The sequence below is a fragment of the Lynx canadensis genome, chromosome A3 (genome assembly GCF_007474595.2).
Source record: "Lynx canadensis isolate LIC74 chromosome A3, mLynCan4.pri.v2, whole genome shotgun sequence".
In the NCBI taxonomy this organism is placed as follows: domain Eukaryota; kingdom Metazoa; phylum Chordata; class Mammalia; order Carnivora; family Felidae; genus Lynx; species Lynx canadensis.
In genome coordinates this window covers 101,086,502-101,158,228 of record NC_044305.1, presented here as the reverse complement: position 1 = coordinate 101,158,228, position 71,727 = coordinate 101,086,502, and the positions used below count along the sequence as shown (strand labels likewise).

Genomic DNA, 71,727 nt, shown 5'->3' with positions numbered 1-71,727 from the left:
TGTTAATGAGGTGATTTTTAGAAAGCCCCTAGATAACCACAGGATTGGAGCTGGTTGCCAGGGAGCCAACCACATGATGACAGGGTTGGAACTTTTAGGCCCCCACCCCATCTTTGGGGAAGGAAAGGGAACTGGAATCTGAACTGATCACCAATGGCCAATGATTCAATCAACTGTGCCTATGTAATGAAGTCTTCATAAAAAACCAAAAAGGATGGAGTTTGGAAAGCTCTAGGTTGGTGAACAAGAACATATCCACTTGCACCATGACTCCACAGCGACAGATGCTCCTGTGCTCCAGAACCTTCTGGACCTCACCTTAGGTGTCTCTTCGCTGTTCATTCTTATACTTCAAGATCCTATGTAATAAACTGGTAATCTAATAGGTAAACCCTTTTGGGAGTTTACTGCGAGCCATTCTAGCAAATGGTCAAACCCAGGGAAGGTTTGATCCAACCCAAACCTCCAATTTAGAGCCAACTTGGACAAGTCGCAGGTAAGCTGGGACCCCCCACTTGCAGCTGGTGTCTGAAGTTGAGGAAGACAGTCTTGTGGCCCTGAGCCCTTATCCTGTGGCGTCGGAACTAATTCCAGTTAGTATGAGAATTGAATTAGAGGACATCTGGGGGGTGTTACAGAGCTGTTAGGTGGGGAAAACCCACACACCTAGTGACCAGAAATGAAGTATTCCATGACCGCAGAAGTGCAGTAGAGATAAACAGAGGTGTTTTCCCTTTCGATGTGATGCTTCAGTTTTCAGATTTCACTGTGCACATTTTAGCCAATGTCAGATTTCTTCCCTCTTTTTTATTTCTAAGGCTGAAAGTCACCAGTGATTATCACTGTAAATTAATTGTACAAAGATTGATTCTTTGTATTGTTCTTTTTTTTTTTTAATGGAAGCAAAGAGCATCGGAAGAACAAAAACAGAGGACATATGTACACAGTAGGCTCATAGCATTCTTACTTCAATATGACAGTGTTTCCTTAACTATAAAACACCTGTTTTGAGGATTAAACAATACGTCAAATGCTCAGCATAATACCTGGAGCACAAATCACTCAATTATGATTAGTCATTATTTACTAATTCTAAATGTTTGTGAGTTAAATTGAACACTGAACCTTGTGAGATGGGTATTATTATCATTATCCCCACTTTACCTGTGAGGAAGCAGAGTGAATTGGCGACTGGCCCACGTTAATCTCAGACATTGACCCAGACCTTCTGAAACGGGGCACCAAAACCTTTTTCCTACCCTCCGCAGCTTTGCAGGGGAAAAAATGGTTCTGACCCAGGAGGAGACAGTCAGCTTAGCTCTGTGCCGCGCCAAGTGGATACAGCTGTGATATACAGGCCAGGTTATTGCAGGAATTTCATCTGAACACCTGCTAAAGACAGGCCAGGATAGGACCCATCCACACGGAAACACAGGGCAAAGAGTAACAAAATGCCAGGCAGTCTGCAGAAAGTTCGGGCACCAGGCAAGACTCACCACAAAGGACACAACTGACTTAAAGGAGAGCCAACGACACCTCAGAAACCCCAAAAGCTTTGGGCAGGAGGGACCAGAAAAGAGCTGGAAGGTATCAGAGATACCAAGATCTCCATGGCGCCTGACTCAATGCCAGCTGGCCTATCAGGGTTCAAGAGAAGCAAGGCAATGAATGAGAATGGCAGCTCATTCTGGACCTTGAGGGGGCTGGGCCAGGGCAAGGGCTATGTATTAGTTCTTCATTGTTGTTATCACAAGTTACCGTAAATGTAGTGGCTTGAACAATAAAAAGAATGTCTTACAGTTCTGAAGGTCAGAAGCCCAAGACCAGTCTCAGTAGGCTAAAACTGAGGTAACCACAGGGCTATGTTCTATCTGGACGCTCTAGAAGAGAACCCGTTTCCTTGCCTTTTCCTGCTCTGGAGGCAGGAAACACCAGGCTGAGTCCTTTTCATGCTGCCACATCTCTGGTTCCCCCTTCCAACTCCCTCTTCCACTTTTAAGGACCCTTATGATTATATTGGGCCCCCTTGCTTAATCCAGGATAATCTCCCTATTTTAACGTCAGCTGATTAGCAGCCTTAATTTATTGTGCAGTATTAATTCTGCATTGCCATCAAACCTAACACAGTCATGGATTCTGGGAATTAGCACATAGGCATCTTTGGGGCCCATTATTCTGTCCACCACATGCTGAGAAAGGTCAACCCGGGCAAAAGTGAGGAGGGCAAGAGAGGGCGGATTATCGTGCACTCCCTTCCAGCTGCTGGGCAAATTCTGGGGAGATGGTGTGACGGAGCTTTGGTCAAGGCACATCTGGCCAGAAGCTTGGCTTTCGCACGTAATGACCGGTAACTTAGACACTCTGAGTCATTTCCTCATCTGCAGGGGGGTGATGATAATACTTCAGGCACGTATATTTTGCAAAGGTTTGATAAGATCTCATGTGTGAAAATGCCTGTAACACATTTCAAGTGTTCAATTTTCTTTTGCTGTCACCCACTTCACAATACGCAGGAGCTCTTGTCTCCTGCTTAACATTCGTTTGCTTAGTCAGTGTACATGACACGTGAATTTTGTGCTGAGTACGTATTGGGTGCGAGGGAGAGCCAGCGCCTGAACTCTGACCTGTCTGACCGTCAAAAACACAGCAGGAGATAGAGCCGGATGCTGGATTGTGCAAAGGGCAGCGGCAGAGAATCGCGAAGTTGGTGAGGTGTGTGCCTCTCCCAAGACCGATGTGTGTCACTCTTTGCTAGGCAGTGTTTAAAGGAGTCCCAAATTATAGAGCAAGGCTGCAGGAGTGAAAGAAAATAGGAGTTAGGAGCACAGGGTTTGAATTCAGATCTAGATTTTTTAAACAAACTTTTTATTATGAAAAGTTTCAAACATTAACAAAAGAAGAGAATATAAAACTGTGCTGTCTCTGGGGCGCCTGCGTGGATCAGTAGGTTAAGTGTCTGACTTTGGCTCAGGTCATGATCTCGCAGTCTGTGGGTTTGAGCCCCGTGTGGGGCTCTGTGCTTACAGCTCAGAGCCTGGAGCCTGCTTCAGGTTCTGCGTCTCCCTCTCTCTCTGCCTCTCTTCCACTTGAGCTCTCTCTCTCTCTCTCTCTCTCAAAAATAAACAAACATTGGGGCGCCTGGGTGGCGCAGTCGGTTAAGCGTCCGACTTCAGCCAGGTCACGATCTCGCGGTCCGTGAGTTCGAGCCCCGCGTCCGGCTCTGGGCTGATGGCTCAGAGCCTGGAGCCTGTTTCCGATTCTGTGTCTCCCTCTCTCTCTGCCCCTCCCCCGTTCATGCTCTGTCTCTCTCTGTCCCAAAAATAAATAAACGTAGAAAAAAAAAATTTAAAAAAAAAAAATTTAAAAAAAAAAATAAAAAAAAAATAAAAAAAAAAAAATAAAAAAACATTAAAAAAAATTTAAAAAAAGAAAAAACCGTGTTGTCTCATTCAGTAGCCACTAGCCACATGTGACTCTTAAAGAGTTGAAATATGACTGGTCTGAATTGAAATGTGCTATAAGTGTAAAATCTCCGCTGATTTCAAAAACAGTATAAAAAATGTAAAACATCTCATTAATAATTTTATATTAATTTTTTTGGGTTTGGTGGGGTAAACTGTATTATTATAGTTAACAATACCTTTCATTCCTTTTTAAATGTGGCCAGAAATTTTTAGATTATACATATAGCTCATTAAATTTCTATTGAATTAAGCTGATATAGAACACTGAACCCCCACTTCATTTTTTTTAATGTTTACTTATTTATTTTGATAGAGAGAGAGAGAGCAATCAGGGGAGGTGCAGAGGGAGGGAGAGAGAGAGCATCCAAAGCCGGCTCTGTGCCATCAACACAGAGCCGGATGTGGGGCTCAAACCCACAAACCGTGAGATCATGCCCTGACCCAAAACTAAGAGTCAGACGTTTAACCAACTGAGCCACCCAGGTGCCCCTCCCCACTTCGTTTTTTAATTTTTTTTTCGTTTTTTAATTTTAATTTTAGAGAGAGAGTGTGAGTAGGGGAGAGGATGGAGGAAGAGAGAGAGAGAGAATCCCAAGCAGGCTCCATGCTCAGCACGACCCTGGGATCATGACCTGAGCCGAAATCAACAGTTGGACACTTAACCGACTGAGCCACCCAGGTGCCCCCGAATTCCCACTTTAAATGAATCATTCAACTTCAACAATTACCAACTTCTGAACATTCTAGTTTCACCTATGTCCCTACCAGCCTCCATCCCCACTGAATTATTTTGCCATAAATTCCAGCTTTCATATTATTTCATACATAAATATTTCAGTATGTACCTCAAAAAGAACTATTTTTTTTTTTTTGAGGAGGAGAGAGAGAGAGCACATGCACATGCACACTTGAATGCAGTGGGGGAGGGGCAGAGGGAGAGAGACAGAGAGAGAGAGAGAGAGAATCTTGAGACGCAGGCTCCACACTCATCACAGAGCCTGACATGGGGCTTGATCTCATGACCCTGGGATCATGACTTGAGCCGAAAACAAGAGTCGGATGCTCAACTGACTGAGCCACCCCAAAAAGAACTATTTAAAAAGCACAGTTTCATAATTATACTTCAAAAAAATGAATGTACATCAATTATATCTCAATAAAATTTGGAAAAGCCCTAATAATTTTTTAATGTTATCAAATAGAGATTTTTGATTCCAGACAAAATGGAATAGACACATTTCTCCCTCTTCCTCCAAGTAAACCAAACACCCTGGACATAATAAATAAGACAAATATAAGAAAATTCTGAGAGGTGAAAAGGGAAGTTGGATAGGAACCTCTGGATTTGAGGAACGACATGGTAATAAGTTCCTAGATTTTCTTATTCTCTCTTCTTATGTATATTATGGCTTCCCTCACTCTGGAAACACCAAAAGGTGTAAAATAAAAACAGAAACAAAAACTAATCTCCAAGAAAATCTCTAGCCAAAAGATTGGAAGAAAAGAGGCCTAGTAGATCAAAAACATTTTTGAAAATACTCACTCTACTCTAGCCAAACACCATGAGAAAAACAAGTACCTGTCAACAACTGAGGTCGAGTGGGAGCCTAGGCTTTTATCCGTGCCCAGTGGCAATAAGTTTCCTCTTTTACCTCCCCACTCCCAATCCCCACCACCTGCAGTATCGGCGGAGACTGAGGTGGGTAGCCTGACTTCTGCACTACCTGGCAGTAATGAGGTGGCCTCATCTTTTGGTGCAGAGTCCGTGAGACCTGCTAGAATAGAATATTTAAATAATATCCAGAGTATAATATCCATAATAGAATACTTAACATATCCAGTTTACATTAGAAAAACACTTTCTATACCAAAAATCAGGAATATCTCAACTTGAATGAAAAAAAAAAAAGACAATCAAAAAGCACTGACACAGGGGCGTCTGGGTGGCTCAGTCGGTTAAGCATCGACTTCGGCTCAGGTCATGATCTCAAGGTTCATGAGTTCGAGCCCCACGTTGGGCTCCATGCTGACAGCTCAGAGCCTGGAGCCTGCTTTGGATTCTGTGTCTCCCTCTGTCTCTGCCCCTCTCCTGCTCACACCCTGTCTCTCTCTGTCTCAAAAATAAATAAATATTAAAAAAAACTTTTTAAAAAAAGCACAGACACAGAAGTTGGTATAATATGACAAGAATTTTAAAGCAGCTATCATGAAAGTGCTCTAACAAGCAATTACAAGCACAGCTGAAACAAATGAAAAACAGAAAGCCTCAGCAAAGAAATAGGAGATAGAAAGAAGAACCAAATAGAAATTTTAGAACTGAAAATATACTAACTGAAAAAAAAGTCTTTAGATGGACTCAATGGCAGTGACAGAGGAAAGAATCAATAAACTTGAAAATAAAGCAAAATAAACTATCCAATCTAAACAACACAAAGAAAATAGACAAAAAAAAAAAAAAAAAAGAACAGAATCTCAGGGATCTGTGGAACAAAAGATCTAACATTTGTCACTGGAGTCCCACAAAGAGAAAGGAAAGAGTGTGGGACTGAAAAATATTCTATGAAATGATGGCTGAAATTGTCCTAGATTTAGCAAAAGATATAAACAGATTGAAGAAACTGCTTGAAACTCAAACAGAATAAACCCAAAGAAATCCATGCCAAGACACATCGTAAACAAACTTCTTAAAACTAGACAAAGAAAAATCTTGAAAGTAACAAGAGCAAGTGGATACAATAATATGCCCCAGCTATATGCTGTCTACAAGAAACTCACTTCAAATATCATGATATAGATAGGTTAAATGTAAAAAGATAGCAAAAATACAATGCAAATTAATGCAAATATTACTCAAAAGAAAGTAGGAGTGGCTATATTAGTATCAGATGAAGTGGACTTTGGAGCAAATAATGTTACCACAGAGAAAGAAGAACATAACATAATGATTAAAGATCACACCACCAAAAGACATAGCAATCCTAAGTATGCAAACAATAGCACTTCAAAACATGTAAAAAAACAAAAACAAAAACAAAAAACTAACAGACCTGAAAGGAGAAATAGACAAACCCATAATTATAGTTGGGACTTCAGCACCCCTCTTTCAACAATTGTTAGGAATGCTGGACAGGAAATCAGCAACCAACAAGATCTAATTGACATATATAGAACACTCTACCAAGATGAAATCTATGGTCCTAGGTTTCAGTGAATACTATTCTTTCTATGCTTGACATCCTTGGCACAACAGAAGTCTCTAAATAAAGAGTGTACAGAAAGATAAACATTTTGGTAACTGCTGATTTTCATGATTATTTTATTTTTAAACGATTATTTATATGGTTATAAGAAAACTGGAGAAGTCTATGCCCCAACCAATAGGTTGAAAACATTGGTACTGAAGCGTGGGATCTCTGGGTGCGATGAAGGAGTTCTTTTCAAAAAGAGTAGAACTCACGAGTCACCCCGGCTGTCCATGACTAGTGCTAAGTGTGTTAAAAGGGGACTAAAGGAGGCCTGAGGTTAAGCCCTTCGTAGAGCCACCTGTCAAGTTCACAAGATCACATCAGCAACATAAGTGACCAGAAAGAGAATCTGAGAACATCAACACTAGCACCAAACATGGCTCTAGCACACAGTAGGTGTTTAATAAACATTTGTAGAACAAATGAATGAACGGTTCCAGCTCCGCTGCTCTAACCATCTATTGTGTCTTGTCACCTTTCTCAGTTTTCTCATGGAGAGATGGAGTGAGAACTTGCATCCAATCCTCTCTCCAGCCCCTTCTAGTTCTCACAATCTATAACATGGCCTCATATTGCAAAGCACTTTCACACACATGAGATCACTCTTAATGTTACTGAATCTTCTCAACAGCTTAAACAGGAAGTCATACTCCTTTATGGGGCACCTGGGTGGCTCAGTTAGTTAAGCGTCTGACTTTGGCTCAGGTCATGGTCTCATGGTTCGTGGGTTCATGTCCCCATGTCAGGCTCTGCGCTGACAGCTCAGAGCCTGGAGCCCGCTTCAGATTCTGTGTCTCCCTCTCTCTCTGCTCTTCCCCTGAGTGTGCTCTCTCTCTTTCAAAATAAATAAATATTTAAAAAATTAAAAAAAAAATAAAGATGAGAACACTTAGCTCCTAACATAGTGTCTGGCGCATACGTAATAATTGTCAGTTACGATGGGTCCTTTTCAAAAATTTTATTACTGTAGCAGAAAAAAAAGATATTATTACTACTGGTTTCCAGATGTGGGGAATGGGAGGAATGCGGTAATTTTCATCATTTACCTCCACATCCATCATTTTACAAATCAACATGTTTTCACAGACCCCTCCTTGTAAATTTTGGAGTGGCTAATGAAATGGCCAAGGTGCTGATATTTCTTCTTTCAGGCAAAGAATGATTTGACTTCATGTTCAAGTTTGTCTCCTAAGCCCTTTGTTGTTGTCATCTCATAAAGGCACTGTTTTAGCTTGACTGTTTCTTTTTTATCTAAAACAGTTGCCAAATCAGTAAACTGCAGCTGCAGAATCAGAAACTCAAAAGTAGGGGCGCCTGGAAAAAAAAAAAGAAACTCAAAAGCAGATCAATACAAATTACCCAAATTGAAGCACAAAGGAAAAAAATGATGCAGGAAAAAGGAAAAACTCAAAGTTGGCCTTAAATCATGTACTAAGTTGAGTGTTCTTACGATGCCCACTTTACAGAGGGGAAAGCCAAGGCACAGAAAGCCTGTGGAACTTAACCAGTCACACAGCTCATGAGAAGAGGAGCCAGGATCTGAATCCGGGCCCTCTGGCTCTAGACTTTTTATTTTTAACCACCTTTCTACAACTGCTTCCTATAAGAGGAAACTGAGACTCTAGGCATTCGCCCACAGTCACACACGGCCCAACTGCCCTAGCAGCTCAGGTTAAAACCCAGGTCTGACACTGAAGCCTAGGCTTGAGTGGTTCAAAGGGGTAAGGGGAGGGATCTGGCATTTACTGAGTTTCTACTAGCTCAGGCTCTGCACCTTGCTCTGTTGCAAAATTACTCAATTTAATCTCTGATCATGGGAAGTAGGCAACAGGACTCACATTTTCAGATAAAGATACAGAAGTTCTGAAAGGCCCAGAAGAGCTTGGTACTCAGAGGCTGAGTCTTCTGTCTTCCAAGCTGCAGTTTGCACCACCGCTTAGGCGAGCCAGGCGACAGGCTGATGCTGTGGTGTGACTGCCGTGGTCACACTCCAGCAAGAGTAAACCCCCCCACCTTCCAAGCAGTCAGCATTCAGAAGGTTTCTCAAATCAGATTCCTACCTGTGATCACATAAGATGGTAATTCAGATCGCTCAGGCCAGGAGTTCCTAAAAGCCCAAGGTGCTGGCTGTGTGTGACAGGGAGGACTAGAGCAGGCCATGAAGAGAGGCGTATGGGCCAGAGGAGTCTTGTCACATCCTTGTCACGCTGGCCTCTTGATCAACAGGATCTAAGGACATAGGGATGGCCCAAGTAGGGGCTAAACCAGGCCTGGAGAAGTGGCCTGCATTAAAATAGAAGCATAGGTGATAGAAAGGGAGAGAGCTCCTAATTCTCCTTTAGGGCAGAGGAGAGATCTCCTGGGATTACATGGCATTGGACCTGGAGGCAGAAGAACAGGACTTTTAAGTGGCAAGACCTCAGTCAAGCAGTCATTCACCATCGGTGAGGACCGGGGCCCTTGGCCCAGCTTTGGAGCCGACCGTGTAATACGAGCCACCAGAGAATCACAGATCCAGGCTCCTATCTGTGCACAGCGGGACCTCAGACAAGGTAATACGGCTGCACTGCGACTCAGTTTCCTCACCTGTAAATCAACATAGTCACACCCACTTCACCTGCCTCCCACTCCCTGCCTTCAGGGTCTTATTCAAGTATCTTTGCTTCTTACCTGGGTTTCTCCAATGGCTTCCTATCAGGTCTCCCTGTCTCGTGGCTGGCCTGGACTGCTCTTCTGCATCCCCTCCTAGCTAGGCTTACCTCCTGTTATGGACTGAATGGTGCCTCCCAAAAGATATGGTGAACTCCTAACCACCAGTATCTGTGAATGCCACCTGATTTCGAGTAGCATCTTTGTAGACTATGGCTTGCCCACCTGGCTCATGTTAAAGCCCTAACTTCCAATGTGACTGTGTTCGGAGATAAAGGCCTTTAAAGAGGTGACTGGGCTAAGGTCAGGTCATGGGGCGGGGCCCTAATCCAGTATGACTGAAGTCCTCGTAAGAAGAGGAAGAGGGGCGCCTGGGTGGCTTAGTCGGTTAAGCGTCCGACTTCGGCTCAGGTCGTGATCTTGCGGTCCATGAGTTCGAGGCCCGCGTTGGGCTCTGTGCTGACAGCTCAGAGCCTGGAGCCTGTTTCAGATTCTGTGTCTCCCTCTCTCTGACCCTCCCCCATTCATTCTCTGTCTCTCTCTGTCTCAAAAATAAATAAACATTAAAAAAATTTTTTTTAAATAAAAAAATAAAAAAAAGAAGAGGAAGAGACACCAGCGATACCTGGGCACAGAGGAAAGGCCATATGAGGACATGGCCAGAAGGCAGTCATCCCACCCACAGACCAGGGAGAGAGATCTCAAGAGAAATAAAACCTGATCTTAGACTTCCAGCCTCCAGAGCTGTAAGAAAAGAAATGTCTGCTGTTTAAGTCACCCAGCCTGCAGTATGTTGTTATGGGAGCGATAGCAAACTATACAGAGCCCGATACGGTTCTAGCTCGTACGAATGGCACACAGCCTTCCTGTGATGCTCCTCACTTTGCATCCATCTTCCTGTCCCAACTATCTGCCCTGCAGATTTTGTGCTCCAGCATCAGAGAAGACAAACCCTCCAGAAAGTGCTGAACCAGCTCCCGTAATTGCATACATTCAAATCCTATAGCAAATCGCAGGGTTCTGCTTCTCTGACTGAAGCCTAAGTTATTTGGAGGGGAAGTTCTTGTACCAGCCTACAGGGTGACCCTGGTAATCCTGGAACTCCGAGCTGAATTAAAGGAACTGCGCTGGCCGAGGATGTGGGCTCATTGACACCCCGCCCATGCATCTCTCTCAGAGCTGGGGTGGGAGGGAGCCAGACTGCCTCTGGGGCCCCTCCAGTAGGAGGAAGGAAACACAGGCAGAGGTGAGGGGAGCAGATGGGGCCAGGCATGCACCCAGTCCGCTGAGCAGATGCTGGCACCCCCCCCCCCCGCCCCCTGCAAACTGCCAGGCTCTGTGCAAGATCAAAGCCCTGCAGCCACAGCACCTGTGTCCCAGGAGGCCCAGCCCTACTTCGGCAGGTAGGGACCCAAGAGCCAGCTGCTTCCTCCCACGTGACAAAGCCTGGAGCCTACAGCTGTCAGGAATTAGACTGCACCGCCCTGGGTCACTAAGGGGTTAAACTACAGGCAGTTTCCATCTCCTTTGGCTTTTTCTCTGTTGCCTCCCCGCCCTCCCTGGCTGTGTAGTCTACTGGGGGCTCTGGGATGGGGGCAGTCTTCAACTGCAGGCCTCTCAAGCAGGTTGATGCTGCCTTTAGGAGTAATTTTTAAAGAACACAGAACACGATCAGCCCCCAGGGTTTTGAACATCCTGGCCCAGGAGTCCAGAGGCCTGGTGGAGAAGCGGAAATCAAAGAGAAATCACTGTGTTCCAGACGCAGGGTAACTTATTGAGCTCCTACCACATCCCGGGTGGGTTTATAGTCATAATCTCAGCAATCTACGAAGTAGGTCTTAGGATCTGCATTTTCTAGAGAATTCTCTGAGGCTCGGAGAAATTAGGTGGCTTAACAAAGGTCCACACGGAGATGAAAAAGCCAACAGGAAAATCAACACCCACTTTTTCAGACTATGGGGTCGTTCCTCATCTCACTGTCTGAGGCTGCTGCTTGTTTGAATCCCCCTGTCTTAGCCCAGATGGGGCTGGGGTGTGAGTTACGGGGTGGTGGCGGGAGAAACATACCAGAGCAGTGGTTCTCAATTTGTAGTCCAACCGGGACAGCCTCAGCATCATCTGCTACCCTCTTAGAAATGCATATTCTCAGGCCCACCCCAGACCGAGTCAGAAACTTTCTGAGTCGGAAATGCTGGGACTGAGACCCAGGCATCCTTGCATTAAGCCTTAGCTATTTCACCCTCAGACCAACCGCAAGGATGATGCATAATGTCCTTGCCCTTTTTTTCCTGAGGACGTTTTCTGATGAGCCCTGGACCCGAATCCTGACTCCACCACTTCCTAGCTGTGTGACCTTGGCCGAGCTACAGCCCTCACACTGTCACCTGTGTGAGTGAGCCTCACACTTGTCACCTGTAAAATAAAGTGTCTGTGCCTCCGCCTCCAAGGGCTGAGTGCTGTGAGCTCAGGACCGTGCCTGGTGGGTAGCGAGGGCGAGACGGCCGGCGGATGGTATTGCTGTGGCTGGTCAGGGCTCTGCGAGGGGAACGGAGAGACTGACGCAAGCCACCTCTCTAACTGCCTGGGGCCTGACCCTCTCAAGAACTTGGGGAGGGACAGTGTCCCACCGTCCTTCCTCTGCTCACAGTGGGTAGGGCGCCTCAGCCTCCTGAATTTTAGAGAGCACATAGGGGCTCTGAGGCCCTGCTCGTGCCCACTCTAGCTCCCTGACGCTGGACTTGGCATTCACCTTCCCTAAGCCTCAGTTTCCTGTAAAGAGAAGGGGTGAGATGTGCCCAGAGTTAACCCAAGGACTCCCTGGGCCCCGTGTGGGGCGGGGCTTTGACAACTGTCCAGACAGTTGGACAGTGAGGAAAACGGATCGTTCCAGAGAATGCAACCATGAAACAAAAACTGTACATCACACGCCCTCATCTATCCTAACAGGGTCAAAGACATTAAAATATGAACTTCCAAATGGAGGGAGCACAGCGCCCTTGGCCCTAGATCGCTTGGCTCTCCCCGCATGGCCAACTTTGCTCCTGAGGCTCCTCAAAGAGGCAGCAGGGAATATCAAACCCCTAATCACTTCAGAGCTGGACAGATCCGGCTCCAACTTGGGGAACCTGGTCTCTGGCCTGCAGAGGCCAACCCCACACCTAGCGGTTTCTGACTCTAGGAAAAGCAGTCATGCTAATGCTGAAGGCCTGTGCACATTTCTACCTCCTCACATGCTGTTTCCTTTCGTTTTCAATCACGGAATAAAAGCCTCTCCTTTATGTAATGATAGAGCAGTTTTGGTCTCATCCGCTCCTCGAAGCCGCTCTAAGAGCACAGTGTCATTGCTGTCATTTTCCAGAAGCTTGCACAGCTAGAAAGCAGCAGGGTTGGGATTTGAACCCTGTCCTCTAACTACAAGTGCTGGGCACTTTATTTTTTTATTTATTTTTTTTTTAATTTTTTTAAGGTTTATTATTGAGAGACAGACACAGAGCATGAGCAGGGGAGGGGTAGAGAGATGGAGGGACACAGAATCTGAAGCAGGCTCAAGGTTCTGAGCTGTCAGCACAGAGCCCGACGTGGGGCTCGAACTCACAAACTGCGAGATCATGACCTGAGCCGAAGTTGGTCATTTAACCAACTGAGCCACCCAGGTGCCCTGTGCTGGGCACTTTAGAACCAGAGTCCCCAAAGCAGGGTCTGTGAAGCTAGAGCCGCTGGGCCTCTGAGAGGGGCCCGCTCTCTCTGTTCAGGAGGGAGGATACAGGTTCCGATGGCCCAGCTTCCAGTCCTGGCTTGGCAGTGTTCCAGCTGTGTGTCCTTTGACAAGTCAATCAACTTCTCTGAATTAAGTGTCGTTGTTTGGGGCTGTAATCACGTAAGGTGAGAATGGTAACCCTGGCTATTTCATAGCTTTGATTGTCTCTGATTTGATAAATAATGAGTGGAGCATCATTGTCTCATAGTAAAAGTGGTTTCTTTGGTGGTAGGCAGCATTTCTGAGGAATGGAGCCCCCAGAGTGGTGGCTAAATAATAAACGGACTCTGAATGATGACCAGGTCTGGGGGCTGTACCGGGGCACAGGTACCAGTCAGAGCCCTTGTCCACCTGTGGACTGAGGCGGATGGTCTCTCAGAAAAGAAGAGGCCCCAACCGGGTAACCCTGGTGGCAATTTTCCTGCAGGAAACGTCTCTGTGTGATCCCTATGGGGGTTCATCTGCCTCTCTTTGAATGCTTCCAGTGTTGGGAGTTTCCCTCACAGGGCAAACTCCCGAAGGTTGGACGGCTCGAATTGTTATGAGACCCTTCCAAGGAGCATGTCGGGACCAGCCTCCCTCGACCTCGAGCCTTCCGTCTCGCTCTGGCCTCTGAGGCCCCAGGGTAAGTCTAGGCCAAGAGCCCTCTGGGTATCTGCCAGCAAGGTCTCATGTTTGTTGTGAGTCCGCGGCCCTGGCACCTGTAACTACCCCCCACTGTACTCCCAGTTTAAAAATTAGAGTTAATTAAATTCATGCAGGGAATTTCATAACACCTAAGGGATGATAGTAATGACCCTACCACCGTTTCCCCCTCAGCGTAGTGCTTCGTTTCCTTCAACGTGCCTCTGCATTTTTTATTTCAATTGATTTCAGCACCGCCCTCCCCCCCGCCCCCCACGAAATGGGCCAATGGGGGATTTGTATTCTCATTTCATGGATGAGGAAACTGAAGCTCAGAGGTCCAGTGACTTGTCCAAGAGTGAAAACATGGATTTGTACTGGGGGCTCCCAAATCCACGGTTAGTGTTTTTTCTTTCTTTCTTTCTCTCTCTCTCTTTTTTTTATTGTTTATTTTTGAAAGAGAGACAGAGACAGAGAGACAGAGACAGACAGAGACAGAGCACAAGCAAGGGAGGGGCACACAGAGAGAGAGGAGGACACAGAATCTGAAGCAGGCTCCAGGCTCTGAGCTGTCAGCATAGAGCCCGACATGGGACTCGAACTCAGGAACTGTGAGATCATGACCTGAGCCGAAGTTGGATGCTCAACTGACTGAGCCTCCCAGGCGCCCCGTTAGTGCTTTTTCTACTACAGCTCATTATCAGAACTAATGCCAGGTTAAAAAAAAAAAAAAATCCACTTCTAAGAATGTATCCTATGGGGGGCGCCTGGGTGGCTCAGTCAGTTAAGTGTCCAACTCTCCATTTCAGCTCAGGTCATGATCTCATGGTTTGTGAGACCGGGCCCGGGTCGGGCTCCGTGCTGACATCATGGAGCCTGTTTGGCATTCTCTCTGTCTTTCTCTGTCTCTCCCCGAATCGTGCTTTCCCTCTTTCTTTCTCTGTCTCTCAAAAATAAAAAAGAAATAAACTTTTAAAAATCCTTAAAAAAAAAAAAAAAAGAATGTACCCTATGGGGATATTTATTTAAAAATGCACACATTTGGGGCGCCTGGGTGGCACAGTCGGTTAAGCGTCCGACTTCAGCCAGGTCACGATCTCACGGTCCGGGAGTTCGAGCCCCGTGTCAGGCTCTGGGCTGATGGCTCGGAGCCTGGAGCCTGTTTCCGATTCTGTGTCTCCCTCTCTCTCTCTGCCCCTCCCCCGTTCATGCTCTGTCTCTCTCTGTCCCAAAAATAAATAAACGTTGAAAAAAAAATAAAAAAAAAATAAAAATGCACACATTTGTGTACAAGAGTGATTATAGCAACATTGTTAACAAATTACTACTTGCCAGCTGATTGTCCATCAATAGAGAATTGGTTAAAAATTGTGGAACAGCCTTTAATGGAATTCTACAACACTTTCAAAACAGTGTGGGGGTCTTCGTGCATAGACACAGGAATAATGCGTCTGCTGTTTGGCTGAGCCATGTAGTGTTGAGTGGGGGAGAAATCCATTTTTGAAAACTGGGTATAATATCCCATTTTTATTCCAGAAATCTCTATGTTTAGATGCACATAAAAGTTTAAAGGACCCATAGCACCTATCAACAGTGGTTATCTTTTATTTCTGTGTGGGGAGGTGGGGAAGGTCAGGGGGGTTATTGGCAAGCTTTGCTCTTTACATTTTCTCTAATTTTTCATTTTTTAAACAATAAATGCAAAAAGTTTAAAAAGACTCAATGGGGGTCTTTCATTCTTTACATTACAGAGTTTTGTTTTGTAATAAAGGTACATTTTTATCTGAAAATGTGTATCTAGACCCCAAAGCATTGCCACCAAACAGTTTTATTTGCTTTCAAAGTGAGAAAAGTTCAGAGTTCCAGTCGACTGTGTGCTAAGTTGGTCTTCACTGAAGTATCTATCTCACCCTCAGGGACAACCCTTTACGGAGAAGACTCTGTAAACCCATGAGTAATCTTGGGACATGTTGGGTGGGAGTTCACGTAGTTCAATGGTTAATGGGGCTCCTGGTGGACTCTTTCTAACAGGTGTTTAAAAAATTTTTTTTTTTCAACGTTTATTTATTTTTGGGACAGCGAGAGACAGAGCATGAACGGGGGAGGGGCAGAGAGAGAGGGAGACACAGAGTCGGAAACAGGCTCCAGGCTCTGAGCCATCAGCCCAGAGCCCGACGCGGGGCTCGAACTCACGGACCGCGAGATCGTGACCTGGCTGAAGTCGGACGCTTAACCGACTGCGCCACCCAGGCGCCCCATGGTGTTTAAAAATTTTAACAGCAAGGACAGAAAAGGCAGTTATCAAGGACCTATGCTGTAAATTATAATAACAGTAATAGTCATAAGAACAAAAGCTATTATTGCTATTTTTTTTATTTTGAAACTCCCCGAGGCCGCCCTACACAGGAAGCAAGTGCATCTTGTCTACTTTTGTATTTCCAGCATTTAAGACGGTGCCTGGAGTACAGTGGGTACTCCGTGAACAGTTCGGTAAATATCTGTTGATAGAATGAATGAAGACTCTATTTAGATTCTGACATATTCACCATAAAGATGGCTTGCCCTGGTAATCATGCTGCTTCAAGAGTTTTAAAACAAAAGGATACTTAGTTGTTCAAAAATTAATAATCAAGATTTCTTTTAGTTGTTAGACACCCTGGCAGATCAGTCTTCCTGGTTCTGCCTCAAGGGTGGCAGGTGGACGGCAGGGCCTTGAGGTCGATCTGGAAGGGGGAGCCCTTTTACAGTAGCAGCTGAGTGGTGAGCCTCACTACCCACCAGACATCCCGCACACATCGGCTCCAGGACAACTCTCTCCTGACATCCCAGGGTGATGTTTCCTAACTTGGGGGTTGACAAAGGTTTTGAACTTTCTTTTTAAAAATATCTACCCCAGGGGCACCTGGGTGGCTCAGTCAGCTAAGCGTCAGACTCTTGATCTCTGCTTGGGTCATGATCTCGTGGTTTGTGAGTTCGAGCCCCGCATGGGGCTCTGTGCTGACCGTGTGGAATCTGCTTGGGATTCTCGCTCTCTCTTTCTCTGCCCCTCCCCCACTTGTATGTGCACGTTCTCTCTCTCTCCCTCCCTCTCTCCCTCAAATAAACTTAAAAAAATATCTATCGCATCTTTAGTTTATTGTCCTAAATTTCATAATCAAATCATTCTTTGTATGTGCATGTATCTACATTCTTTAACTTCTGGGTAGAGGCCAGAGGTCCCCACTTCTTGCCCTATTCGGTTTGTCTGTGCTCTACTTTCTTGCCATAGATGGTTCTGGGTGGTAGGACTGTCTGGTTGAGGGGGCAGTGGGCAAGGGCTTCAGGATTAGGAGATGGCCCCTGGGGAATAGATGAGAGCAGTGTAGACTGCATAATCCTGACCCCCAATGAAGACTTAAAGTCATGGACCGCCGGAGGTTCTCAAATTTCAGTGGTCACCCAGCTCACCAGGGCCATGACCTTGCAGCAGTTCAGAGCCAAGCAGCCAGTGTGCCTCTGGGCCACAGAACCCCAGGACCCTAAGCACATCTAGGGAATTCACATTGTTCCAGTAATGCCCACTTGGAAGCACCCTTAACGATAGGCTTTTTGGTGGCTCATTTAAATAGGATCATCCTTAGGAATCTCTTCTAACTATCCCAGGGTCTGGTGCACCTGGCGTTTGATTAAAAAAAATTTTTTTTAATGTTTATTTATTTTTGAGAGACAGAGAGAGACAGAGCACAAACAGGGGAGGGCAGAGACAGAGGGAAACACACTATCTGAAGCAGGCTCCAGGCTCTAAGCTGTCAGCACAGAATCTGATGTGGAGCTCGAATCCACCAACCGTGAGATCATGACCTGAGCCGAAGTCGGATGCTTAACCTACTGAGCCACCCAGGCGCCCCGTGGTGTTTGGTTTAGAATCTTCATCTACTTGATCTTCCCGCAACACCCAGGGCCGCCAGGGCCTCACCTCACTTCTCTGCTTTGCTCCCAAGGAGCTGTGTAGAAATCTTGTGTATGTGAAGGGAATCCCACCAAATGCTCCATGTTTGAGGAAATCTGAATTCTAATCCCCTAGTTCTTTATTGCTGTGAAACAATATTACCACAGACTTAGCAATTTAAAACAACACACATTAAAGGCGAAGGGGATTAAGAGGTACAGGCCTCCAGTTACACAATGAATAAGTCACAGAGATGGGAAGTACGACACATGGAATATGCTCCATAATACTGTAATAACGTTGCATGGTGACAGACGGTGATGGCACTTATCATGGTGAGCAATGCGTAGCGTATAGAATTATCGAATCACATTACCATATGGCTGAAACTCACATAACATTATGCGTTAGATATACTTCAATAATAAAAAAAACTTTTAAACCCACACATTTATCATCTCACCTTTTGTTGGTCAGCTAAGCTGTGCCCTCTACTTTGGGGTCTCGTACAAGACTGTAAGCAAACCGTCACCTGAGACTGGGGTCTCTGAAGCTCGACTGGGGAAAGATCCACTTTCAAACTCCTGTGGCAGTTGGCCAGATTTCATTCCTTGCAAGGTTGTTGGACTGAGGGCTTCAGTTTCCTGGCCGCAGTTGTCCAGTGCCAACCCCCAGTTTCTTGTCACATGGTCTCTCCGTGGAGTAGCTCACAACACAGCAGCTGGCTTTACCAAAGCTACCCTGGGACAGGGTCTGCTAGCAAGATGGAAGTTACAGTCCTCTGTGAAGTCATGGGAACATGGCGGCCTTGGCTGCATTCCGTTGGTTAGAAGTACGTCACAGGTTCTGCCCGCGCTCAAGGGGAGGGATTCCTCGGAGGCATGAATACCTGGTGGCAAGATTCATGGGGCCACTTAGAGTCTGTCCACCACAGAGGTCAGTAAACATCAGTAAACTCAGAGGTCAGTAAACAGAGGTCAGTAAACTCAGCTCTCTGAGGGCTGATGACCTATCTCCCCTTTTCCTGCCTGCCCATCCCCTTCTCTTCTCACCCCTACCATTGCCTGGGGAGGAGGGGATAGGGGCCAGGTGCACAGTGGGATGGAGGGGGCGGGCAGCAAGTTCTCATGGAATCCAAGTGAAATCCAATGGGTAGCTATAAAAAAAAATTGTATATTCTTCTGTATGAATGTATACTTCCTGAGCTGCTGACTTCGGAGCCGGAGAAAATGTTTGACCCTGTCTATCCTCCAGGGACTCCCCTTTGACCTGGAGGGGGGTAGTCCCACATGACTAGTAGCTAGAAAGGCTGTTAGCTTTCAATTTTAGTTCAAGAGTTTGTGAATAATAAATGAGTAGTTACTCAGTAAAATTACACCCAGGGGCTTAAAATAGTTTGTCTCTGAAACCTACGGTGATCTTTTAAAACATTAATAGCATCATGCCTCCCCCTTGATATCCTCAGAATAAAATCCAAAGTCCTCTCTGTAGCTCACAGGCCCTGCCTGATCTGGCACTGGGAGCCTCTTTGACCTCTCCTAACCTTGCCTTCACGTTTCCTGCAGCGTTCCGTTGTTTCCCTAATAGCCAGGCACAAGCCCACTTCAGGGTGTTCCCACCTGCTGTTCCCTCTGCCCAGAAGGCTCTTTCCTAGGGCTTTTTGAAGGGTTAATGCCTCCTCATTCAGGTCTTGATTTAAATGATACCTCCTCCAAGGGGCCCCCACCAATCTCCCTTCTGGAGGAGTCTTACACACTCTGCTCAGCCAGGTTGTTAGTTCCTCCATATCCCTTATTAGTCCCTACAATCCTTCTCTTTGTGGCTTTATCATCTTTCTCTCATTTCCTGCTACATCACCAACATATATGGTAGAACCTGGCTCATGGGGACAACTCCATAAATATTTACTAAAAGAACCAAAAAATATTTCCCTTCTTTCATAAGGAATAATTGCAATCCCCATATCCTTTGGTCGTTACACAAACCAAGGTGCGTCCACATCATCAATCCTACTCAGCAAAGAAAAGGTATACACTACTGATACACGCAACAGCTTGCACAGGACCTCAAGGGGATTACGCTGCATGAAAAAAGCCAATTTCAAAAGGTTATATACTGTATGACTCCACTTATATAACATTCTTGAAATATCAAAACAATAGTGATAGAGAGAAGATTAGTGTGATTGCCAGGGGTGGGGGCCTAGAGTCCAGGGAATCTATGAGCAGGTAGCATAAGGGACCCCGTGGTGAATGAGCAGTTCTGAATCTTGATGGTGGAGGTGGTTAAACAAAGCTACATGTGTGATAATTGCACAGAGGTATATATATATACACACACTCACAAATGAGTGCTTGTAAAACCGGTGAGATCTGAACAAATTCTGTGGATTACGCCAATGTCAGTTCCCTGGTTTGAGACTGTACTGGTTACATAAGACCTCCCCCACCCTGCCTCCCCCCGCCCCTACCCCGGGGAGCCTGCATGAAGGGTGCATGGACCTCCCTACACACTGTTTTTGCAACCTCCTGTGAATCTACACTTGTTTCAAAATAGAAAGTTAAGAAAATGTTCTGCACCAATGGGGAAAAAAAAGAGTTTAAATGTTTTTTTAAAAATTATTTTTATTTTATTTTTGAGAGAGATAATGAGCGACGGAGAGGGGCAAAGGAGAGAGAGAGAATCCTAAGCAGACTCCACACTGTCAGTGCAGAGCCTGATGTGGGGCTCGAACCCTCAAACCCGCGAACCTTGAGATCACGACCTGCGCCAAAACCAAGAGTCAGATGTTCAACCAACTGAGCCCCCCAGCCACCCTGTTTTAAATGTTTTTGATATTAAATCTATTCCTATAGGCTCTATCGTTATTGCCAGTGTGATACAAAGTATATCTAGCTCAATTAAAAGCCTTTTTCAAAAAGAATTGATCAACATGCTTTGCCTCTACTATTCATAGACAATTCTTTTGTCTTATTTTGGGGTTAGGTATTTATCCCTGGTTATTACCTAACACGGATAGAGCTTGACAGACCGCACAGGGCTCTCACAGGCATATTTTACTGGAGACTATTGGTACTAAGGTGGTACTTTGATTGCTATCTCCATTTTATAGATGAGAAAACCGAGGCTCAGATACAAAATGGTATATTTTAACTAAGAGGTAGAGCCTGAGTGACTCAGGACCTAGGTCCCCTAATTCCAAAGGTCCTCGCTTCCCCTTTTCCACCAATGACACATGTTTGAGTAACTGTTTGGAGATCCCAGTATTCAGACTCTGGAGCCTGTACCCATCTCTCCTCTAGAGGGGCGGTGGCCTCCAGCTTCAACCAATTCCAAGAAGCTAATTAGCACTTCTTTTTAAAAAACTCAAGGTGGACTAAGAGAGAAAGAGACTCTGTTGGTTGTTGCTCGTTTGCGGATGTTTTCCTTGCAAAACCACATCAAAGCCGGGAAGCCCACCATGGACTTGGCCGGAAACCAAAGCTCCGCTGGCCAATCTGAGAGGCGGCAAGTTCCGTCAGGCCCAAAACCATTTTATCTTCTGGGGCCCAGATTCCTCACTTAGACTTGATGGAGGTGGAACATCCCCCAAGCAGCAAAGCTGTCTCAGGGAGCCCCCAACTTGGGGAGCCCTGCCCTGTGCAGACCTGATGGGGGCTGGAGATGAGCCTCCCAGCAGACCCCACATGGTCACTGAGTGCCTACCAGGTGCAGAGCATGCGGTGAATGTGGCTTTGAGGAGCAACCCCATCCCATTCAGGAACTGAACAACGAAAATGTGTTTTCATCTTCCAGAAAGGCATCACCAAAACACGTACTGATTTTGAGGGAAGAGACACCAGAGGAGTCATCCTGTTAGGTGCTAAGGGTGCGTGCTGCAGGGCGGTCCAGGAAACACACAGTAAAAATGCCATGGGCCCTCCGGCCCCACCCCACACAGCTCTCCAGGAGATTCCAGCACTCGGAACACACAGAGAAACATCGGACGATCTCCCAGGGAGATGTCTAGATTAGATTTGAAGGAAGCACAGGATTTACAGGATACAGGTATGGGCTTGGGGGGCGGGGGCGGGGGTTGCCTGCTGGGGAGGGCATCTCAGCAAGAAGTGCTAAGGGCACACCGTTAGCGGCCCGTGCTCCTGTCTCTCCCAACGTAGTTGTGCTCATATCCAGCTCCTTGGCTACACTCTGAGCTCGCTGCGGGGTGGGCCCGTGGCTTTCACCTTTGTCTCTCAAGTGTCGAGCCCTATACCTGGCACATAATAGGCACAGACGTGGCTATTGGATGGGTAAAGGAATGAATGGGGTAGCCTCTGAGTAACGGAGATTAATCAATGATTTTTGGGTTGTGGAGGTGACAGTTTTACATAGGTTTTAGGAATATCACAGAGAGCCCTGTGGAAGCCCTGGCAGTAGGAGGAGAGATTGAGGATTTTAGCTGGGTGTTTTAAATCTAGGAGGAGAAGGCCGGGCATTTGAATCCTTCCTCACCCCCCAATCTGACCTTGGGTCTTGTAAATAAAGAGCCCAGTTTAGGCGTGGTGCATACAGGAACTGAAAGACCTTGAGCCCATTGGCGATCTGAGGTTTCACCTAAATGTGGCAGTCACCTTCCCATTCGCTGTGCCTTTCAGGGACCTTGGACTTGATAAACATGAGTGAAATGGGAGTTGATTTATTAAAGGAAAAGACCTGGGGAATTTCATAACTACAGAGATGTGGACACGTGTTGGTTCAGCACATTTGATCTCTCTCCCCAAGTTGGAAGAATTCCCTACGTATAAATCTTGGTGACAGGAAAAACCTGCCTCACACTAAGGAAGCAGAACCCATGAAATTGCTTACCCAACTGTCCTTACAGACAGAACACTGGCATGGGACCAAAGCTACCTGCCCAGAAGCCCCTACCTGCCTTGGCCTTTAGTGAGGTGCCAGGGACACTTGAGCCACGAACTCCTTACGGGGACAATATCACCCAGATGAACCGGAGATCACTGCAGGTATCTGTGATCATCCAGAGAACATTCAGTAGGTCCAATGACTCTTCCCTGGGGTCAAAGGCCATAGTTAGCTGCATCTCTGCCCCTACACCTAAGAGATGCCTCATATGGAGAAGCGTGAGCAGATTCAACTCAGGGGCAGGGCCTTTGATGAACACTCCTTGATTCACTCTTTCAGGTTCTAGACAATGCTCTGTGTCAAAGGCTGGTGGTACTTGAAATTTTTTTTCCAAACCAATTGTGCTGAATGTTCTGAAGAGACAACACTTGTCTGTTTCAGACCAGGTGGGAGGTTAAAACCATAACGTAGAGGCTGAAAATACAGACCCCAGGATCAGACAAACTAGCATTTGCCTCTACGATCCTCTAGCTGTGTGACTTTGGCATCCAGCATATGGCGAGTCCAGCTAATTGCGGTGATTATTATCATCATCACTACCTGGGGAGACTATTTGAGGAGTCGAGGTTGGAGAGAAAGAGAGGAGACAGGCTGACTCCAAGAACTCCACCCAAGCACCTGGCTAAGCCGAGGCAGACAGTGGAAGGGGGATTAAACATGTTCAGCAGAGCCCTGAGGGCAGAGGGAGACCCAACGGCGGAAGCCAAAATGTAGTGAATTTGGCCTCGCTACCAGCCTTTCTAATAATAATCTGAACATGTGCCAGGGTCACTTGGTGGGTGGTGAGTAGTATGGAAGGTATTTGAGCCAGAGTTGGGAAAATGTTTGGTGAGCTATTGACGAGGAGATTTAAATAGACATTAGATTTGATCAAGAGTTTAAACAATGAAACTCCCTTTTTATATTTATTTATTTATTTATTTATTTATTTAAATTTTTTTCAATATATGAAATTCATTGTCAAATTGGTTTCCATGCAACACCCAGTGTTCATCCCAACAGGTGCCCTCCTCAATACCCATCACCCACCCTCGCCTCCCTCCCACCCCCCATCAACCCTCAGTTTGTTCTCAGTTTTTAAGAGTCTCTTATGCTTTGGCTCTCTCCCACTCTAACCTCTTTTTTTTTTCCTACCCCTCCCCCATGGGTTTCTGTTAAGTTTCTCAGCATCCACATAAGAGTGAAACCATACGGTATCTGTCTTTCTCTGTCTGGCTTATTTCACTTAGCATCACACTCTCCAGTTCCATCCACGTTGCTACAACTCCCTTTTTAAATGGATCTTTCTGTGAAAACCCAGGCGATGCTGTGACTACTCAAAAGGCATGCTAAGCATATGCCTAGAACAGCAGGCGAATAGGAAGAGGGAGAGAGAAACGTTCGATTTGAATATAAACGCGGCTAGAATTTTTCCATCAGCAAAACCAGAAATGAGCCACTTTAATGTCAGTAATTAAAGTTGTACGTAGGGATGGGGGTTTCCTGGTCTTCTCAGTATGCAGGGACTTCAAAGTCTTAAGCTACTCCTGTGCCCATCATAGCCAACAGATCAAACAGAATTGCTTTAGAGACAGCAAGAGCAAGATCCAGAAGCCTCCTTCCCACCAAGGCCGCTGCAGAGACCCTGAGGACCCCTCCAGAGTCATGGAGCCCAGTCTGCAAAGTCCCAGAGAGCCTTCCAGTGCTGGGATTAGGGCAAGTTCTTCCCACCTCTACACCCTGGTTCGAGCCTCATCTATGATAGATCGTATTTAATTTTAATTGCTTAGTAATTTTAACTTTTCTATTTTTCCCCATGTCTGTTATCTTCGTTTACTCTCACAACATTCCCTATGATTATCCGGATTTTATTGGTAAGGAAACAGGTCAAGATCACACAAAGACCAGAGGTGTATTGGTACAAACGTGGTGACTAATATGGGTGTCTGACTCATCCCTCTGTGCTGCTCCCTTCTCCCCCGTGAACCCACTTCAGCCCAGTCCCCAATGTATCACTTTTATGATAGATTTCTGCTGCTTCCCTCCCCAGCCTTAGGACGTGTGGCTCTAATAGTATCCAGCTCATCACCGCCTCACGGCCCTTCGACTCCCCAGGGTCGGTCAGAGGCTAAATTTCTACAAGAACCCACTAACATGTCAGCAGCTGTTATTTGCAATAATGGTACATAGTTCTCTGCTGCAAATGCCTCTATCTTGTGGCAGAACCCCGAGTGTTGGATTGTTGCTCTCTTCCTGGGTTGTGCAGAAGCTCCACCTGGCAGCGTTCTCAACCATAGGCAAGTTTGATGCCATGCGATGTCCTGGGTCACACCAGCCAGAAGCAGGGCTGCTCTGCTTGTCCTATAGTCTAGACCTACTGGAGGGCCCGCTTTGGCCCTGGGTCCCACTTAAAGCTAGCAGCCCTCTGGAACACCTCATAGATGGATCACAGTGGGATTCCTAAGTACGGAATATGTAGCTTCCAAAACCCAAAGAAGGCCACCAAGTGTTTTGTTTCTTTCTCGGTAGTAGGAGTTTAAATGTGCATAAGTTGTCCTTACTTTGGAGGCTTAATCTGATTGGGGCTCAAACCGCTGAACCCTTAAAAACTTTATCAGTATAGTCTGTCTCTGAACCTGGTATCGTTCTTCTCTAGAATGCATGTCCAAAGAACCAGTCTTTTACCATGGCATCCCGAGCATGTGTTACTGTTTTGTACATTGGATCAAATTAGCATGATTTCCTAATGTATTATGGAGACTAAGGTGCAGCCTGTGTGCTATGGGGTGTTAACAGGTGTGGCACCAGAAAAGCTCAAAGCTCTATTAGCCATAATTTTGCTCTAAAAATATTTAAAATATCCACTTAAGAAAAATACTAAGATTGGGGGTTAGGCTAAATGGGTGATGGGCATTAAGGAAGGCCCTTGTTGAGATGAGCGCTGGGTGTTATGTGTAACTGATGAATCCCTAATTTCTATTCCTGAAATCATTATTACACCATATGTTAACTAACCTGGACTTAAATTAAAAAAGGAAAAGAGGGGCGCCTGGATGGCTCAGTCGGTTGAGCATCTGACTTCGGCTCAGGTCACGATCTTGCCGTTTGTGAGTTCGAGCCCCACATCGGGCTCTGCGCTGACAGCTTGGAGCCTGGAGGCTGCTTCGGATTCTGTGTCTCCCTCTCTCTCTGCCCCTCCCCCACTCACGCTCTTATTCTCTATCAAAAATAAATAAACATTTAAGAAATTTAAAAAAAAGAAAAACACTAGACACATTCATATAGGTTCCATTGATATTATTACGTGATAGTCTTCTTATGTGCCATACTGAAGAATGGAAGGAAGCATTGCCTAAGTACACACGTGTGACATCTAATAGCCTCTACTGATGTGTGGTATTTAACAACTGATCGTGATCAGCCTCGCTACGCGTTCAGACATACAAGATCCAATATATTCATGATGTGATTCCAAGTTTTCTGTATCCTAAACATAGATACTGCCTCATATCATCTCCGTGGATCCAGAAGAAGGAAGTTTCAAATAAAAAGCAGAATCACATGTTCCCAAGCTAGGTTTGAATCACAGAACCACAATCAGGCAGCCTCCACATGAAGAGAGTTTGTAACAAGTTAGAAGAGCTGTTCAAAATGAATACATTAATTGCCAACCATAACAACAGTAAAACACAACACAAACAGTGCAAAATGGGAATTTGTTCTTTCCTCCTTTGCTACATTTTACTGCTGACAGAAACCAGAATATGTAAATAGACTTGATGTTGAACCTTGTAAGGAAGATCCTGACCAGCCCCCATGGCCCCATTATTAAGTGAAAGGTGGTTTTTAAATAATTCAAAAAGAATTCTTCCAATTGAAATAATTTTGACAGGGTCATACTTTAAAAAAATGTGTAGAATATAAATATTTAAAATCTTGATCTATTATTAGTGAAATTAAGTTGGTTTAATGTATACAATTTGGCAGTTTTATTCTAAATTAAAAACATAATCTCTTTGGGGCACCTGGGTGGCTCAGTTGGTTGAGCGTCCAACTTCGGCTCAGGTCATGATCTCACAGCTCGTGAGTTCGAGCCCCGCATCGGGCTCTGCTGACAGCTTGAAGCCTGGAGCCTGCTTTGGATTCTGTGTCTCCCTTTCTCTCTCAAAAATAAATAAACATTAAAAATAAATAAATAAAAAGCCATAATCTCTTGCTATAATTTTTTGGTAATTTCTTGCTACAATTAATATGTAAGACCATGTTCTTTCCGTCTGGCGTGATCCAAGCACACGAGTTTAATCGCCTTGGTGTCCTTCCAATCTGTTATACTTTCATAAAGTATCTCACGATGGTATAAGTTGGAGAAACATGGTCACAAGAGCCAGTGGATATGTGTAGAGCTTTGGGGTCAGAGCACCTGGGTTTGAACCCACTTTCTGCCATTCCCTACCTGTGAAGCCTGGGCAACTTCCTCAACCTCTCTTAGTCTTCATTTTCTGGCTTTGGTACAAGAGCAAAACCCCAGTTTCTTGGGGGACAAGACAGTCACACTAAATTAATGGTAGGCATTAGTATTTGCCAGATAGATGCACAGTCTGTGATAAGAAGATTCCACCCAGGAATGATGACAGAGGGGCGGTGGGGGCCAGCGGCTTCGGCCACCCTCAGGAAAGTCTTGCTGTTTGTTCTCACTTTGGATTTTGCCTCCACAGTCTCCTGAAAGCGCCTGTCTTATTCCCCACAAACTGCCAGACCATCCCATGGCTTTGGTCCTATCTCGGTGAGCTGCAGGACACCTTAGCTGTTGTCTCCTTCCTACATTTGTCTTCACAGAAGCATTTTTTTTAAATGTTTATTTATTTACTTTGAGAGCGAGAGATAGAAAGGGAGCAGTGGGAGGGGCAGAGAGAGAGAGAGAGAGAGAGAGAAAGAGAATCCCAAGGAGGCTCCACAACTGTCAGTGCACAGCCCGACACGGGGCTTGAACCCACGAACCGTGAGATCGTGACCAGAGCTGAAGTCGGACACTTAACCGACTTCAGGAACCCCTCGATGCCTCTTGAAACTGCCTGGCAACTGGAAGTTTCTCCAGGAGCAGCTGCCTGGTGCTGGTTTTAGAGTTTTGCCTTGGTGAGCTCCAGCAACCCTCTCTGTCTCCCTGTCTCAGCTTCTCAGTCTGTGTTTCTGTCTTTCTACCATCCGCCCCCAACACCCTTCAGAAGTGAAGGGCACACCCCCCCCCCCCCCCCGCTGTTAGGGGTTTGCTGCAGGCAGCACTGAGCCCTACTTATGTAGAAATTGTCTCAGCTGAGGACAGTCAGCTCACCCGATGTCCCCCCCTCTGGGGTGTGTCCACATACAGTCAATGGGGGGGGGGGCAAACACAGCTCACTCCTGCTTCTTTTCCTTCCCTTCCACAGGACGGCTGCCCTACTGTTACCCCTCCCCCAGGCCACCCCTCCTCCAGCCGGGATTGCCCTGCTCTGAGCCCCTTCTCCCAGGCTGCTGTGCCACAGCACCCGCTTTGGAAAGGTTCTCGAGCCCAGGTCTCCCTTCCTGAACTTCAGGTGTCCAAGCTCCTGTTTTGTTTTGTTCCTCATGGGGAAGGAAAGACAGGGTGACTCAGGGAGGAGAGAGAAGAGGGAGAAGTGGAGAGGGGTGAGAATAATAAACCTGCACATCTGTAAAGCCCAAGCCACTTGGCAAAAGGATTTTATCCACATTATTTTAGAGAGGAGAAGAGGCATTCCTACCTTGGGGCACTGAAACTACAGGGTGATCTTTGTTTTCCTTTTTTGCTTTTCTCTATTATCAGAATTTTTTTTTTCAATGAGAAAATAACCAGGAAAACACACACACACACACACACACACACAAGAAAGCTATTTTGAAGGAGAAGGAGGAAGCGAGGACACAGGGCTGGAGGGCTTGATTCTTCTCCCTCCTGATTCCCTCGTTCTGCCCGCCCCCAAAGTAGCACGTCCGAGGGTGGCTGTGGGCAGAGGAAGTGCGGCCGCAAAGCTCAGAGGCAGCTCAAAGCCAGGATTTCTGGCTGAGCAGATTCCCCCATTCTTTGCTTCCAGCCCCAAATCCCACGCTTACTCACTTCACAGCACCTACTTTTAACCTGCCAAATGCCACTAAATCTGCAAATTAAACCTCTGATTACAGAATTCCTTTTGATGTAAAAAAAATGTGGGGATTTTTAAAATGTAATTATTCATGCACTAAGATTTTAATGGTGCTGCTTTTCTCCCTCTCTTGCCTTTTTTTTTTTTTTTTTTCCAGAGCAAGGTGATTCCCCCGTGCGGGCCTGCCCAGGCAGCACCACCGGCCGGGCGCAGGAAGGAGCCTGCAGAAGCTGTCTGCTGCGGATCGGATCGTGGGGACGCTCTGCTCTGGGGAGGCTGCAAGGGTCCCGAGCCCCAGGCCTCCCTCCACTCCTCAGCCTCCCACCTCAGCAACCAGATAACACCCAGACAGATGCAAGGCTGCAGTGTGATTCCCAAGCCAGGAGCCTCGGACTGAGGGTCTGAAGTCCCGGCTTCTGCTGGGGCATGGGAAGGTTCTTGAATGGAAATCCCGGAGCCAGCCCGGATAGGCACAGAGCAACTGGGAAATGGCTCGGCCTGCCCACATTTTTCTAGCCTGCGCCTCACTCCCCGCCTGAGCCGCAAGCAGACCGATCTTTCTTTTTTTTTAATTGTGGTAAAATACACGTAACATAAAATTTACTACTTGAACCATTTTTACGTATCCGATTCAGTGGCATTAAGTACATTCATAGTATCGAACAACCATCACTGCCATCCATGTCCAGAACATTTCCATCCTCCCAAACTGAAACTCTGTACCCGTTAAACACTAACTGCCCATTCCCCTCTCCCCTGACCTACCCTCCCCCTCCCCCCCCCCCACTCTCTGTTCTGCTTGTGAATTTGCCTATTCTAGGTACTTCATGGAAGTGGAATCACATAGTTGTCCTTTGGTGTCTGGCTCTTTCGCTTAGTATCACATCTTCAAGGTTCATCCATGTTGCAGCAGGTATCAGAATTTCCTTCCTTTTTAAGGCTGAATAATATTCCAATGTAAGGATATATTGCATTAAAAAAAATTTTTTTTTAACGTTTATTTATTTTTGAGACAGAGAGAGACAGAGCATGAACAGGGGAGGGGCAGAGGGAGAGGGAGACACAGAATCTGAAACAGGCTCCAGGCTCTGAGCTGTCAGCACAGACCCTGACGCGGGGCTCGAACTCACGGACCGCGAGATCGTGACCTGAGCCGAGGTCGGACGCTTAACCGACCGAGCCACCCAGGCGCCCCTCAAATTGCATTTTATTTATCCATTCTTCTGTGGCTGGACCCTTGGGTTGCTTCTGCCTTTTGGATCTTGTGAACAATGCCGCTATGAATGTGGCTTGCAAGTATCTGGTCAATTCTCTGCTTTCAGTTCTTTAATGTATATACCCAGAGGTAGAATTACTAGATCATATGGACCAGATGGATCTTTTAAACATGCAAGTTAAACCATTTTGTTTAAATGGTCTCTCTTGGAGCCCTCAAGGGTCTGCGTGACAGGGTCCCTGCCAGGCCTAGGGAGCTCATCTCATCCCACCGTAACCTCGCACACTGGACACAGCCACACTTGCCTCCTTGGGGATTCTCAAACACCCAAGCACACCGTACCTGTAAGCCTCTGCTCTGGCTTGTGACTTCCCCCTTGAATGTTCTTTTTTTTTTTTAATATTTTTTTAAGTTTATTTATTTATTTATTTTGAGAGAGAGAGAGAGCAGGGGAGGGGCAGAGAGAGAGGAAGAGAGAGAATCCCAAGCAGGTTCCATACTGTCAGCACAGAGCCTGACGTGGGGCTCGAACTCACCACCTGTGAGATCATGACCTGAGCTGAAATGAAGAGTCAGAGGCTTAACCTACTGAGCCACCCAGGCACCCCTCCCCCAAGAGTATTCTTGACTCCCCTAGTTGTCATCCCTGGCATGGCAGCTCCCCAGCGACCCTCCCTTGACCACCCCAGCTAAAGCTGGCCCTGCCCCTCCCCCATCTCCGCCACATCTTCACCTTCTGCTTAACTCTCCTTCCCAGCCGCATCACAGTCTGGGCTGACCTTGCTCATTTGTTTGTTTCTTGGTTGCCTGCTCGCTGCTTCCTCATCATGAAAGCTCCCAAGGAGCAGGTATCTTATCTGTCATATTCCTGTGCCTAAAACCATGCCTGGCTTACAGGGTCTATCTCCTTGGCTTGAAGATGGCCGTCTTCTCCCTGTGTCTTCACATCGTCTCCCCTCTGTATGTGTCTGCCAGAATCTTCTCTTTTTATAAAGACACCAGTCATATTGGATTAGGGCCCAGCCTAATGACCCCACTTGAATTGAATTAGCTCTTGAAAGACCCTATCTCCAAATACAATTACATTCTCCAGAATGGGGTTTAAGGTGTCAACATAGGAATATTGGGAGGAATACAATTCAGTCCACAATCGCTCATAAACCATTAGCTAAAACCTACCACCCTTTCACGAGATGCTTGACTCATTCCCCCTAGGAAGATTTTATGAGCTGTCTGACACTGAATCAGTGACTTCCCTCCTTCTCAGAACCACCACAGGAAATTACTTACTGCCCCCACCATTTCACATCTGTGTGTGTACGTGTGCATTTGTGTGTGTGTGCAGGAGTGTGTGTGTGTGTGTGTGTGTGAGCGTACACAGGTCCCTGGCAACTACTAGAGAGTGGGGCCTACTTTTTCCTCAGGATGCCTCCTCATGCATGGTACCAAGCACACAGTAGGGGCTTTATAAATACCGAATGTTCAGCTGGCCACAGGCACCGCACCTGAGACCAGCAGCAATATATTTTATCCTGAGGAATCTCGTCCCCAACTCCGTGCAAGTAAAAGATGCAGCCCAGTGGGGGATTGTGAGTCTAAGGGTGCAGGGACCAGGAAGAAACACAGAGAACATGAGGCCAGTGCCACTATTCAGTCAAGGACACTGTCCTTGTCCACTCCTCTGTCCACCACAAGCACCACCTCTGTCCCCAGGACAGGCCTCGAAACAGACCCACACACCTAAGCATAGCAAGCTTTCTCTTGTTTGGGCGGGGGGTGGGGGGGGGTAGGGAAAGGAGGTATTCTGGTTCATTGAGAGTAAGTGCTTAAATCAGAAAGATTGTCAATTTTCAAAGAATAGTATATACTAGAAGGGAAGATTCCTGAAACCAAAATGGGACCTTGAAGACCAGTCCTTTCTTTGGTGATGCTGGTGGCCTCACTGGTGTGACAGGGCCTCCGTGTCACCATCCTGAGTGTCATCCCCAGCAGCCAGTCCTCTGTGAGGTCTGTGAGATTGGGGTCCCCTGGAAGTTGAGACCTACAATGAAGTTCTAATGTTAACATGCTTACCTACTCCATTTCTCTTTTCCCTCAAGCTGAGAGCAGAATAAGGCCCCCAGCCCAGATGGTTTATTTACCATATTTGCACTATTTTACCATTTTATTTATTAACCATTTTCCACTATCCCATCCTCCGCATTGCCTCCAAAGTATTCTTTCTAGAGTATAAATCACACTATCTCAGTCCCTTCCTTCAATCATTTAATCCCTGACCCTGCCCACCACATCATCACCTCCAAGGATAAACCATAAGCTCCTTAGAAGAGTATGGATGTGGGGTGCCTGGGTGGCTCAGTTGGTTGAGCATTCGACTTCAGCCTAGGTCAGGATCTCGTTGTTCCCAAGTTTGAGCCCCACATCAGGCTCTGTGCTGACAGCTCAGAGCCTGGAGCCTGCTTCGGATTCTGTGTTTCCCTCTCTCTCTGCCCCTCCGCCACTCATGCTCTGTCTCTCTCTCTCTCTCTCTCTCAAAAATAAATAAATATAACTACCCTTGTTATCTCCCCTCACTAGAAGTCCAGAAGCAGGAAGTTGCAGGCTGCTCAGTTCAGAGGTTCACAGCATCACTGAGAGCCTAGGGCCTTGTCCCGGCTCTGCCATCCTCATGGGGACAAGGTGGCTGCAGTGGCTCCAAGCATCCCTGCCTCCCATTCCAATGTCAAGAAGTAGAATCAGTTGTGGATGAGTTTTTCCTTGCATCATATGGGCCAAAACTGGGTGACAAGCTCTTTCTGAAACTGACATGGGGAATGGAATACCGTGATTTTTTTACACAAGCCTGCATATATATATGTATGTACATACATGTATACATATATATGTGTATATATATATATGTGTATATATATATACACAAACATACACTTAGTGTGTATATATATACACACACACACACACACACATATTCTTAGTGTGTATATATATATATACACACACACACACACACACATATACTTAGTATATGTATATACAGGCATATACTTAGTATGTATATATATATATATATATATACACACACACATATACTTAGTACGTATATATACAACACACACATATACTTAGTGTGTATATATATATATACATACACACACACACACACACACACACAAACATACAGAAAATGAGAGCATATGGAAAGGTGCAAACTGGGCCTTCTTTTCAGACACTAGAATCTGGAAGGGCTTTAAGCAAATTTTTTTCGTATGTGGCAGTGGCTGTGTATATCCAATTTCTTTCATATTCCAAATTTCAAAAGATGGCTGCTTGAAACCTGCAGGGAACTACCCCAACTGTAATCAATGACTAACCTTAAGAGAACTCCCAGGATTCCCTTCCTCAGGAGTGTGTTCACAGGAGGTAGTGCTATGCAAAGTAAGACAGTCCCATAGCTTTCAAGCTGCCCTGACTGGCCCTATGACCTTGGCTAAGCCAACTCTCTTTGAGTTTCTATGCTCATTTGCAAAAAGTGAAGGTTGGGGGAGATGGCATTTGTCACATGGGGCTCTGGACACCCATTCCTGGTATTTAAGAATTCTCAGTCAGTGGTGTGTTTTTTTTTTTTTTTTTTTGTATGTGATTTCATAAGTTTTGTAAAAGAACATTTTGTGGATCATCTGTCCGGCCACCTTAAAATTAAGTCTTACGTGTAATTCCAGTGTCTGCATTTGTGTTTGTATTTACAATCACGAGCAACAATACTGTCTCAATTGTCACAAGGCAATAAGGAAGGGTAGACCATGTGACAAATGCATGGTGAGTTGCATTTAGCAAAGGCTATATGACATTACAATGTGCTATGCTCGGGATGTTTCCCTGCGGTTAAAAACGAAAAGTAATGAAAGAATGAAGTTATTCCATCACAAACAGGGGATAAATACGCTAAACAGACAAGGAAAATCATGCCTGAAGAGTTCAGTGCCATGGTTACCGGGCACCAGGGATTTGAGTGCAGCATGTGACGTATCACATACATTAATGAGGTTACTTTGAACTCTGATTTTGTTTGTAGATTTGTTCTCATTTAATTTGAATTTTTATTTCTGTTTATCTTTGTATGGGAGTTATCAGTATAAGGAGTTCACAGGTGGTTTTATGTTTGTACATGTTTGAGTAGCATTATTACAAAACAAAAACTACTTAAGACAACATTGGAAGCATCTATGATACACACACACACACACACACACACACATTTTTGAAGGATGGAGGTCCCAATATTAAATTTGAGGATGAACTAAAAAAATTTGCCTCCGCTCCCACCCCGACCTTCAGGGGTTCTAATTCCGGGAGAACAAAGTCAGACAGGCATGCCTGTAGGGGGCGGGGTCGAGGTTGGGGCTGGGGTCAATGGCCTTTGGAGGGAGAGGGCCTGGTGGTGGGGGTTCTGCTGCCCTCTGCTGGCCATGTGAATCACAGGCTCGCTCCTCCTGGGCCCGGAGAATTTGGAGGGAGCTTTTGCCCAGAGGTTGGGGGAAAGGGGGCGAAAGTGACCTTTATTGGCAGGAGCATTGCACAGAGCTGGGCCTGGACCCTTCTGATCCCTGGAGACCTAAACGGAATCCACTCTACAAGCAAACGTTGTCTCTGCTTGGGGGGTGAGGCTTGGATAAGGGATTCTGGAAGGAAGGCAGTGATCCAGGCGATTGAGGAGTTGAAGGGGGGGCGGGGTAGGTGACACTCCGTGGGTCCCCCTAGCGGCCAAACTGGGGGAAGGCTCTAGCGGCTTCTCCCTGGCCTGAAGGATCCAGAGCCTTGCCTGGGTTCTTGGTTTTGTACCTGTTACAGGAACTTCGCCTTGGTTACTCAGCTCCTGAGCATTCATTCAGAGGGAAGGAAGTCCCTTCGCCTTCTTATTCAAGATCTTTGTGACGCCCAAACTATGGAGGAGGAGAAAGAAACAGTTCTGAATCTAGGAGGACCTCCTCGGTACCTAGCAGACCCCTGGAGACCCAGAGCAGCCTCTTTCTCCCCCACCCATTGCTCTCCTGCTGCCTTCCTTCCTCTGGTGGGCCCTGTAGCCCTCCTGCCAGATGGGTTCCAATCAGGCACTCGTGGAGGTCACACGTAGGAAGGCTGAGTTTGGGGGTTAGGTGTCGGTTTATGGGGTATTGGACAACAATCTTGCAGAAATGCTCAAGTATTCAGGGGGCAGGCCCCTAAACCAATCACTGCAGCACCGTGGCTCAGTGCTAGAGCTGGACCAGGAAGACTGGGCCACGAGAGGGCTGCTGGGGCTTCAGCATCCAGGAACCAGTCGCACACAGCCTTGGGGCAGGCCCTGAGTGTTTTCCAAACTCTTTTCCTTCTACATAAATCAACCCCAACCCCATCTTTTCCTACTTTCTCTCTCCCTTGGAACCCAACACAGGGCCCAGCACCTGGTAGGTTGTGGATGGATAAACTGATAGGCAGGCCTTAATGCAAAGCTTTCTTGACCAGGACAGAGAGAAGTCGACCCTCTCCTCTTTCAGGGGGCTCGTGGCCCAGCCCTCCTCGGGTTGCTCATGCTTTGTTCATTTGGGGACACAGAAAACTCAACAGAGTCTCCCCAGCTCCATGCACATGAGTCTTCCCAGTGGGGCCCGCCAGGCCGGGCCTCCCTGCCGGCAGCTGAAAAGCCCTCAGAACTTCTGCCACGTCACTCTCTTCCCACGACAACACCGGCCCCACTTAGCAGACACTTGCTCCCAGCCTTCCCCTGTGAGGAACCCAGCTCCAAGTGAGAGCCCGGGCCAGAGGCAAGCCCCCAGCAAAGGTTCTGGCTCCTTGCCCCCTCCCGCGAGCATCTGGCCCTCTTCTCCTCAGACACATTGACCTTTGGATGACTGCGGACTCTGATTTCAAGAGAACCTGGAGGCCATCTGGCCCAAAGTGCCTCTCCCAGCCTAGCACGATGTGTAAGCTCACAGACCCTCACATCTCTCCTCCACCACCCACAGGCTGGGAGGTCTTCAGCAAGTTACTTAACCTCTCTGAGCTTTGTTTCCTCATCTCTAAAATGGAGATCCTAACAGTACTTTCTCATATAGTCCTCGTGAGAATCAAAGGAGTCGATGTCTGGAAAGTGCTTCACAAAGGGCTCAGCCGGCCTTCAGTGCTCAAGAAAGGGAATCAGTCCATCACTATCATCACTGTGGATTAGTGAGGTTTGTTAACCAGCTAACAGAGCCACTGCTGATCGATCCATGCCGTTCAGCCCCCAAAAGAGCCTCACCGACCCTGGCACACTGGCTGGGTGAGGGCAGTTCCAGCTCTCTGTGTGCCCGGAGCTTTGCCAGCATAGTGGGGCCACAGGAGAACTGGGTCCTCAAGGAAGAGGCAACCTCACAGGCAAGATAAGACTAATTCACAAAGCAATTAGCAAAAAATACAAGATAGCTTAAAAGTACTAAATTGTTCAGTGCAGACTATAATTGTGTTAATAAGAAGAACCCTTTGTGCAGCATTTTAGCATTTACCTAGCACTGGGAGATACATTGTTTCAGGTAATCCTGAAAACAAACCAGCAAGGGAAGTACTGTAATTGGCAGATGAGGAAACTGAGGCTCACGAAGGTGAAATGACTTGCTTGTGATCACACCACCAGTGAGCGGTTGACTCAGGAAGGACGTCTTCAACCGATTCTAACCTGGTCTGGTGCCAGTGGTGTGTGTGTGTGTGTGTGTGTGTGTGTAGATGTATGTGTGTGTCAGGACAGCGGGGCTGTGTGCATGTTTACGTGGTGGGTGCTTCTTCGGATATTTCCCTCACCCGGGTCCTGCTCCTCCATTCACCCCCAAGATGCCCTGTGGCCAGACCATCCTGTAGTACATGTTTCACATCTATTTGTGCTGTGTCCAGTGGCTTTATTCTGGGTCCCTTCTTCTAGGTGTGGTGACCTTTCAGAGCTGGATAGGTAGGTCTCTGAACCACCCAGAGGGCAGGGATTTTTGTTACCCTTATGACCCCAACGCTGCCCTGAGCCCCTCAGAAATAAGGCAGCAAAAGATGGGGAACTAGTGTGGCTCAGGTCAGCCCACAGTGGGCCCCGGGTGCCAGGGTCAGTGCTGGTTAGATAGACCAGCAAAGCGGGGTTGTAGCAGCCCCCGGCGGGCCTCTCAGAGAAGCAAAGCCACGCTCCCAAATCCATCCATGAAAGGGGTGGTGGAGGAGGCCCCGGAAGCAGGGCCACAGCCGGGGGGGGAGGATGGAGAGCCGGCGGACCACAGAGCAGCTACATAAGACACGGTGTGATGGAAACTATACGTTGAACTTGAAGCCACAGGATCTGGGTTCAAGTTCCAGCCTCTCTGCCCCCTAGTGGTGCCACCCCAGCAAGGTCTTCACCTCTCAGCGTGCCTCGGTTTGTTCGTCTGTAAAACGCTGGTAAATAGCAATACCTACGTCCCAGGCTGTGAGGATTCAATTACAGTAAAACCTTGGTTTGCGAGCATGCTTCGTTCCGGAAGCATGCTTGTAATCCAAAGCACTTGTCTATCGGAGTGAATTTCAAGAACCGTTGGCTCGGTTGTGATCACGTGATGTTCGGCATCCCGTACCACTCGTATTGCAAGACATCGCTCGTTTATCAAGTCAGAATTTATTAGAAATGTTTGCTCGTCTTGTGGAGCACTCGCAGAACAAGTCACTCCAATCCAAGGTTTTGCCGTAGTTACTTTGTAAAGCATTGCCTGGCACATAGTAGGCGCGATCAGACCCACATGATGACTTCTGCGGGCCCTGGGCACTTTTGCTGTCATGGGCCTCTTCCTCTATAAAAAATGTTTAAAATTCTATTGTACAACTGTGCTGGTATAAAGATGAATATAAGCCAAGCTGGGTTATATTCATTGTTTCTTTCGGTTTTAAAAGAAATGAAAGCATTTTCATAGGTCTTTCAATGTATCATGACTCCTAAGCATCAGACCTCTAGCGCCTGGTGGGTAAACGGGCCCTGGGGCTCCATCATGTTTGCTAACATAGATATTACAGTGTCTCAGAAACTGCCCAGGGCTTTGATCTGTAAGGGTCACAGTCTTTCCTTTAGGAATGCTCTATCCATCCTCCTGTGGGTCCAACATTCCTGCCCTTCCGTTTTTGTACTGAATGCCATGCTTCAATGAAAAGTTCTCCAGTAGGAGGGCGCCCTCCAGCTTCTTCCTTCTCTCCCTGGGCATCACAGAGAGGTGGGGCCGGCATGCTGTGCTGTGGGAATGGCAGCCAGAGATCAACCTGGGTGACCAGCTCCTTTAGACCTCAGGGCATGGGAAGTGGGCTCGGGAGGCAGGATGCCTTCTCCCTGCAGCCCTCAAAATGGTAGCAACAGTGAGCTCTAGTGCCCCCCTCCATGATGTGCCTGCCTCACCTGCCTTCCAAAGCCCCCCCCCCCCCCGCCCCCCGCCATCACATCCAGGGCAGAAGGCTTGTGTTGACCTTCACATGTTTGTGTTGGTCTCATTTCACCCTCCTCGATTCAGACAGGATGTGAACCCAGTAATACAACTAAACCTGCAACTATCTGTAGCATGTTCAAGGTTAGGTTCTAGATCACTTCTGTCCATGGAAGTGCAATGTGAGCCACAAAGGCGAGCCACATATATCACTTTAAACATCCTAGTAAAAGGAAAAGAAACAGATGGAACTAATTTTGATGATCCATTTTATTTAACCCAATACGTCAAAATATTATCCTTTCAACATGTGGTCAGTGTAAAATTATTCCCGAGATACTTCCGATTTTTTTCGTTTGACGTCTTTGAAATCCAACATATATTTTGCACTTATGGTCTTTCTCAATTAGAACGCTAAATTTTCATTGGCATACTTACCTGTATTTAGACTTCATAAAATTGACAGCTGAAAAAGCTGATTCACATACTTGCATTTTTCTAACCACACTTAAAATTTTTTAAATAACAGAATCAAGTAACGTAAGAAGTCAAGACATTTAAATGTAAATCAATTAAAATTTTAAAAAATGAAAAATTCAGTGTGTTAGCCATACTAGTCACATTTCAAGTGCTCAGAGACCATATGGCTGGCGGCTACTGAGTCCGACAGGGCAGGGCTAGATCGTGAAAATAGTAGAAGCAGTAAAGCATGCCCTCGTGAAAAGAAAGTACACCTCAAAATGGATAAATAAGAAATTACGTATCAACCTAAACTCCCCAGCTCGGGCTTCCCAAATTGGAGTGCACAGAGGACTTACTCGGGGAATTCGTAAGAACTGCAGACATCCACCCCCCACCCAGAGATCTGCCTGAGAAGGTAGGGGGTAGGGGCCGGAAGTGTGCATTTTGAGGAGACCCAAGGGCCACACTTTGAGAACCATGGCACGGTTAGCGGGCGTGCCGCAGCAGTGACGCTCCTGCACCATCCGGAACGCCCCGTCACACACACACATCCCCAGCCAGCACCTCCAGTAAGCAGGCACACCACCACCACGGTGAGGACACAGAGCGGCTCCAGAACACAGCAAAGCCAGCTGGTCCCCAGACCATGCTGAGCAACCTCCTGAGAACCAACTACACCACCTCTTAACGAGAAGGTGTGCAAAGCAGTTTAGAGGGCATGCCTCCCTGCGGTCTGGAGCCTGAAGGAAGGCAAATCCAGCCTGGCTACTCCAGAGCATTCAGGAAGTGACCCCTCTGCTGGCAGCTTATGTCCTCAATGGTGTTCCGAAGCATCAGCGTCCAGTCGTCACCCTTCCGCATCGGGGTGCAGCGTGTCCCCTTGCTCTCCAGGGCTAGGATCTCCGCAGGGGTCTCTGGGGTCAGCCCGGCAGCCAGGACAGCTTCTGGGAACTTGGCTGCAGAGGCGGGGGCCAGACAACACCGGGGAAGGCTATGGCATGGAGCAGGTGGGAACAGGAGGGCGGGTGGGAGAAGAGAGGGACAGATAAGGGAAGGAGAAGGCGAGGAGGGAGGAGAAGGAGGAACAGGGGAGAAAGCAAGAGAAAGAGACAGGCGCTTGGTACCTTGAACTGATCTCGGCAATGACACTGCTAGGGAAACTGCTCTTCTTTGTTGGAGGCCCAGCTCAACCACCACCTGTCACAGTGGCTGTCCCCAGAATATATCACACACCCTCCTCTGGGATCCCTGTTCTCGGGGCACTCTTCCACACAGCACCGGTCATGCTCAGTACAGCCATTTGTTCAGACTCCCATCTCCTCTGCTTGGGGGAAAGAAGGGCCCCTGAAAACCAGAGTACCCCAGTGACCCAGGAGCCCATGGCCTATACCTGGGCGGCTGCTGCTCTGTCTGTTGGTAATGGTAACTCACGGCCACGGCCGAGTGAGGGCACAGCAAGTACTTGTTCTCTTCCCAACAGCGAGCCATGGTCTGGGTGATGGCCTCATCCGACACTGACTCAGACGTCACTGCCCCTGAAAGCTGATGGGGCCCAGGGTCAGAGGAGGGGGGGGGGTGGGAATCAGGTTTGGGGGTAACCCAGGGAAAGCGACCAGAAACTCACTACAAAACATAGCCAGGCAAGGGGAGGGTGGGTGATGGGTATTGAGGAGAGCACCTTTTGGGATGAGCACTGGGTGTTGTATGGAAACCAATTTGACAATAAATTTCATATATTGAAAAAAAAAAACAACAAAAAACATAGCCAGGCAACACGAGAGATTCAGATGAAGTCTTCAGACTAAGTAGCTCAGCTTCAGCTCAGAGAAAAAGCTGGTTCCCCAGGCTTCCCAGTTTTAAGTTGATTCACTCAGCTTGGGGGAAGGACCGTTTGAGTTTCAAGTCAGTAAATTTAGTAAGGATTAGCTCATGAATCAGCAAATTAGTATATACTCTTGTTCAACAAACCGACAAAACACAGAAGGTTAAGGGTAATCAAACATTCCTGGTGCCTTGTCTTTGGTGCATCCCTGTCCTGTGGGTGTAAGAAACATCTTTCAGTCAGTTCCCACCCAGCTCAGGTAGCACCTCCTCCAGGAAGCCTTCCCCTTCCACCCACAGACAGCAGAAGACTCCCTTCTCACTGTCCCCTCAGTGTGGACGGTTGATCTGATCATTTTCTGAAAATTTACTGCATGCTATTGAGGTGCCAAACACCTTGCATATACTTGACTGCCGCCATAGGGTGTTATAAATCATTTGTACAGCTACCTGTCCCATTAGGGTTCACAGAAGACAGAGAAAGTATTTTCTTTATCTTTGTATTTCCAGTACCTGCACAGTTCCTGGATTACAGTAGATATTTTGAATGAATGAATGAATGAATGAATGCTGTTCCAGCAGATGCGATGTTTTGTACGTGTACAGCCAGGGAGAGAATGAAGAAGTGTGGGATCTGGTGTCTGTTTCCATGGAGCACCTCATTTACATGAGGAGAAGGACTGGGGATATCAACACGAACCGTTAACCAAGTAAGTTGACCTTTGGTTGTATTATGGTCAGAACGTTTACGTCCTCCCTCCCCCAAATTCGTATGTTAAAAACTTAATCCCAACGTTATGGTGTTTGAAGGTGGGACTTTGGGAGGTGACGAGGTCATGAGGGTGAAGCCTTCATGAGTGGAATGAGTGCCTTTATAAGAAGAGGCCGGAGAGCTAGCTAAATGTCTCGCCATCATGTGAGGATACGACAAGACCCTGGCGGTCCGCCACTTCTACGAAAGTTGCTCTCGTCAGAACTCAACCGTGCTGGCACCGTGGTCTCAGACTTCTGGCATCCGGAACCGTGAGAGATAAATGTCTGTTGTTTATAAGTCACCCGGTCTCTGGTACTTTGCTATGGCAGTGCAAACGACGACAAGTTGCAGCACAAGAAAGATTGAAATTCCACTCTGGTCTGCGTGGGTGCCTAAACCCAGAGAACTGTAGCCAGTTCTGGGAACAACCCTTTAAGACTGACTTTGACGATGCAAAATTAGGTCACGGAAGGGACAGCTAAAGGGACCGGGAAGACTCAGCAGAGAAGCAAAGATTCTCTTCAAGTATGGGAATCGGACTGCTCCCCAGTGCACAAGTCGGAAGGAGATTCCGGCTCAACATAAAGAACTTTGTAATGATTAGAGCTGATGTGAGCCAGTGAGGACCTGGTCACTGGATATACACACGGTCTGGATGACTTGGTGGGATGTGATAGAGAAAATTAAAGGCAATGTCAACATATGAAATCCTTTCTCTTACGTAAAATAAGTGGACCATCACTAGGCTACATTAAAATAAAAGCAATCCTTCCCAACCAGATTCCTACCACTCTGAAGAAATAAAATTTCTCCTTTTCCTTAAAAAAAAAAAAAGCTCAACAGGCCTCTGTTCATACTGGATGGGCAAAGTGGCTTCCAATTGTTGCTACTACTGAAAATCGGCAATAATGAATTAAAACAATTAACAGCGAATGTATTAAGCCCTATATTTCCAGGCAGTATCCAACGTGTCTCATGGGCATTAATTGACGTAAATCTTCAACAATGCTGTGACAGGCATTCTCATTAGCCCTACTTTATAGACGAGTTTAAGAAACTGGCCCAAGGTTTCACAGCTGGCTTAGAGCCAACCCCTGTCTGATTTGAACCAATGCTCCTCTCTTCATTCAACAAATCAGTCCCTGTAAAGAGACTGCAAAAGGGCCAGGCTCATAGCAGGTGCTCAAGAAACAGGTGTCCTCTTGCCTTAGACAGATTTTCAAGCCTACACTGGGTTTCGTGGTTACACCCTTTGCTTTCTCCGTGGGGTGCAACCGGGGACTGACCTTGCTATGCAGTTCCTTGGGTAGGCTCACGCTTTGGGTCCTTTCAAACTGCTCCATGAGGGCTCTTGTCACCTGACTGTTGGAGCCAGAGAGCAGCCAGAAGATTCTCTCCACGTTGTAGGGCACCTGGAAAGGCAGGGTGCCAGGGGCCACACTGATCTCAGTCCTTGTCCATTCCCAACCAATCAATAGCTGGGCCAGACCTGCACACTTTCCCACAGGTCCTACCTGAATGTCCATTGCTGATGCCAAGGTCTGTTCAACGGCCTCAGAAAGAGAGAAGTCGCCCTGCTGGACAGTCCTGTGGATGATGTCATTGCGGTTCACTGCCACGACAAGGCGGATAGGCAGGCCCATCTTCTGAGCAATGCACCCCGCTCAAGACAAGTGAAGAGAAGAACAAAAGTTTTCTCAGAGATGGCGCCCAAAGTACAAGAAATAAAATGAAATTCGGATAAACCGGACTCCACCAAAATTGAGAAACTTTTATGCTTTGGAAGATTTGTGTTTCAAAGGACACTCTCAAGAAAACAAAAAGGCAGCCCACAGAATGAGAAAAAAAAATATTTGCAAATCATATATCTAATAAAGGACTTGCATACAGAATATGTAAATAACTCTTCTGACTCAACAATAAAAAGACAAATAGCCCAATTTAAAAATAGGCAAATGTCAGGGTGCTTGCATCGGTTAAGCGTCCAACTTTGGCTCAGGTCATGATCTCACAGTTTGTGGGTTTGAGCCCTGCATCAGGCTCTGTGCTGACAGCTCAGAGCCAGGAGCCTGCTTCGGATTCTGTGTCTCCCTCTCTCTCTCTGCCCCCTCCCCCAATTCGCACTCTGTCTCTCTCTCAAAAATAAATAAACCTTAAAAAATTTTTTTAATTAAAAAAATAAAAATGGGCAAAGGACTTAGACAAACATTTCCCCAGAAGCTATACAAATGGCCAATGAGAACATAAAAGAAATTCAGCATCATCAGTCATCAGGAAAACACAACCCCAAATCATAATGACATACTGTTTCACACCCATTAGGATGGCTAGAATCAAAGTATTGGTGGAGAAATGAAACCCTCATACATTGCTGGTGGGGATATAAAACGGTGCAGCTGCTTTGGAAGAGTCTGACAGTTCCTCAAAAAAGTTAAGCATAGAGTTACCATATGACCCAGCAATTCCACTCCTAGGTGTATATACTTGAGAGAAATAAATATAGGTCCACACAAAAACTTACACACCGATGTTTATAGCAGCATCATTCATAACAGTTTCAAAATGGAAACATTCCAGATATCAACATTAACTGATAAATGGACAAACAAAATGCGGTACATGCACACAATGGAATGTTATTCAGTCAGAAAAAGGAATGGAGTACTGATATGTGCTATACTATTGATGAAACTTGAAAACATACTAAGTGAAAGAAGCTAGACACAAAAGGTCACATATTGTATGATTCTGTTATATGTAAAATGTTCACAATAGGCAAATTGATAGAGACAAAAGAGATCAGTGGTTGAGTTGGGGAAATGAGGGGAAATGCAGAGTAGCTGCTAATGGGAATAGGGTTTCTTTCCAAGGTGATGAAAATGTTCTGAAGTTGACTGGGGGTGGTTGCACAAATCTGCACATATACTAAAAACTATTGATCTGTATACTCTAAATGGATGAATTGGTTTTTTTTTCCCCCATTTTTTAAATGTTTCTTTATTTTTTTTTTATTTTTTTTTTAAATTTTTTTTTTCAACGTTTATTTATTTTTGGGACAGAGAGAGACAGAGCATGAACGGGGGAGGGGCAGAGAGAGAGGGAGACACAGAATCGGAAACAGGCTCCAGGCTCTGAGCCATCAGCCCAGAGCCCGACACGGGGCTCGAACTCACGGACCGCGAGATCGTGACCTGGCTGAAGTCGGACGCTTAACCGACTGCGCCACCCAGGCGCCCCTAAATGTTTCTTTATTTTTGAGAGACAGAGAGGCAGAGAGGGAGAAACAGAATCCAAAGCAGGCTCCAGGTTCTGAGCTGTCAGCACAGAGCGCAACTCGGGACTCGAACTCATGAACTGTGAGATCATGACCTGAGCCGAAGTCAGGTGCTTGACTGAGCCACCCAGGTGCCCCTAAATGCTCACTACTATTTGCAGAAGAGAAAATGGAGGTTCTGGGAAGTAGAAATGACCCACCCCAAGCCTGCCGAGTGGCACAGCAAGGATTGGAAAGAGGTCTATGTCCAGAGCACATGGTCTTGCCCCCCGAAATCAGCCTCCTGGAAGCAGCGCCTCCAGACGGCACCTCCTGGAGAGGCCCCTTGGGAGGACGGAGCGGCGCCCTTGGGCCACCCTGGCTGCAGTTCCTGTTTGCACGGGACAAATAAGGAATCCCTCACCCTGAGAGAGGGAGAGCCCAAAAAGGTAACGACATACTTCCAGGGGTGGCCTATCTCTGGCAGGTCGTCAAGAGGAGTTAGGGATCACCACCCCACTGGGTGATCGAACTTTGCGAAAGCATGTTCACATTCTGTTTCACTGGATCTGCACGTAAACGTCATGATATCCGTGTACGGCAGAGGAGACGTGGACCCTCAGTAGGACCCAGGGGCTTAAGCTGCAACAGCTGGTTCCCGATGAAGCAGAGGTAGGTAGGAACTACTGTGGTAGGCACTGGGGCACGTGCAGGTGGCATCATTCACCGGAGGGGGATGCACATGGGGAGCACGGTGGGCTTCACCCTGTGGGTGGTCACGGCGGCTGACCGATCCTTGCCTGACTGCCAGCTCCCCGTTCTCCCCATCCCCGTGTGAGTGGAAGAAGTCAGGAAGACTCCCGACCACTAAGACGCTTTCATGGTGTCACGTAAGCCATGCTTGGCGCCCATCGGAAGCGATGCCACCGACCGAACCATCAGAGACGGTAGTGCCCGTTACGAGGCAGCCTGGCAAGCTCATGAGGATGCCGGCTCTGGAGCCAGCCTGCCTGGACGGTACTTCTGGCTCTGCCGCTGACCAGCGTGTAAGCAGGGGCAAGCTGGCCGAGCCCTCCGTGCCTCCACTGCCTCATTATACAGTGGAGATAACAGGACTGTCCTCCTCAGAGGCGCACGTGAGGATTAAATGAGTTGATACATGAGAAACACTGAGAGCGGAGCCTGCTAGGTAGTAAGTGCTGGATAAATGTTTATCATTATTCCGGAAGACGATTTTAATGCCACGCAGCGGTACAGCCCTTCACCCTTACAAAGTTCACCTACACACGTGAAGACTCATGTGCACTTCGCAGTAGTCCTGAGAGATATGATAAGCTATCCGATGTTGCTTTTATAGCGGAGCGGCTGAGTCTAAGGGACGGCCCCGTGGCCATGCAGCTGGGGCCAGAACCCCAAGTCCAGCCTTCTTTCCATCTCACAAGGTCTCTGGGGAGTGATTCTAGGAGTGGGAACACGGTGTGCCAGGTGCCCTCACTGTAGGCAGCTGGCCGAGGCTGGGAGCAAAGTCCGTATCTCTGGAAGAGGGAGCTGCCAGGCCAGCACAGAGGTGAACTTTGATCTCATCTTCCCACATTCTCCTGAGCGGGGTGAGCCCATCTTTCCCTCCTGCAGCAAGAGGCCGGGATGTCCTCCCGGGGAATTAGGGGGAAGTTTGCTGAGGGCTTGCCTGTCACCTTCAGAGCCAGAGCGAGGACTCAATCTTCCTCCTCATAGTTGCAGCCGAGGGGGGTGGCGGGAAGGACTAGGGCCAAAGGCATTTTTCTGGAAAGCCCATTTCTGCCCAGGGGTCTCCTTACCTGCAAGGTTACCTGCAGCCCCTGTCGGTACAACCACCTCCACGAGGGGCAGGGGGTCCATGTCTAAGGATGACGCGCACTGGAAATAAGCGAAGAAGTGGTGGGCCATTTGCACGAGGACCCGGGACCAGTTGATTGAATTCAGGCTCATCAGGTTGTGCTTCTTGACAAAAGCCACGTCAGCAAACACAGCTTTGATCGGCTCATCGAGCTCATCGCTGTTGCCCTCCACTGTCAGGGAGAGAGTGGGGGGTGGCTCTCAGGAGCATGAAGAACCCCCGGGTGGTCAGCACTTGCCTGCAACAAGGCCCTCCCACACTGGGCCCATCCTGCCGGGACCTTCACTCGACCTTCGGTTTCTGCTCTCCCATGCCTTGGCCTGGCTTCTTAGACGCAAAATTAAGCAACTCAAGGAAAGAAACCATGTCTCGTATTCTTGTGGTCAGGTTTCCAACATTTCTACCACTATGTAAGTTAGGCATATAATGTCAGCCTTCTGGGATATTGGGAAAATGACTCCTCTTTGTAATCCGTGCCCACCTTCCCTGCTCTTTAGGAACAAGGAGAGATGGTTTATGAGGTCGTGAGGTGGCAAGAGGCTGATCCTTTCTTCACTCCACAGTCCTCTACCAGCGGGTGGGGGTAAAGAGTCACTGTTGCCATACGGTCTGCCCTTCTTCTCTCAGATCACAGAGAGGCATTCTGTTCCCTGCTCCTACGTGGTAGGGAAGCTGGCTGGCATGGACCTTTCCTCCATGAGCTGGGTGTGTACCCCATTTAATTTATGGATGAATTGCTCATTAAATTTATGGGTGAGTTGGCGACTAGTCCAAGTTGCATTCCTCAATCCAGCCCAACTAGCAATCAAGCCAATATGGATCTCTTATCTGAAACCTGGGTCTATTTCTCCTCTGGATCCAAACTTGGGATTTACCGTGGGAAGTGCCAGAGTAGGCACTGAGGTTGTTATTCATCCCACCCTTCGCACTGAGTAGCAGCAATGAGGCTAGGGGGCTGACTCTAGATCCATGCACCAGGGGATGTGTGCTGGAGTTCCAGAAAAAATTCACTGCTCTTAAGACAGAGCCACAGGAAGAGAGACTTGGCTACATTAAGTAAGCACTACATACACAAGGGGGAAGGAGCCCTAGGACTGGGGAAGGCAGAGCAGAAAATACAGAGAATCTGGGTCCCTGTTGAGGGACTGTTGAGTCACTGAATCAACTATTCAGGAGCCCCGCCCACCTCTAGACTTCCAGTTATGTAAGCTGGAAAATATTCTTGTTCAAGCTGGTGTGAGTTAGATATTCTGTTACATCTGGCCCCAAATATCCCACATAATGTGTAACTAGCACTTGCTGATTACTCTCTGCTTAAGAGGAACCAAGTATAGGGGCACCTGGGTGGCTCAGTTGGTTAAGCATCCAAATCTCGCTTTTGCCTCAGGTCATGATTCCAGGGTGCTGGGATGGAGCCCCACGCTGGGCTCTGCTCTGACAGCAAGGAGATTTCTCGGGATTCTCTCTCTCTCTCCCTCTCCCTCAGCCCCTCCCCACCCCCACTCATGCTCTCTGTCTCTTTCAAATAAATAAATTTAAAAAAAGAGATTCTCGGGGCGCCTGGGTGGCGCAGTCGGTTAAGCGTCCGACTTCAGCCAGGTCACGATCTCGCGGTCCGTGAGTTCGAGCCCCGCGTCGGGCTCTGGGCTGATGGCTCAGAGCCTGGAGCCTGCTTCCGATTCTGTGTCTCCCTCTCTCTCTGCCCCTCCCCCGTTCATGCTCTATCTCTCTCTGCCCCAAAAAATAAATAAATGTTGAAAAAAAAATTAAAAAAAAAAAAAAAAAAAAAAGATTCTCTTTAAAAAAAAAAAGAACCAAGTATGAAATATATATGGAAATTAATGACTTTATTTTCTTTAATGTTTTATTTATTTTTGAGAGAGAGAAACAGAGCACAAGCCAGGGAGAGGCAGAGAGGGAAAGAGGATCTGTGCTGACAGAGGAGAGCCCTATGAGGGGCTCAAACTCATGTACCTCGAGATCATGACCTGAGCTGAAGTCGGAGGCTTAACCGACTGAACCATCCAGGTGCCCTGGAAATTAATGACTTTATAAAACATCAGTGTCCAACTCACAACAATCCAGGTGGTCCATCCCTACTCCCTGAGCTCACTGGTCTAAGGGAAAATACATATCCACTGTTAGCTCTGGAACTAACACACATCCTCCTAGAAACCAAATCAGAAGACTCCAGAAAGGAAAGGAAGAACCTGAATGGTGCTATTTAGAAATAAAAATTAATGTCTCTAAAGTCTGCTGCCTTATTTTCTTGAAGCTCAGAGCATGTACACGACAGAAATGCCCCCTTGAGCTCCAGCAATAATACATTTATGACAGATTTGCACTCAATACCATTGACATTTCTACCATTATTTTACAAATGGGCACCATTCTCCACCCCATTGTCAGGAACCAAGCTTACATACGAGTCGTTTTTTTAAATTTATTTTTCTTTTTTGAGACAGAGAGAGAGAGAGAAAGAGAGAGCAGGGGAGGGGCAGAGGGAGAGGGAGAGAACCTTAATCAGGCCCCTGCCAAGCACAGAGCCTGACACGGATCTCGATCTTACAACCATGAGACTATGATGGTGAGATCATGACCTGAGCCAAAATCGAGAGTCGGACACTCAACCAACCGAGCCACCCAGGCTCCCTAACCCCCATGCCTTTAGATAAAAGTCTTCCAAAATCTGGTACAAGGCAAGAAGGGAGTAGTTGGCAGACAGAAATACAAAAGGTTACTCTCTGCTTTGATTCTAGGCAAAGACAGCCCTGGACCCATCACTAGCAATTTCAGTGCTTAGGGTATAACAGAGACCCTCAGGAGCCCAAATATCATACATCAAAATTTTGCAATGAGTGCAGAAAAACGCAGCCAAATACGGCCAACCACCAAGGCTAATGTGTAAGATTTTGCCAACACCTGCATTAGCTAAACCCGGAACCTTTCACTGGGATGTGGATGTGCTTGTTAAAGGGAAGAGTAGAAGGGGCTTTTTGCTTACTTCTGAACAAATGGACAAAGGCTATTCATGCTACTCCCATGGGGAAGGTTTCTTTGCACTACGCTTTGCTCCTTGACAAAGCCCGTGTCCTATGCAAACATGCTCTATGGGATCATACCAGGAGACCAGGCGAGTTGTAGGAGGACTGTCTTCTGCCACCACATTTGCTCTCCTGCCGGGTGAGTGACCAAACGAGACCAGACCACTGGGACAGCTTCCCCAAGGCCACGGTGTATACAGTGTACAAAACCTCACCAAGACCCCTACTGCTCATATCCCCGCCCCTACTTTGGGGCTACCTGGGGTCTAGCTAGGTGTGAGAAGTGGAAATAAAAGTGTTCGGCTCCACTCAAGCTCACCCCACCCTTCCACAGTCTCGATTTCTAAAAAGTAGATGTCCTGACATTAAAGGAGATCGTTTTTTGTGTTTCTGCAAATACAAAATGCCCAAATTCCTGATGTGGCTCAGGAAAGGGCGTCTCTAGCAATGGGTACCACTAACTGACTTCCTATTTTAAATACTTAGACCTGCTGGGGTGCCTGGGTGGCTCAGCCGGTTAAGCGTCTGACTCTTGGTTTCGGCTCAGATCAGGTTCTCATGGTTCACGGGTTTGAGTCCCACATCAGGCTCTGCACTGAGTGCATAGCCTACTTGGCATTCTCTCTCCCTCTCTCTCTTTCTTTCTCTGCTTGGGATTCTTTCTCCTTCTCTCTCTGCCCTCGCCTGCTTGCTCACACTCTCGCACTCAAAAATAAATAAACATTTAAGAAATAATTATTTAACATATGCTTGTGCCCTCTAAACTTCCCGTGTCCTGGAACAAAACCCAAGTCACTTGGCTCAGGCGAATGGGTCTGGTGGCTGCCTGTATATAAGGCACCAGGAGGTTGAACCTGCATAAAGGTGGCAATCTTTGGATTACGGTTTTCAGCCTACACTTCTTAGGTTGTACTGACAGTATTGGTCTGTGCACTCGTCACCTCCAACAGCTTATGAAACCGTGTTGCCAAGAGCTTGCCCAGAGCTAAGCCAAGGCATATACCAACCTCATAACGGTTGAAGGAAGGAAAGGACAGAGAAAAGGCAGGAGGAAGGATGATCGACCAATCAACTGACCATTTTATTCCAGCTCATCTCCCCAAACAGACCCCCCATGAGGCAGGGCCACGCTTTCCCATCCCAGCACTCACCTCCAAACACATGGACGTTCTCCCTCAACACTGTTGTCATCTGGAGCTCTTGAATCTTCGTGCAGTGGCCCTTGGGCAGCAGAACGATGATGTCCATGTTCTTTGCCCCTTGAACACTCTCAATGGCAGCACTCCCTGTGTCCCCAGACGTTCCTGGATAGGAAGCAAAAATAACCCTCTTCTTTAGAACAGGGGAGACAGAAAAGGAAAGACGTGGCCCCTAAAGCATGGCTGCCATGTGAGACAATGTCTATTTCAAATACCTGAAGAGTAGGAACCTAGTACTTAATCTGGGGTCCATTAACCTCCTAGAGATCCAGGGATAGAAATCAGGGCACCTGTGCACTTGGTACCATATAATCTTACATATTTTGTGTACTTAAAAAAATTATTCTTTGAAGTCTCCATAGCCTCTCTCAGACTGTCAAAGGGGCCAATGGCCCAAGAAAAGGTTATAAACCCTGCTCTAGAAGAACCAGTAACACACCCTCCTTGAGAGACATCAATGACGGGCATCCTGTGGATGGATGCGGGCAAGTCAGGGCCCCCAAGGGGCTCACCTACGACCACAGTGACGTGCTTTTCCTTCTTCTCCAGGAAGTATTGCAGGAACTGTGCTGTACAGCACAGGGACAGGTCCTTAAACGCATATGTGACGCCATGCCACAGCTCCAACACATTCAGCCCATTCCTCAACCTGGACAGATGGACCACTTCTCTGTGACGGAATCTGCTGAAAGCTTGGTCGATCAGACCTATGAGGGGAGAGGGGTTGGATGGTGGAAGAAGGGCATTATCTCTTCTACAGGTTCTCTCTCTTGTCTCTTTACACTTTTGAATTTGAAGTTCCTATCTCCTGCTACCAGATGAGAGGACAAAAAATGTTTACCCCAAATGATACTGTATATGGATATAATTGCATAATCTGAGAAAGAAGTCTGAAAAGACATGAACCACACCGTCCATAGATTCCTCATAGTGATGCGCCCCAGAGAAGAGAAATGACACTATCAGACTTCCATTTTTTATTGTGTAAACTTCATTGTTTGGATTTCTTCCGTGTGTGTGTGTGTGTGTGTGTGTGTGTGTGTGTGTGAATGCCAACAGAAGTTTGATTAAACAATTGTGCAACAAACAAATCCATGTCTCATCTTTTCTAATGTTCCTTCCTTAAAAAAAATTTTTTTTTGACGTTTATTCATTTTTGAGAAACAAGGAGGGACAGAGGGCAAGTGGAGGAGGGGCAGAGAGAGAGGGAGACACAGAATCGGAAACAGGCTCCCATCAGCACAGAGCCCAACATGGGGCTCGAACCTATGAACCGGGAGATCATGACCCTGAGCTGATGTCAGAAGCTTAACCGACTGAGCCACCCGGGCACCCCATAATATTCCTTTCTAAAGAGAGGTTGTTCTTTATTTGTTTTTCCTATACTAAATCTCACATCTGTGATACCGGAACCTTGGGATGGTTTACATATAATCCTACCTAAGGCAGGCCATCTTAGGTAATGCTTCTCAAACTTTTCATTAGCAAACCAATCACCTGGGATCTTTAAATGCAGATTCTGGTTCAGTAGGCCTGAAGAAGTCTGAGAATTCTGATTAAGTGCCCAGGCAATGCCATCACTGCCATGAGACCACATTTTGAGTGGCCCTCTTCTTCCCAGCCCCAAGCTCTCACCATTATATTGTGATTATATCACATGTTTGACCCATGGACCAGCAACACTAGTATTTTCTGGACATTTGGTAGGAATGCAGAATTCTTGAGCCTACCCCAGACCTACTGAATCAGAATCTGCATTTTAACAGGATCCCTAGGGCAACCCATGGGTATATTCCAGTTTTGAGAGGAGCTGGTCCAGGATACTCTCAAAGTCCCTTCTAAAATTACCATTCAAGGCAATAAAACAGCAATCTGAGGGTCTAAGCGCTTTACATACAGGCAGGAAGCATCCCACTATTCAAGCATCTCAGGATGTTGGTGAAATGTCTAGTCTTGAAAAGGGTTTTGAACAATAAATGAAAGGGAAAAATTCTCTGCAGATGCCACGGGACATTTCATTTTATTGGAGATGGAAGGTGGAATGGAATGGATGAACTCTCTGGGGAGATTTCCATTTCTGGGATTCCAGAATCTGGAAAAAAAATCCGAAGTTTGGGAAATAGGACTAGAAACCTCCTAGGAGTTAAGTGATGGATTTGCAGCTCTGTGGGGGAGCTGACTTGGCTGGGGAGTTAGGTGGGAGAGTAGGGAGGCTGGGGGGTGCTCACCATTTAAGACATCTCTTGGAATGAGCTCCGGGCCAATGAAGAGGGTGCACAGCTCCTTTACCAGGCCGGGGTAGGACAGCGTACTCCACTGACGCAGGGTCTCTATGCTCAGCTGGGGGAGCTCCTCGGGCATGAAGAGACCCCCATCAGGAGCATAGCCAGAGAAGAGGGCTCCCTCAAAGTCGACCCGGGGGGCCATTCCCCGAGTGCTGATGTACCGCATCCCTGGTGGCCTGCAGAGGGAAAAGTCCCAGAGGCACCTGCTCTCCAAGCTCAGTACCCCACAGAGAGAAGCTGAAGCATACACAGCACCCTCGGCTAGCCCCTAGACCACGACTCATTTGGGGTAGGCATCCCAGACTGAGAGACTGGAGCCCTGTTGAGTCTCATGCCAGCTTCATCCGGAACTGTCCACATCATGGCCTCTCCAATCCAAAGGAGGCAAATTCGCTGACCTTGGGAAAGGGGATCCTGAGGCATTCGAGGAAAGGAGAAGGCTTGTGGGTCCTCACTGTTGAGGAATAAGGGAACTGGGGAAAGATAATAGCAATAATAAAGCAACTGCCATTTTGATAGCCCTCTTGATAAGGAGAGGACCACCATTTTGAGAAATGTCTGGGTCCACTTCTGTTCAAAATATAGCCACCTTCAATGGTTTTACAGCATTGTTGCCCATAACCTAGTGGTTCCTCACTCTGGTAGTTTGTTGGGATCAACTTGGGAGCTATAAAAAAATATTCCTATCTGGGACCCTCCCCGAATCCATCAAATTAGAACCCCTATGAGAACTCCTTGGGTGAGTCTATCGTGCAGCCAGGGTTAAAATACAGGAACCAACTTATCCCACTTTGCCCACGACCTTCCCAGTTTTAAAACCGGAAGTCCCCTGTCCCAGGAAACCCCTCAGTGGTAGACAAACTAGAAGGATTTGGTCAAGCTAATTGAAAACCAGTGCCCTACTTCTCAGCCTAACCCTGGAATAGTTAGAAGTGCTGACAAGCTACCCTTAATACTGTCTAGCTAAGGCTGACTGGCCCTGGATGGGTTCAGGACGCTGACTGGGGCTGTGGCCAGGGGAGTGCCCAAGGGCACCCAAGGCCTAACTCTGGTTACATGTCACATCGGTTAGTTTCTCAGGAGCCGGGTGCCATGTTGAGGAGCTGAGCTTGAGCTCTGAATACCTTTCTCTGGACCATGACAGTGAATTCAGGAGGTCTGATTTTAAAGCCCCAAGGCTAGGAAACAGTTCAGGAAGGGCCCAGCGAGGCGAAGAAATTTCTGATAAAGGGCGGGCAGGGCCGGGACTTGGACCCCAGCAGCTGAGTCTCTGCCCTCCGAGCCCAGACTGGGCCCCTCAGGGTGGAGGCTCCAGCAGGCTCAAGGTAGGCCCCTGCCTGTCTAAGGTCACCGGGCACCAGTCTTCGGCTATCCAGGCCGTGGGTCAGGGAAGGAGGTTTTGATAAGGTCTGCAGGATAAGGCACACTCCCAGCCTCTGAAAACACTTCTCAGTGTCCGAGTACCGCAGAGCCCCTACGGAAGGCTCCAAGCCTCGGAAACCCTCGACCCTCCCAGGTCCTCCAAATCTGAGCACAGTGCCCCAACTAGACTACGGAAGGGGGCAGGGAGGCCGACACAGCCACGCGGAAGTCACGGTTGAGCGAAACCGAGAGAAGTTCAAAAGCGCAGACAGACCGTTACCGATTACCGCGGGGAGGGCGCCTCAATTCGCCAGAAGCCGACGCGGGGAGGAGATCCGGCCTGGGAGGGGCGAGGTTCGGCCGCTGGGGCGGGGTTTGGTCACCGCGGCGAGCTAGCGGCGCCACCCCGGATCCCGGCCCGGAATCGGCTGGCTTGGGCCGGGTGGGGGGGGGGGGACGGTTACCGGGTCCAGGACGCGGGCGGCGGCGGCGGCGGCGGCGGCTGGCGGGCGGCGGGGCCGGGGCTCGGCCGTGCGCGCTGGACTTGGCCGCAGGCCTCAGGCTTCTGCGGGCGAGTGAGAAGGGCCGCGGGGGAGTGAGGCCGAGCGCGGAAGAAAGCGGGGCGGGAAGAGGGGGAGGAGGGCGCCAAAGGGCACGGCAGTGAGGGAGCCGCTCACTTGGCATGTTTTTAAGGCACCTCGCTAATCACTTACATTCAGTCTTTTAATCTTAATCGCAGCCCTGGAACCTTATTTTTTCAGATTAGAAAACAGAACAAGATGGAAAGAAGAAGCCCTTAACTTCTTTGGGCTTTATGCTTCTCACCTGCAAAATCAGACGACTGGACAAACTCCTTGTTCCTGAGACTGGGGCTAGCACATTAGGAATTCGGAATCCACAAGGACACATGGCATTGTTTTAGCTCGACTGTTATTTGTCAGAAAACACTTTTTAGTAAGTACAGATCTAGTCTAGAGTGAAGTGCCTCCCAAAGAATTTTTTTTTATTTTTTTATTGTTTAAAAAAATTTTTTTAAACGTTTATTTATTTTTGAGACAGAGAGAGACAGAGCATGAACGGGGGAGGGTCAGAGAGAGGGAGACACAGAATCTGAAACAGGCTCCAGGCTCTGAGCAGTCAGCACAGAGCCCGACGCGGGGCTCGAACTCACAGACGGCGAGATCTTGACCTGAGCTGAAGTCGGCCGCCCAACCGACTGAGCCACCAGGTGCCCCAAGAATTTTTTTTTAAAAAAGAAGCAAGACACTTGAAAAACTCTCCTCCAGATATGGCAAATGCCCCTGGATTCATATTCGTGCTTCTGGGTCCCAAGCCACTTTGGAGGCAAAGTTTGCCGAGCTGGGACAGATGTCAGCTAAGATTAGTCTGTGCCTCTGGGCTGGGCCTGGTCAGTGTAGCAGGCCCAGCTGGGACTCATGGGGACAGTGGACTTGGATGGCTGCCCTCCTCCTTTCTTCCTCCTATCTATGACATTCTCCTAACCCTGTGGTCTCTGCTTACTCAAGTTACCTCTCTCCAAACTTGGCCCACACGTGCTCATTTGACATATCTACACGAGTCCACGTACCTGCCATTGGCCAACTCTAGTCTGGATGGGTCTCAGATTCCAGAAAGAGAGAGTCTGACTAGTCCCTGTTCAGCTAATGGACGGTGGTCATGGAGTTCACATATATGCCAGGGAGACATTCCCAGAGAAGGATACAGGCCAGGCAAAACCCCAAGGGTATCCATCCCTTATATCAGGTATACAAAGGCCAGGAAAACTGAGGCACCTGGCAAAGAGGCCCCAAGACACAGCTATGTTTGTTACAATGCTCGTGACCAACAGGATGGAGTTTCAAAAACTCCACAAGGACAAAAGTAGCTTCCACAGAGTTCTCCCACCAGGCCAGACTCCCAGAGGCCTGCAAGACTTCTTCATTATTCTATAAGCAGAAGGGGAGGCCAGAAGCTCTTCTATAAATCGTCTGACTCCCTCAGAAAGGAGAGAAGCCTTTTGCTCAGGGAAGAAGAGGTCTAATTTGTTAGGAATTCCTGGCCCAGGACATTCAGAACAATGCAGCTACAGAGAATAAAAACTTCTGTGCAGACTATGAGGAGAACAGAATTCTGAATTCTAAGCAGGAATAGTAGGAATGAGGAGTTCTCGGAGACATTTACACTAGACCACCGTTTAGTTTTTATGAGATGAAAAATTGTTCTTATTTATTTATTTTGCTTTCTGACCTTCCAGATTTGAGTGCGTAGCCATTTGTGGCCTTGAAGCCAATGATTTTCAAAGCAGAGCCCCAGGGCCCCTGCAGTGCTATTTTCTTCCATGTGTCCCTACAAAGTCCTTTAAGGGAAGCTTCTACAAGACTGTGAGCACAGCGGATTTACCGTGGTCTCCATGCAGTGGGATGCAGGAGCTAGGGGCCAGAGCCCTCTGTAAAGATTAGAGAACACACAGGATGCTGGAGGAACAAACAGGCGAGCACTCAGGCTTTTCTGGAGTTCTGGTGAAGCAAGGCCAGCAAGGCAAAGAGGAGAAAAGATGGCATTCAGAGACACATGCCTGGTATCTCTGAGCATTTTGCCCTCCTAAACTGAGAATTGTTTTACTTAATGTGTGCAATAGTTGTTTGAGGAGAGGGGGTGATATTAAGCTCAAGTGCTCTGAATCACCCTCATTCTTCTGAGTTCCTGACTCTGTAACTAAGAGTTTCAAGTAAAGCTCAAATTATCGAGAGAAAACTGACGAGTATCATTCCAACTACCTTTCTTTCAGAAATGGACAAGTGATCCTAAAATTATATGGAAATGCAAGGGACTCAGAATAATCAAAACAGTCTTGAAAAGAAATTACAAAGGCAGAAGACTTATACTTCCTGAGTTGAAAACCTGGTAAAACTGTGGTAGTCAGGACAGTGTGGTGCTGACATGAGAATAGACATACAGATCCACGGAATAGCACTGATAGTCCAGAAATAAACCCATACACATATGGCCAACTGATTTTTTTTTTTCAACGTTTACTTATTTTTGGGACAGAGAGAGACAGAGCATGAATGGGGGAGGGGCAGAGAGAGAGGGAGACACAGAATCGGAAACAGGCTCCAGGCTCCGAGCCATCAGCCCAGAGCCTGACGTGGGGCTCGAACTCACGGACCGCGAGATCGTGACCTGGCTGAAGTCGGACGCTTAACCGACTGCGCCACCCAGGCGCCCCAAGGCCAACTGATTTTTAACAAGAGTGCCAAGACTTTTCAGTGGGGAAAGAATAATCTCTAAATAAATGATGATGGGATAACTAGACATCTACGTGCAAGTGGGTGAATTTGGACCCCTATCTCACACCGTATGCAAAATTTACCTCAAAATGGACAGAAGACGTACATGTAAGAACTAAAATGGTAAAAATCTTAGAAGAAAACTATGGTATAAATCCTCATGAGACCTTGGATTAGGCAAAGGCTTCTTAGATATGAGACCAACATCAAATGCAACAACAACAAAACAGACAAATTGGGCTAACCTTTGTGCATCAGAAGACACTATTAAAAGCAAGTGAAAAAGCACCTACAGAATAAGAGAACATGTTTGCAAATCACAAATCTGCTGTGATTTGTTGAGTCTCCAGACTCAACAGTTGAGGTCAACTCTGGAGAGTTGAGTCCTCCAGAATATATAAGAAGCCCCTACAACTCAATAATAAAAGAGCAATCTAATTTAAAAATGGGCAAAGGGCTTAGATCTACAAATGGCCAACAAGCACATAAAAAGATACCATTAGTAATTAGGAAATGCACATCAAAACTAGAATGAGATGCCGTTTCACACCTTACTAGGATGGGCTTGCATCGGAGAAATTGTGTTGGTGAAGATGTAGAATAATTGGAATCCTCATACACACACCGAGACCCACTGCTGGCGGGAATGTAAACTGTCTAGCCACTTTGGAAACAACTTGGCACTCCTCAAAATGTTTTAAAGAGTTACCTGATGACCCAGTTATTCCATTCTTAGGTGCATGCCCAAGAGAATTGAGAACATATCTTCAGATAACATCTTGAACACAAATGTTCATGGCAGCATTATTCATAATAACCCCCAATGGAAACACCCAAATGTTCATCAACTGATGAATGGATAAACAAAATGTGGTATATCCTACAATGTAATATTATTCAGCACAAAAAGAGATACTATAGCATGGATGAACAGGCTATGACACGGAGAACCTTGAAAACATTATGCTAAGTGAAAGACAGACACACAAGTCCCAAATCTTGTATGGTTCTCTTTATATGGTGATGTCCAGAATAGGAAAATCCATAGACACAGAAAAGGAGAGTAGTGGTTTCAGGAGCTGGAGGAAAGGAAAATAAGGAGTGACTGCGTATGAGGATGGGGTGTTTTTAGGGAATAATTTAAGTGTTCTGGATTTAGACAGTGGTGTATGGTTGCACAAATTTGTAATAGCTCAAAATACTGAATGGTACACTTTAAAGGGGTGAGGTTTTTTAAAGTTTATGTATTTATTTTGAGAGGGAGAGAGCACATGTGTAGCCGGGGAAGGGACCGGAGAGAGGGAGAGAGAGAATTCCAAGCAGGCTCCACGTCAAGGGAACTAATCTCACAAACTGTGAGATCATGACCTGAGCCAAACTCAAGAGTTGAATGCTCAACCAACTCAGCCACCCAGGCGCCCCAAAAGGGTGATTTTAATGCTATGTGAATTATATCATAATAAAAACAAATGCAAAAAAACCATAAACACTAATTGGCTAGTAGTCAGTGGCACTTACCAAAAGAGCTGCGCAGAGAGAAAAGCTTTGATGGCATTACAGGGCAGACTGAGCCCTGAGAAGGGGCACGCTGTTCCCACTGGGAGTACAGACAATCAGAGTTTTGGATCCAGACATAATCTAATTCCATCAGCGAACAACTTTAGAAATCATTTCTAAAAAACTCAGAAAAGAATAAGCAAGGCTTTTCTGATGCTGGAAGTTTCCTCTGTGTAGTTAGTATAGCACTCTTTTCTGCTCTTCTAAATATAGGCTTCCATTGCTAATTTACTTGGAATAGCATCAATGGGGCGATAATTAATGCAGGTCAGAGATACCTTTTACCACTCTGATATCTGTCTTACTCCATAACTTTGAGAAACCTGCAGAAAATGCTGAAAAGGGTACAAATAGTCTGCAGTTAATGTCACTTCAGGTGATACTTTCTTACCATCTGAGCAGAGGTGGCATTTATAAGAGATGTTTGTTATAAGGACTGGATGCTGGTTTCTCGGTCGGGTCTTTCCCATCCCCCTGGCCCGTGCGGAGCATTGCTCTGTGTGCATGAAAGCATCGTGCCAAGTTCAAAGGTACCTTTTGTTCATGCAAATAGGAAATCATGCGTACCCAATGATCTCCACTGAAGCAGAATTAAGTAAAAGCCCGGACTCATGTTCCATTATTTCGAGACCATTGCCCACACTGACCCTGTGTGTTCTGCATATTTTTCTCAGAGTGGTAATAATTGTAATTGCTTGTACAGTTCCGCAGTCATGGGTATCGTTGGCTGTCAGGATGGGAGGTCTTGTGCCCGCCGTACGTGGACTTGGATACGTCACGTCACGGGAGCGGACTCTTGTTGCTTGTTCTGGGAGGGGACCTGGCTCCATGCTGCCCGACAGGTGCTGGACCTGCCCTTTGCTCCTCCGCTCTCTCAGCTGGACTCACGTTTCCTAAGAATCTTCACATATGTTAGCCCATTTACCCACCCAGTCACCACGTCATTTCCAATTTTCAGGAGCCGAGACTCAGCAAGATTGTGGCCTGCCTAAGGGCAGGCGATGAGACAGCAGCACGTCCGGGATTCACCCCCAATTCAGCATCCAATTTCCCTTTCATCCCGCCACCACTCTAAGTTGCTTGGGACTTGGAAAAAGATGTTTTCCATTGATGAGAAATCCTGAAAATCTGGGAAAGATAGCGGTGTAAGAGCTACCTTACAAACATCCTGGGACAGACCACCGCGAGATGCTTGACCAACACCCACTTTCACCTACTCCTCTGATGTGGCAAGATGTGCAGTTAGAAACGTCACGTGTGCCTCAAACTTCTCTGCCTTTGGGGGTGACCCAGTGGCCAAGTTCGGGCCAGTGAGATACAAGCTAAAAGCTCTGGGACAGTTTCCAGGACAGCTTTTATAAGGAATAGACCCAACTAGTGCCCCTGGGACTCATTTGTTAGTTAGCCTGGTGTTAAGTCGGAAACCGCGAAGGGTCTGAGACGTCACCCTGCCTGGAAGCTCACAGGCTGGCCTGCCACACTTTAGGTTTATTCTCCTGACGGAGACATGGGGTTTTCTGGATCGAGAAACAGTTGATCGTTCCCTGGAAAAAGCAGCCAGAGCAGCATCTTAGCACTAGTTCCCACACCCCCAACCCCCAGGGGAGGACATGGCAAGAACCCGATGTTACTGCACATGCCATGGGTTGGCATCACAGTAGAGGAGCCCTGAAATTAGCGTTTTCATAGGCCGTTGGCGCATCTGCCCATCGAGATGACTCATTAATCCTCAGTAGTTCTCGTCACTATTAGAATTTAGTTCTGAGCCCACGTGGCCCAAGAGGTTCTCTGACCTGGACCCTGGGCCCAGCACCACCCACTCAAGCTCTTAATACTTGCCAGTTTGGGTAGGTGTGACAGCCACCTCTCTTTTCTAGGAGTGAGATGGCAGATACTGTTTGTCACTTCAGGATGGCCTCCGAGCACCCTCAGAGCTCACCCCTCCCCCTGTCACCATCATATCGCCCTGTTCCATTGTCTTCGTAGCACATTAACCGCATCAGATTTATGTGCTTCTTGGCTGTTTCTCCTCTCTCTATTCTAATAGAAAGCTCTTCGAGGACACAGACCTTATTTGTCGTATCCACCAGTCTCTTCCCTGGCCCTAGAACAATCACCAGCCACACTCAGTACATGCTTATTGGATGAATGAGAAATGCTAGAAAATAAAAGGTTTGCTTGAATTGTCAGCCACCTAAATGTCATTGGTTACTCATTTAGTAAAGGCCAGCCTGCAAAAAGTTGATTGGAGACTGATATGAAATTCCATAATTGGGGACGCCTGGGTGGCTCAGTCAGTTAGGCATCTCAGTCTCCGTATCCGCCAGGTCATGATCTCACCCCACTTTGCGGTCTGCACCGACAGCATGGGAGTCTGCTTGAGATTCCCTCTCACCCTCTATCTCTGCCCCTCCCCTGTTTACATGCTCTCTCTCTCTCAAAATAAATAAATAAACTTTAAAAATCCCATAATTGGTGGCTAAGCTAACCATCCTGGAAAACAGTGGTTAGCAAAGACATTTTCAAGCTTCAGAATGAGAACACGTTTTTGGGGTTTGTTTTTTTTTTTTTGCTTTTTTCTTTGCAGGTCGAGAACTAGAAAATCTGCATAGACTGAAGTGGTCTCTAATGTAGAAAGGAACCTGCAGCTGCATAACTTTCTTCCTCTGGGTGAACCAAACAACCATTTCCTGTGGCCCCAATCCGAGTGTAGACCCTATTCTCAGAATACATACTGTTACCTGTTGATAGTGTTAGATCAGTGGTTCTTACACTCCCCGGTGTATAAATATCATCTAGGCCTATGCTTTTCAAACTTGAACATGCAAAAGCTTCACCTGAGGATTTTTAAAATGTGGATTCTAACTCAGTAGATCTGGGATGGGGCTGAGATTCCCAGGTGAGACCAATGTTGCAGGTCTGAGGACCACACTTTGGATAGCAGTACCTAGAAAGTTTGTTTAAAATGCAGATTCCTGGGCTCAATCTCCAAGATCCTGATTCCCAAGGTCAGTAGGAGGGGCCCAGGAATCTTTATTTTATTTAAAAAAATTTTGTTAATGTTTATTTGTTCTTGAGAGAGACAGAGCATGAGCAGGGGAGGGGCAGAGCGGAGAGGGACACAGAATCCGAAACAGGCTCTAGGCTCTGAGCTGTCAGCACAGAGCCCGACGCGGGGCTTGAACTCGCGAGTCATGAGATCATGACCTGAGCCGAAGTCAGACCACTTAACCGACTGAGCCCCGCAGGCTCCCCTCAGGAATCTTTGTTTTTAACAAGTGGCTCAGGTGATTCTGGTTCAAATTGTCTGTTGATATATTTAGAGAAAGTTTGCATTTGACCATTGTAAGAAAAAACTCAAGAAGAGTGATGAGCTAACAAGCTGCCTTCAAGAAAAGTAGCCAATGGCAGCTGGAGAAATAGGAAAAGGCTTTGGGCAAGGGTAGAGAGGGGGCTCTTTATGGATACCCTGTCACGGGTGGTGAGGAAGAGTGACGGAATATAACGCTCACAATATAGTCTTTGCCAATGGTCCTTGTTGAGACACCTGAAAATGTCTAACTGAAGTTCAGGAACGGGCTAGTGAAATCTTGATACCGAGCATGGCATCATTCATGACAATGGGCCTGGGTTTGTACCGAGGGAAAAAACTGATCGACAGTTCTTTATCACAGGCAGTGAGAAATATCAGAGTATTCGGTCCTAACTCCCTCCCCTACACACTCCCTTTTGCTCTCTCTGCTCTGGCCACCGTGGCACCCGACAGCTCCTCCGTGCATCAGACATTGCATGACCTTGTGCTCGGGCCTTTGCACTTGCTTTCTTCGGCCCAGAATGCTCTTCCAGAGAGTCCTTCCCTCTTGGTGCAGTCAGGTGTCCTAATTACAAAGGGCTTCCGTATCCCTTGGTCTAAAGCAATGGTTCATTATCCCCCTGCTTGGCTTTACTCTTCTGCGGAAACTTATCACCACTAGACACTGTAGAGGGCCATTGGTTTCTCCTCACCATAAGAAAAGCTTCCAGAAAAGCAGGGAATAGCTCTGTTCCATTCCCTTGATTTATCGCCAGTGCTTAGAACAGTGGCCTGTCATATGATACATGCTCAATAAAATATTTGCTTCAGGGTCAAGGAAGCCATGGCTGCATATTGGAGATCTGGCCCCTCTCTGTACCCCAAATACCTTTAATTCCTCCTGGTGCCTCCAGACCACCACCTGATGTGTGATACAAAAAAAAGCAGTTACAGTCTTTAAGACGAATGCTACTCTGAGTGTGGCTACGTGTGGTTTTTTGACAAATCTGGAGAGACAAAATAGGGCAAGGTCAGCACAGAATTTATTCCCTCAGGGGATAGAAAACTATAGGTGAACTTCAATTTGACACAGGTGTCACACAGGCAATTTGGATGGCATAGGTCTGGTCACACTGAACAAGCCTGAGACAACATAGGGACAGGAATTTAAGAAAACATGAGTCTGGTAGACTAAGCCTCGGCTGGGAGCAGATGCCGACTTTCTAGAACAGGAGTCCACAAAGTAGGCCCCATGGGCCAAATCTGGTCCATTGCCTGTTTTGTAGATAAAGTTTTACTGGAACCCAGCTGTGCCCATTCATCTGAGTATTGCAGATGGCTGCTTTGCACTGTGGAGGCTGCAACATAGACCATATGGCTGGCAGAGCCTAAAATCTGTCCCTTTACAGAAAAAGGTTGCCTGCCCTGGTTTAAAAGATTTTCCTAAGTGGCTCAGTTAAGCGTCCGACTTCGGCTCAGGTCATGATCTCACGGTTCGTGGGTTCGAGCCCCGCATCGGGCTCTGTGCTGACAGCTCAGAGCCTGGAGCCTGCTTCAGATTCTGTGTCTCCCTCTTTCTCTGCCCCTCCCCTGCTCACACCCTGCTTCTCTCTCTCAAAATGAATAAAAACGTTAAAAAAAAAGATTTTTCCTATGTAGAATTACAGTCACGGAGGCAAAGGTGGGCAGTATTTATGTGAACACTCTGGAGGAGACTCAGAACTTGTTGCCTCTGTGTCTCATGACAGGACTTCACAAGAAGAGTCAGGAAATCACCTGCTAAGGGAAGACAGGCAGGCGCTGGGACCAGGAAACAATGCAAGTCACACAGGGACACAGAGGCAAGAGGAACACTTCATTTAAAAAAAAAAAATTCTTTCATGTTTATTTATTATATTTGAGAGAGAGAGAGAGAGAGCGCACAAGCAGAGGTGGGGCACAGAGAGAGGGAGACACAGAATCTGAAGCAGGCTCCAGGCTCTGAGCTGTCAGCACAGAGCCAGATGCGGGGCTTGAACTCACAAACCATCAGATCATGACCTGAGCCGAAGTCGGACACTTAACCGACTGAGCCACCCAGGCGACCCAAGGAGAACACTTTAAAGAGCAGGCTACTTAAAAAACATAGATACTGAGCTGAGCTTGCCTGAAAGGAGTAGGAGGACGGGGGACATTTGACGTGTACCCAAGCTGTGGGAGGGGAGGAGAGAGCGGCATGCTCCCCCCAGTGTAGAAATGGGGCAAGTAAGTCAGGGCTTGAAAGAGACGGAGGCTCCTGGGGGCAGACCTTAGGAACACCACAGCATCTTCAGGAATCGCATGTGATTCTACAAATGTGGGCCTTTATACTCCCACATGGGTTAAGCATTGGATACGGCTGCCCCGGAAGGAGGTGTGACCTTGGGCCAGAATGGTACAGTCAGGTGCCCACAGTTGTATCTCCAGCTGATACAAATCCCCAAAGAAGGCTGTGGCCTGAAGGCCTTGTCCAGCAGTTCCCAGCAGCTGGGGAAGAAGCTCTTTCTTCCTGAAAGAGGAGATGGGCCGAGCGTCACGCATCCACCTCCATTTAGAAAATGACTTAAGAGGGGTAGTATGTTTCATTCTCTTGGGACTGACTTTATGAAGGTGATAGACATTCACTCTGCCATTCACAGTCATTTTTATTTTAATGCTGATACATAATTATACATATGGTGTATGATGTGTAATTATACTCCATATATATTGCACACCTACAAAGTTCTAGGCACTGGGCCCAGGCTCTAGACATAAAACAAGACCTCGCCCTTCAGGACCCGCAGTGTGGGGGAGCAGAGGGAGAGGGACACGCACAGCCCAAATGAGAAGCGCTCTAAGGGAGCAAGCCCGAGCGTGGCTCGGCCCAGATCGTTGGGGCTCAGGAGTCAAACCCAACACCTCGTGGAGGAGGTGGCCCCTGGTCCAGCTTCTGGTGACTCGGGTTTGCAGCTATACGTACAACAGAAGAGGGCTTCTTTTCACCCACTCATGCCAGGCAGGAAGTAGATACAGGGCATTTGGCTCCCTTCTCTCTTACCTGGGTACCAACGTCCTGAGCTCCACCTCTGTCTGGTTCCTGGATCCGTCATAAAACATAGTGTTTACATTCAGTGCCACTAGATGGCAGTATTGGGTCAAAGAGCTGCTACAAGGGCCCCTCTCGCAAAACCACCCCCAGTTTGGGTTTTGGTTTATCCTGGGAGTGAGCTGGGTGGGAGTGGTGGTGAGTTCCTGGGAGTGGTGATAGGATTTTCAAAAAAAAATTTTTTTACTTTAATTCATCAAATTGTATATGGCATATATATTTATGTGCCCCAAAGGATTAAAACATCAAGCAAATAGAGTATTGCTCTCCAGAGTAGAATTGAAATCAACTGCTCCATGTTTTCCTAGAAAATTGGCAAACTGGAATTTTGCACGGGAATGATCTTTCTTACCACGTCCTCCTTACCTTCTGGCCAGGTACCAAGTGTACACATTGGTGATGTTATACTTCATTTTTTCATGATCTTCTGTTGACACTAACACTTTTGCCTGTTCCCCCAGCTTCTTTCTCTAAGTAATGATGCTTGGAAGGCAGCTGTTGTCTAAAATGGTTTATGATATGTTAGAATCAGAAGATAGTTTTTGGACCTTCCCTGATAATTTACGGATGGAAACCAGAGTTGGAAGTCTCATCTCCAAGTCACCTGGTTCATTTCTCAGTAATCCCCTTTTGATGGGATTAAAATTCTCATTTCTTATTAACTAAGGCAGTATGGTCCTCTGTTTTTTTTTAACTTTAGGGAATGATTTTTTGTTTTTTTTTAAGTGTTGATTTAGGGTGCCTGGGTGGTTCAGTCAGGTTAAGTGTCGACTTCGGGCTTAGGTCATGATCCAAGGTTCCTGAGTCAAGTCTGGTGTCGGGCTCTGTGCTGACAGCTCAGAGCCTGGAGCCTGCTTTGGATTCTGTGTCTCCCTCTCTCTGTGCCCCTCCCTGCTTGTGCATGCTCTCTCTCTCTCTCTCTCTCTCTCTCTTTCTCTCTCTCTCAAAAGTAAATAATCAGACATTAAAATTTTTTTTAATTTTTTCTATGTCCCTCCCCTGCTCAGGCTCTGTCTCTCTCCTCTCTCAAAAATCAAATGTTTGATTATTGATTTTTGAGAGAGGAGAGAGAGACAGAGTGCCCTGAGGGACAGAGAGACAGGAAGAGAGAGAATCCAAAGCAGGCTCCAGCCTATCAGCCCAGAGTTAGATGTGGGGTTGGATCTCCAGGGCTTGATCTCAGGTGCGGTGAGATCATGACCTGAGCGGAAAACCAAGAGTCAGCCCCTCAACCTACTGAGCTACCTAGGTGTCCCAGGAAACGATCTCTTAAAGAATACCAACAGATACTTTGCAAGACAAAGTTTTCATTCACACAAACAGGCATTAGCATTTCCTAGATGCAAAGCACCGCATGAGGCTGGAGAGTCGAAGCTGACTATGGTGGTGTGAGCCTCGCAGACATTTCCCGTCAAGGGGGGGATGCCGAGGATGTTACGCAACCAAGTGCCTTGATAGAGGAATGACCTTTAAAAAAATAAACAGATGAAGAACAACAAATAGAAAACTTATGCACAGTTCTGTCAACTTCTCACGTGTGGGGAAGAGATACAGAGGGAAAAGGATGGAGGCAAAGGAATGAAACCGCCATTGGGGTTTAGGAGCTGGTGGCAAAGAGGACGCGGGTTGGCACTACAAGTCAGGAGAAGGCAAGGATCCTCTTTCTTACCCACAAGGGCCTGCAGGGAAGGTTTAGGGCGGATTCCCAGGTGTCTTGGGGGCTGGGATCAGCAGTGAAGGCAGAGGGGAACAGGGCGCACAGACCATGGCCTGCTCTCCAGCGCCCCCGAGGGGAGGGGAGGTTGGACTTACTGTGGCAGGTGAAATGGGTATGTCAATAGCACGTCTAGAGTCTAGAACATCCCTGACAAGGAAGATGAGAGACGTGAGCCCAGCTGGGCACCTGGAAACCCCTAAACAAGTCTCATGACCTAATCGCCCATGATCAAAAACTTAGCTGAGACTATCTACAGCTACAAAAGTAAGAGAGAGAAAAGGACAAGAAGGAAGGAAAGATCATAAAACAGTGCTATTTAGAAATGAGGAGAAAAGTACTAGGGGGAAAAAAGCTAAAAGAGTTGAACATGGTTGCGATCGCCTCATTACATTACCATTTATGTGTGTTTTGTGTGTATTTTTGATTCTCGGTAGTCCTATTCTCAAACTTTAGTGTGCCCTAAAAACCCCGAGGGAGCTTACTAACTCTGGCCCCACCCTCTGACTCTGAGTAGGTCCATCGCAGGCCCAGGTGTCTGAGTGCTTCACCTGCCACAGGGGTTCAGAGGGACCACTTGGGCACTTCTGCTCTAGATTCTGAGAGGGGTAGAGGGCAGATAGATCTAAGCTCCAAATTGTCTTCCAGGTCACATCCCCCTCGCTGTGGGATTTTGCGCCAACCACTTCACTTCTCTGTTTCCCCGTCTTAGCAAGGGATCGAATTAGGTCAGAGCTTCTCGAGATTTTGAGAGGTTCAAGTTGAGGATCTAATGTAAGTCTTATCAGAGAATGCAATATACTTTGCATATAATTTCGGGGTCCCTTAGGTTTTTGGTTACAATCTTTTGGAAGGAATGGTTCTCCAAGAACATGTCCCTTTAGCTCTGATGTTCAAGGCTGATATGATTCTGGAGGCTGTGGGCAGGCTGGCTGGGGAGAGAGGGCAGGACTCCCATCTGGACAGCTACTTAATGTCACGGCCCATAGGTGGTCTCAGGCACTGAACGGGCACCTCACACTGCCTGTTATGGGCTCAAAGAGCTGATCACTAACTTGGCAAAATATAAATCTCCTCCACCTTGACCAAGACACTAGTGGCTAAGTCTCCTGCTGGGAATGATGAAGGACCAAGGACATCCAGGGCTGTAAGAAATCAGAACATCTCAAAGAGTTGCATTTAATCAAAAACTGATTCTAAGAAAGACAGGTCAGCTGGGGAAGTAGGCTCAGCTCTACCCTTGTCCTTCAGATCCTGGAGAAAATGGTCTTTCTAGATAAGTAAACGATTTTGATAATGGCCATGGTGCTCATTCCTCATCTGGTTCATGGCTCAGATGCCCTGGGAAGGGACAACCCTGTACAGTTGTGAGGCCCAAAGGTCTTTAGTCATCTTTGTCAAGCCTGAGAAGACCTTTCATCCAGACAGAAGCCTATTATCTAGGGGCCATCAGAGGCTGAGATTGAGTGCTGAGTTCAGACCATTTCGGGTCTAATCGAAGGAACCATTGGCTCCTGCTGCTTCCCTAATCTCAATGAGATTAATTGAATCTGTGGCACATGGGCCAGCTGGTCAATGGTCACAGTGCCAAGTTCTTAGATAGGAAGAGCAAACTCAGGGCCACTGAAGTTGTGAGCCACCCATTGGGACATGTGTGCTGGCACAGGACTCCTGACCACAAGCCTATCACCATTCCAGCCTGGAGGAATGGCCGTTCGTGGGAGGCTGGTGGGACTGCCTCCCAAGATATTTACATCCCCCATCAGCCTACCGTCCTGCTCTCTCATTCCCAGTCTCAGTATCCCACTACTACATCGTGACGCATTATATAACATGGCAGAATAAGGTTGTTGACTATTCTGTCTGAGATTATGCCTTCTTTGTCTTTTTATTTTGTTTTGTTTTTGTTATTTATGATATGGCATGATTACACTAAATTAAGTGTCATGCGTGAAAAGAGTATAATGGTATGATTGCACTTACACAAAATTCTAGAAAATTCAAACTAACCCAGTGACAGAAAGCAGATCAGTGGTGCTTAGGAATGGGGGGCATGTGGGTGACAGAGAGTGAGAGGGAGGAATTATAATGGGGCACAAGGAAACTCTAGACTGGATGAATATTTCAATATGTTGATTGTAGTAATGGTTCTAGGGATTCATACATATGTCAGACTTTCAAATTCTACATTTTATTTTATTTTTAATGCTTATTTATTTGTGTTGAGAGAAAGAAAGGAGAGAGAGAAAGGCAGAGAGAGTGGTGAGAGAGAATATCCAAGCAGGCTCCGTGCTGACAGCACAGAACTGACACCAACGTCCATCTCACAAACCATGAGATCATGACCTGAGCCGAAATCAAAGAGTCAGACACTTAACTGACTGAGCCACCCCAGTGCCCCTCAAATTTCTCATTGGAATATGTGTAGTTTATTATTGTCGACTAGACCTCAATAAAGCTGTTAAAAAATTATCTCCTAGTATAAAATAGTTCAACAAGGTGGCCAGATTTCTGTTAACAAAAAGAAAGAAGAGAAAGAAAGAGAAAGAAAGAAAGAAAGAAAAGAAAGAAAAAGAAAAGAAAAGAAAAAAGGCACCTTCCTATACCAGGACTATCGGTTTGAAAATATAATAGCATCTACAATATCAGCACAAATCACAAAACATCTAGGCACTGACTTTTTAAAACATGTGCACCTCCGTGGGGAAAATTTTAAACTCCATGAAGAATCCAAGAAGATATGCACTTGATGGGATGACTCAATATTATAAGGATGACAAGTGTCTGTAGATTGACGTAGACACAGACATAAGTGTGGAAAGTACTTGATTTATCAGAATGCCCAGAGCTCCAAGTAAGAGAAAGTACAGCACCATCTGAACATGGTGGGGGTTTTATTAGCAAGGAAGATGTCAGGAAACAATCAAAAGGGTCTGCTGCATCACTAAGCATGTGCAGGGAAAAGTTTCTGACCGGGAGTCAAGCGCCTAGGGTCGAATACCAGCCCCACACAAGAGCACTGTGAACTTGGGTCATATCTTAACCGTTTTTGGCCTCTTACCATCATTTATAAAAGCAGAGTCTACACCATTTGATCTCTATAGTATAGTAGTTCCACATTTTACTGCTGAACTAACAGGCTTGGGAAGGTTAAGTGAGTTGATTCCTCCTCAGCCTCCTGTTCCTACACCTTCAACTCATGCATAGCCACCCAGGGAGTAAGGAGGTACCTCCAGTCCTCTGGATCCTTAGCCCTTGTCCTTTATGAAGATATCCACATGAATGATCTCCATCAATCCTCTCAGCAAAGCCAAGGGACAGCCAGCACTGACGCCTGGGAGGATCAAAGCTCTGCAGACGTCCCATGGATAATGGCCACAACTTGTTAATATCTTGGATGAGCAAGGTCCTGGCTTGAGGTAAATGCTCAATAAATATGTGTGAATGAGTGAGTAATTAAATTGCTTCTTATTCAACAAATGGGAAAACTGTGGTCAGGGAAGCTGATGTACCCCCAGGGTGGTGGGGTCAGGAATCCACAATACCTGGCTACAAATTCTACACTCTTTTCAGTAGATGGGAATGCCTATTTCTCATGTCCATTGAAGGTTGGGAGCAGAGGTAGGAGTCAGAAGCAGGGACCCTCCTCACGGGTCACTGAAGATGATTTGGCAGCAATAAACTGTAAAGGCTGCAGTCTGAGTCTGTGAATGGTTCAAGGTACAATTTGGGGCTGTCCTGTTACGCTTACTTGAGGGCCCAGAGTGGTGTCCTTAGGCAGCATGCCATGATCTCCAAAGGAGATTTGAACGAGAGGTTGGTAGTTAACTTGCAGGGCCAGTGGGGGAGATTCCAGGATGCTCAGGGAGGCCTCCAGCAATGCTTCAACCATCAGCAGAGCTTCCCTGGCAGCATTAAGGGCCATGCTTTACTAATGAAATACAGAACTTTCCTTGTTTTCTTTTTCTTTTCTTTTCTTTTCTTTTTTTCTTTTCTTTTCTTTTCTTTTCTTTCTTTCTTTTCTCTTTTTTCTTTCTTTTCTTTTTCTTTCTTTTATCTTCTTTTTTTTTTCTTTTTTTCTTTTTCCTTTTCTTCTCTTATCTTTTTTTTCCTTATTTTTTTTTTATTATTCTTTTCTTTTCCTCATTTTATTTATTTTATTTTAGACAGAGAGAGCATGCAGGGGAGGGACAGAGAGAGAGAGAGAGAGAGAGAGTTTCCCAAGAAAGCTCTGCACTGTCAGCACGAGGCCGATGCAAGGCTCAAACTCACGAACTATGAGACTGTGACCTGAGCTGAAGTCAGACACTTAACCCGACAGAGCCACTCAGGTGCCCCTCTTTTCTCAAGCTTCATTCTGTGATGATGTGACTCCCATCACTTGG

General features: G+C 46.9%; 1 protein-coding gene across 2 annotated transcripts; it reads right to left on the bottom strand.

Moving 5' to 3' along the window:
- Positions 1-38,588: 38,588 nt before the first annotated feature.
- On the bottom strand, positions 38,589-54,791 carry THNSL2 (threonine synthase like 2). 2 transcript variants are annotated; one of them, XM_032592674.1, is made up of 8 exons: positions 52,965-54,788; positions 51,249-51,443; positions 50,689-50,841; positions 46,435-46,665; positions 42,879-43,027; positions 42,651-42,776; positions 40,180-40,331; positions 38,589-39,780 (listed from the first exon to the last, which is right to left on the bottom strand). In XM_032592674.1, the coding sequence occupies exons 1-8, from the start codon at positions 53,185-53,187 to the stop codon at positions 39,555-39,557; spliced, it is 1,455 nt and encodes a 484-aa protein (XP_032448565.1). In that variant the 5' UTR covers positions 53,188-54,788; the 3' UTR covers positions 38,589-39,554. The 2 variants fall into 2 exon arrangements, with proteins under 2 accessions (XP_032448565.1, XP_035920288.1); XM_036064395.1 differs by lacking the exon at positions 40,180-40,331 and having other exon boundaries at positions 39,555-39,780; positions 52,965-54,791.
- Between the last annotated feature and the right edge of the window lie 16,936 nt (positions 54,792-71,727).

Excerpts from the sequence above, each read along its gene's own strand:
- THNSL2 (XM_032592674.1), bottom strand. The coding sequence starts at position 53,187 with ATGCGGTACATCAGCACTCGGGGAATGGCCCCCCGGGTCGACTTTGAG. Across the intron at positions 51,444-52,964 it reads TCCAAGAGATGTCTTAAATG|GTCTGATCGACCAAGCTTTC; the intron begins GTGAGCACCCCC and ends CTCCCCTCATAG. Across the intron at positions 40,332-42,650 it reads CCAAGGAACTGCATAGCAAG|CTTTCAGGGGCAGTGACGTC; the intron begins GTCAGTCCCCGG and ends GGGCCCCATCAG.